The sequence below is a fragment of the Pogoniulus pusillus genome, chromosome 5 (assembly GCF_015220805.1).
Source record: "Pogoniulus pusillus isolate bPogPus1 chromosome 5, bPogPus1.pri, whole genome shotgun sequence".
Classification (NCBI taxonomy): Eukaryota; Metazoa; Chordata; class Aves; order Piciformes; family Lybiidae; genus Pogoniulus; species Pogoniulus pusillus.
The window spans coordinates 29,508,354-29,580,442 of record NC_087268.1 but is presented as its reverse complement, the minus strand read 5'-3'; the positions used below and the strand labels follow the sequence as shown (position 1 = coordinate 29,580,442).

The following is a 72,089-nucleotide window of genomic DNA, read 5'->3' as shown; positions in this document are numbered from 1 at the left end:
AAGTGATTCATGTCTACAAAACACCATAAATGTATCAGGAAGAAATCTCCTACCTCTACAGATGAGAAAGGTGTTTAAAGTCTTGCAGATTCAATCTATATCTGCTTTCCCTTTTCCACATTCTTCTATTAACCAAAAGTCAAAGCAAACAGCCTGTAACTCTTCCTAGTCAGACACAGTTAAGTCAAAGCCTTAGTGCTAGGTTTTCCAGCACTTGGGAATGTGAAAGGTCTTTATATTGTAGTGTCCCAATGGATTCCTTAGTGAAAGCCAGTTCTAGGAAACTCCATCACTTTAGAAGTACTGCTGAGATCTTCTCTTTCTGTAGTCTTGCTCAGTGACTGCTTAGGATTTTCCTGGGACATGAGGATAGCCTAAGATCCTGGCCACTGTGCCTAAAATGGCAGCTCTCCAAAAGCAGAGCATGATGGAAGAGAGTGAGTCCAGAGTTTTATTCCTGATGTCACAAGCAAACAGTAATAGTGGCTGAAGTATCATGTTTGCCCTTCTTAGCATCTCCATTAGCAGGGGGCAAACAGGAACATCTTAGGCCATCCAGAGTAGAGTAGGCTCTTCACATCAAAGCTTAATTCTTACTTTAGCATAAAGCCACACAAAATGCAGACCTCAGGATTGTGAGATGCCTCAAATATGCATAGTCCATAATAGGTCATTTGTGGAGCATTTGATATAGAAGGAGCTCAGAGGAAAGGATGCAGTCAACTTAGGTTTGCTAAGGTTATTTTTCTTCGCATAAGCACAGTCTCTGAAGTGCAGAGCCCATATGATAAAGTACTGATGAAATGAACCTGTGGCAAAATGAAGGAAGGGATGGACAAAGTAAGATGGGAGACCAGGTGAAGAGCACAACAGAATGAAGCTTTGTAGTATAATCTTGCCTAAAGTGGAAGTTTATTATGTGCTACTTGGATACCATATTTAAATGGTACAGGTGTAAATTGCAGCAAAAGAGGTTCTGCCTCAACACAAGGGGGAATTTCTTTACTGTAAGGGTCACAGAGCACTGGAACAGGTTCCCCAGAGAGGTTGTGGAATCTCCTTGTCTGGGGACTTTCAAGGCCTGTCTGGATGTGTTCCTCTGTGATCTGTGTTCGATAGTATTGTCCTGCTCTGGCAGGGGGGTTGGACTCAATGATCTTCTTGGCTCCCTTCCAACCCCTAACATCCTGTGATCCTGTGAAATACATGAGAAGCAACAAAAACTAATAGGCAGAAACATAAAAGGCTCACACACGTTTGCTTTCTTGCTGTTTTGAAGCTACCATTTCAAGACTTCACTCTCACAGGTGATCTAAAAATTGAGGGTTACAAGATGAAAAAATTGCAGACAGTATGTATTTCAGTTCAATTAAAACTCAAAGGTGGTGTGTTTGGAGAAGTTGCCTCACCTTGCAGTCCAATGAAAAGATGCCTAAAACACAGGGAAATTGTTCAAAGTAAGAGACTGGATCTCATTTGAGTTTTAGGGGTTTGAGTTATGAAAAGAGATAATCATTGCCATTTTTAACCTCTCACAGTATGGGTGTGGGGAATGCTGCCTTGAACTATCTCGGGAGCAAGGAGAATTTTTTCTTCAGGACTTGTTGCAAGCTTGATGGAGCTTTTTGTTTTCTAGACTTCTCCCCACCCTCCCCTCCACACAGCACAGTTTCTTTACCTAAATTGGACCCATTAAATTATTTTTTTTCCAGACTAAAATGCAAGCAAGTCAGTACTGGGTCCAATTTTGTTCACTATCTTTATCAACAATCTAGATGAGGGCATTGAGTGTACCCTCTGCAAGTTTGCTGATGATACAAAAGTGGGGTGGGCATGACTGACAGCCTGTCAGGCTGTGCTGCTATCCAGTGAGATCTGGACAGGCTGGAGGGCTGGGTGAAGGCAAACTTTATGAAGTTCAATAAAGACAGGTGCATGGTCCTTCATCTGGGAAGGAATGACAACAGGCACCAGTACAGGCTGGGGGCTGTCTTGCTGGAAAGCTGCTGTGTGGAGAAAGACCTCTGAGTCCTGATGGACAGCAAGTTCTGCATGGGCCAGCAATGTGCCCTTGTGGCCATGATAGCCAATGGCATTCTGGGGTGCATTGGGAAGAGTGTGGCCAGCAGGTCTAAGGAGGTTCTTTTCTCCCTCTTATCTGCCCTGGTGAGACCACACCAGGAATACTGTGTTCAGTTTTGGGCTCCCCAGTTCAGGAGAGACAGAGAGCTGCTGGGAAGAGTCCAGTGGAGAGCCATGAGGATGACTGGGGGACTTGAACATCTCCCCTCCAAAGAGAGACTGAGAAGCCTGGGGCTATGTAGTCTGGAGAAGACTAAGAGGAGATCTGATCACTGTATATAAATATCTGAGGGGTGGGTGTCAAGTGGATGGGGTCAATCTCCTTTCTCTGGTCAGCATCAATAAGACAAGGGGCAGTGGCTACAAACTTGAACATAGAAAGTTTCACCTCAACATGAGGAGAAACTTCTTTTTATTGAGCATAATGGAGCACTGGAACAGGCTGCCCAGAGAGGTTGTGGAGTCTCCTTCTCTGGAGACTTTCAAAACTTGCCTGGATGCATTCCTATGTGAACTACTCTAGGGGATCCTGCTTTGGCAGGGAGGTTGGACTCAGTGATTTCTGGAGATCCCTTCCAACCTCTGAAGTTCTGTGATTCTGTGGTATGCATACATGGGTACACATGTGCACATGCTCACAGGCACGCAGAGCAGTTAACGGCTGATGCTTCTGACAGCGGCGAGCAGCAGACTGATGCATATTGGTGTAAAAGAGACACAGAGATCCTTCCCCTGTCTCCACTATGTTTAGTGGTACAGGGACTTTCTGAAATGTGGGCTACATTTGTTTTCTTTTTTCTTATTTTCCCTTTATGCTCTCCCCAGGAAGAGTGAATTTCTACCTAACTATATACTTGAGCAGGGATCGTTTGAGCTGCACACACTGATGACTTATTGCAGCAAGCAAACTGTCATTCATCTGCTTCAGTGTTTGCTGCAGGCTCATTTTAGAAACTCATTTGAGATATGCTGACTTGAACAGTTAATTAAATTTGGGAGACCATGCAATTTACCCAGCAATATTTTAGGGAGGTCTGTTAGCACTGGTTGTTGAGGGAACAGGCATCTTTATAGAACATAAAGCAGAAGTAATCCAAGGTCCCTGGTGTATGATAGCAGAGGATATTGGATCCGCAAGCATATATCAATAACTCATTCTGGAAAAGATAGGTGGGATTGAAAAAGTAGCAGTCACATCTTTTTCTCAATATGGGGATGTACACATTTGCCTAGGTAGCAGCTGTTATGTCTCTATCAGAAATGCAAAAGAAGATGAAAGCAGGACAACCCTAAGCTTCATTTCATGTACCCCACTTTGACAAGCTGGTATTTTTCTCCCATGATAATCCCAAGAATTTATTTATTCCAGTGGTCATTGTAATATTCTGCCACAGAAAAGCAGAAGAAAGAAAAAGAAAGCAAATGTATTCTTCACAGACTTATCTAATGTTTGCTTCTTGGTGTTTTCTACTGCTGATAACTCCAACTGAAGTTACCTGACACCTGCAGATTGATGGAGTCTGTCAATAGTAGTGGAGGTTTTTTGGCACTGTGAGGATGTGCTTTGAGGCAGCTGTGGTACTTGCCTGTCTCTGCAAACAGGACCTCAGTCTTTAAAGAGGTACTCTGGCAAAAAGCTGGGGGATACTTTTAGGTGCAGTCTTGTTGTCCAGGACTTAAAAAAACTTGTGAAAGAACAGGTTTCTGTGCTGGTATATAAAAAAGTCTTCCTGATAGCAATGAGCTGATGCATGAGATGCTTTCAGATCAAACACATTTGGTAAAAGAAATCTAAGCTAATATTGTGTGATGGTTTGTGTGTTACTTGCCCTCCCATGCTTAAGAAAAATCACCCAGACTAGACTCAGCAGCTGGAAATTAAAGAATGAAGCTTTATATTTACATCTTAACACAATATACAAGCAGATATTTACAGTATATACAGCTATATACATAAATATACAAGGTAGAAAGGTAATACAGAAACACAACACTCCTCCCAGAAACCAGAGTCCCCAGGAGGGGCTCTCAACCACCCTTCCACATCCTTTCCATCCCTCTACCTTATTCCAGACTTTGCCTTATGTTCAAAGTGAGTTTGGAGAATCAGCCAGGGGGAATAGGAAGCAGATGGATTAGTTAGACAGCAAGTTAGGGAGAGAGGTGCATGCAGCCAGAGCCCAAGAGCAACTGCGTTATCTATGTTTTTGTTGTTGTTTTTATGCATCTCAGCAAGCCTGTGAGTGAAGTAGACATCACCATTGTTTCCTTTTCACAGTCTGTAATCTAATTCTTCTCACCAAAGTATCCCAGCTATCTTTGAACTAGGCACTCGGTGCCATGGTCTAGTTGACCATGGCACCGAGTGCCTAGGGCTGGGTGCCAGGTTGGCCTGGATGATCTTGGAAGTCTCTTCCAACCTGGTTGATTCTATGATTCTATTAACTTAGACCACATATCCCAGTCATGCCTTTTTCATTTGTACATGGTATATTTAAAGTCTGCACTAACTCCCTTCCTCCGTGCTGTTAGAAGAATTCTTATAAAAAGCATCATGAATACATACAATAAAAATAACCAAAAGTAATTTGCATCAGCTACTCTTAGCCAAATTAACTAAATCAAAACAAACAGTAATAAATAACTCTGAAGCTCTTTTGTTAAGAATCATAATAAAAATAAAACAACAACATCAACAGCAAAGTCAAATATTTTTTCATAGCTGACCACCATTTTACAGGATGCAAAAAGCAGAAAGATCCTAACTGAGGCACTCGAGAGAATCTCATGTGTTCATCACAGTGGCACAGCAAGATGTAATCCTAGTACCACCTTGAAAATTATATGTGAAACCAAGAGTTGCGAATCTTTTTTACCAGAAGTCCATCACCATACATGGTTCCTATAAGCTTCCCTTCAAGCTATATCTGTGTTTATTCTACTATTTTGCTTAATTTTCCCATTAATGATAGGTTTTCTGTGCTATGCCTCAGCCAGCATAGGTATGACAGCACCTAATCACTGGGACTTTTGGCTCTGTGAACAGAGAAGAGAGGAGAGAGGAGAGGAGAGGAGAGGAGAGGAGAGGAGAGGAGAGGAGAGGAGAGGAGAGGAGAGGAGAGGAGAGGAGAGGAGAGGAGAGGAGAGGAGAGGAGAGGAGAGGAGAGGAGAGGAGAGGAGAGGAGAGGAGAGGAGAGGAGAGGAGAGGAGAGGAGAGGAGAGGAGAGGAGAGGAGAGGAGAGGAGAGGAGAGGAGAGGAGAGGAGAGGAGAGGAGAGGAGAGGAGAGGAGAGGAGGGAAAACCTGAGCTGCCCTCTAGTTTTCTTTTGGGGATGGGGAAATTAATTGATGTGAGATGATATTTTCCAAAATTAATATTGTTTATTAATTTTGCTGTTCAGAACTCTCACCACCCCCAACCACTAATTTTAGAAATATTTCAGTTCTTACACGGTCATGGAAACATTCTGTGGATAATGTCTAGATCTAGTAGTAACCAGCAAAATAGATAAACATGAATTGAACTGGAAGAGACTATTCCTGCAGTCAAGTGCTGCTTGCGCTCAAATACACCATTTGCCCAGTAGATGGCCCCAAGCTCTTTCTGCTCTATGGCAGAAGGCAACAGAGAATTACAAAGAGGCATTTAAGCATTTACTCACAGATTATTATTATTATTACCCACTCACAGGGGCTAGCCACAGTCCAGACAGTGCCCAAATGCTTTCAGTGGACTCTGTCTTGTCGGACATTGAGACTTGAATCTTCCCAGCTTCTGGGACACAGGCAATCTCTGACCTTGTTCTCCTGGCCTCTTCTGCACGATCTGTATATATGTCCAGGGATTCTAGGCAGGACCTTCAGGTGCAGAGGCAGATGGGGTGCAGTCTCAGCACGATGTCATGCTGGCCACACAGGCCAATCATGTGCAGACATCCAGGGTCTGCTCCTGGTAACTTGTGGCAGTGGAGTTTACCAGGCAAGCAATAAGGCAGTGTGCAAGAGCAGCACAGCTGGGCACAGCAGAGAGAGCAGGCAAAGAGCAGGGAAGCAAAAGCAGGTTGTTCACCTGCCTATCTCCTTTTATCAATGTGGCCCAAGATTAATTGCCCCTTGGACACAAGAATAGCCAATCAGGATGGCAGTTAGCCAAACCATACCATATTAGGCAAAGCCACAGGCTCACTTTTCCCTAATTTGGGAAAAGCACAGGCCTTGCACTAGGCAGGCACAAGCTAAGTGTGTGTGCCTTACACCACAGGACCCTGGGCAGGCCGGACTCAGTGGCTCCAGGTCCTTTTGTGTCCCATTCCCCACGCTTGCCTCTCTGGTGGAGCAGAAAAACATGCCTAGGCAGGGCAGGACATGTATAACCCTATTTTGGGCCTATCAGGCCTACCACAACACTTTCTCAGATCTGACTTGTGAGACTATGAAGACATGATAAAGTGTGTTTTCAAATCAAATATCCAGGTTTGACACTTGAACGTTCCCGTGTCACAGCTCTAATAACATGGCAGGAACATTAATGTTTCTTTAGGCTTTGAATTTATGTACTTGACTTTAGAGGCTTGGATCTGAATGCTTTCACTGGGGAAGCCATCTGAGTATTTGCACTCTGTGTGCTGTGAAACACATTATTTAAACAGTTTATGTAGGAATTTCTGATATTGAGGAATGTATCCAAAGTATCCTTGTCTTTCACTGGAAATAAAATGTTCAAGAAAACAGATGACATGTCCACATCTGTGCTAGTCCCATTCAATGACCAGAAAATCAAAGGAAGCATTCATATTTAGGAGAATCTGCCCTTGAATATTCACTTGAATGTCACAGTATCACAGTGTCACCAAGATTGGAAGAGACCTCATAGATCATCAAGTCTAACCCTTTACCACAGAGCTCAAGGCTAGACCATGGCACCAAGTGCCACGTCCAATCCTGCCTTGAACAGCCCCAGGGACGGCGACTCCACCACCTCCCCGGGCAGCCCATTCCAGTGTCCAATGACTCTCTCAGTGAAGAACTTTCTCCTCACCTCCAGCCTAAATTTCCCCTGGCACAGCCTGAGGCTGTGTCCTCTCATTCTGGTGCTGGCCACCTGAGAGAAGAGAGCAACCTCCTCCTGGCCACAACCACCCCTCAGGTAGTTGTGGACAACAACAAGGTCACCCCTGAGCCTCCTCTTCTCCAGGCTAAACAATCCCAGCTCCCTCAGCCTCTCCTCGTAGGGCTGTGCTCAAGGCCTCTCACCAGCCTCGTTGCCCTTCTCTGGACATGCTCAAGCATCTGAATGTCCAAGTATGATAGCTCTGTCTCCATAGTCTTCCTCTGTATTTCCCTTTTATCTTTATGTTAAATGGGTTGTTTGAGGATATTGAAACTGCAGAACTGATTCATTACAGCAACCTCCTGTCTCAGGTAGCAGCAGTTTGAATGTAAAGCTAGCCTCCCCTCCTCCAAAGCACAATACATATGTGAAGACAGATCAATGTCCACCCTTCCCGCTTGCAATAATTCATTTAGTTATGTTAATAAGAGCTATCCATTTGGTTTGTCAAATTGCATTAGGGCCATCTGGAGCTGACAGGAATTATCTTGTCTCCTGCCCTAGTGCCTGGCTGCCAAATCAGGGGGGTGGAGGTTAAGATCAGTTTTGGCATGGCTCATTTACTCCCGCTGTGCTGGTTTATTCCATTTAGCTTTAAGTAAGATGAAGGGAGACAAGCTACAGCTGATTTGCTCTATACTAGAGTAGAGCCGTCAAGCCCTGGAATGACTGAATAGCTATAGGTACAAGAACCAGAGACACAGTGACCTCCTCCAGCTCATGAACTCTGGCAGAATGACTACTTCTAAGTCACATGCTAGACTAGTTTATGTGAAATCAAGTTCTGTAGCTGTTAGTCATTGATAGCTCAGGTCTCTGACTGCAGCATAAAATTGAAATGGTTGTAAAAAGGAGTTTAAAAGCTAAGAGACTACAAAAGACTGGTGTAAAAGAATAAAATTGAGTCTGCATTCACTATTGCTGGAAATCCAAGAAGCCAGAAAGAGATCACCTGGAGAAACAGAGCTGGCAGCACTACTGCTAAACAACACTTGTGTTATTTTTGCAATTTTTTCTCTCTGAAATGCTTGTTTGTGTCCACAGAGGCATTCACACTGTCATTTGGTAACTGCCCACTCCAATATACTTTCCCCCTTTCCTTTTCCTTTTCCTTTTCCTTTTCCTTTTCCTTTTCCTTTTCCTTTTCCTTTTCCTTTTCCTTTTCCTTTTCCTTTTCCTTTTCCTTTTCCTTTTCCTTTTCCTTTTCCTTCTCTTCTCTTCTCTTCTCTTCTCTTCTCTTCTCTTCTCTTCTCTTCTCTTCTCTTCTCTTCTCTTCTCTTCTCTTCTCTTCTCTTCTCTTCTCTTCTCTTCTCTTCCCCTTCCCTTCCCCTTCCCCTTCCCCTTCCCCTTCCCCTTCCCCTTCCCCTTCCCCTTCCCCTTCCCCTTCCCCTTCCCCTTCCCCTTCCCCTTCCCCTTCCCCTTCCCCTTCCCCTTCCCCTTCCCCTTCCCCTTCCCTTCCCTTCCCTTCCCTTCATGATCTGATATGGCTCTTTTTGTAAACAGAGACTAGTTTGAAATTGTACCCTACAACCTACAGCAAAATTGAGAAAAGCACAGTATGTTTTCTTTCTCTGCAGGACACTTAACATACCTACAGACCATAGTCTAGCTGTCTCTACAGTGCTTACCTAGCGTGAAGCTGGAGAGCCACAAACTTACTGCTTGCTCAAGGTCCTCAAAGTGCCCACGGCATGCTGACTCTATGGTAATTTAGCAAGGAGATGAAACATCTGCTCTCTTGGCTGATGTCAGCCCACCAAGGATGGTGAGTATCACACAGTGAGACTGAGCAGCGTTGAGATGCTTTACCAGGACTGTCAGATGATATGAGAGCAGTAGACGCCAGGAAAGTGTATAGCATGGAAATAAAAGGAAAATGTTTCTGACCTCCAAATCTGTGAGGCTGTCATGGCTTTGCTGTGCTATCCACAGAGGAGTGATACTGAAGAAGAAGAAAAGCCAGTGTACAAAATAGAAAAGGAAGTGGAGGACAAAGAGGAAGAGGAAAGGAAAAAACCTCACATCATACAGGCTAAACTGGACCTTGAGGGAACTTCTTTCCAGGTTCTTGAAAGATGTTTAGCAGGATGCTCACGGAATGAGCTTGAGAATGTATCTCATTCACGAGGATAACTAGATTTACATGGAGAGTTTGAGGATGCTGGAAATACTCCATGTTAAAGTAGTTTTTGTCACAGACATTGAGTTAATAGAAGCACACATGCTGCTTTTAGTGTTGTGTATTTAAAGGCTTATATTGGCTTCCTATTTTTCCAGAAACCAGTAAGAAAAATGAATATCTAAAAAAAGAAATCTGTATTTTATGTTTTCTTCCACAGGAAGAATCAAGCTCTAAGACAATAAAATGGTGTAAAATGATACTAGGATTTGAGAGGTGATAGAGGTCAGTAGTTTAGTGAATGTTTTATTTCTGATCAGGCAGGATTCATTTTTATAAGCCAAACATTGCCTGCTTGCTTAGCTCCTGCAGAAGCACCCAAGATTTCTAAAATCTCTGTTTGCAGTTAAAGACTAAATAGGATAAACAACTACAAAAGAAGCAGAAAACCTACTTTATTTTAAGAGCTGCATTCTCATCTTTTACAGGAATGACTAGAAAACAAAATGCCACTTTGGGTTAATATAACCTTTGTCTTGCTCAGCCTTGCTATGGTGCACATTGCATTGTGTGACAGAAGACATCAGATGAGCTCAGCTGGATGCTAAGCTTGAAAAGAGACATAACTGCATGATTCCTCTACCACTCACATTGTCTGTCCCCAGGCAGGTATTCAGGTTTTATAAGTGATGAGCTCATTAAGATTTCTGCTTCTTAAAAGCCCCTCAGGGAGACACTTGTCTGTTTGCTATTCTGTATTTAAAGTCCATAACTGCAAAAATTTGTTGTGATGTCCTCGTTCAGCTATCAGCATAGTATCAATAGCTTGAATTTATAACACACATCTTCGCATGGATGGTTACTATTGGTTAATGAATCAGCTTTGGAAGCCAAGCAAACAATCACAAATCTTTTTGACAATGTAAACAGTTTCAGTTGCATGCCAGTTTATTTGCTGTAGCAAAATTGCTCTTTCAGTTGTCCACTTTTGAAATTCACTTGCAAGCCAAGGATATTCTGAGTCCACTATGTGCATGTGGAGGTCACTCATGAATAGCAGTTGTAAGGAGTGATGGAGAGTGGCCTAGAAAATTTGACACATGAGAGTGAAATAACCAAAGTCAGAAACCATCTTGGAAAATGCCTTCAACACAAGTCTTTGGCAATAAACCTTTAAGGAGAAACATGAAATAGCTCAACCACAACAGAAGTTCTTGGCACCATAACTTTAAACTACTGCATGAAACATATAAATGGCAAGTATATCCACCTCATGGTATTGCATTTTGATTAATTAAACTACCTTATTAGTGAAGTCCTCTGTATCAAATGATATTTTCAGCTGGAAAATATATATTTTCCTAAAAAAATCCTAGGTAGAAAATTAACTTTAAAATCACAAACTTTAAACAAGAAGCATTGCATCATCTGTGCTAGTTTGAGCCTAGATACAATGTTTTTGTGAGAAGGATTAGATCACAGGCTGTGAAAAACAATGGTGATGTCTACCTCACTCATAGGCTTGCTGAGATGTATAAGAACAAAAATCCAAACATAGATAAGGGAGTCCTCCTTCTGCCGCGGAGCTCTGAGCTGCATTTTTTTCTCTCTTTAGCCTCTCTGCCATTTCTCTGTGTCGTGGAGGGGTTTTCTCTGTTCCTCCTCTGTTAGGGGGAGGTGAGAAATTAATTGGAGGCGGTTTTGATTTTTTATAAAATTATTTATTAAAATTAATATTTACAAATTTGTACCACCCCCAACCACTATGAAATTGTTGCGGAGAGCAGGAATTAATACGTGGCCGAGTCGGGAAATTTATCAAAAATAGTTATTTTTTATTTTCCCAAAAACCTGCCCCCACAACTATATATACAAAGATTAATTTAGTTTAATAAGCAGATTCAGTTGCATGAGAATTAACCTACAAGGATACCATCAATAATCTGACTATATTGGAAGTCAGAAGCTGGAAAAGGCCTCAGCTATTAATTAATAGCAGTTTCTTACTAAATTAAGCTAAGCCAAATAACTCACTCAGGCTGACTCCTGCGGTCTGTCTTCCTCTTCTTTTCCAGCGGCTGCAGGAGTCGTTAAGGGTCGTTAAGGGTCGTTAGGCACACAAAGGTGTCAGTAGGAAAGCGAATCCTTGGTCTCTCTGCAGTCCAGGCACAGGGGAGTGTGTGAGCTCAGGCAGACACATACGTCCAGGCACGGGCAAACTCCAAAGCGGGAACCCCAAAGGCGGGAAGACCCCCAATAGTTATAACCTTCGCTAGACAAAGGGCAGAGTTACCACACCTTAGGCGCGAAAGCGCACGGCCAATCCCAGCCTGGCTCCAGCGTGGGAACTCACGGGGCAGTCGCCCCCTTCACGGGGCAGTCCTCCCCCCCTTCACGGCTGCAGGGCAGGCGAGGGGGGGGGGGGGGAAACCAGGCGGCTTTTCCCCTTTCCCCCCAAAGTCCGGGCAGGAGAGGAATTTAGGGGTACAGGACTCCAGGACAGAAATCCAGGTTCATATTGCAAGGTTATGAAAATAGCTTGGGATATATTTACAGGGATTGATTATTAAGTGGAAATATCAAATTGTTAACAACTATAGACAGAGAGAAATTCCCTTTGGCTTAATGCCTCTTAACAACTCTAGTGTCTGCCCAGTAGGGGCTGAAACTGTGTGTGTTCTAAAGATAGAGATAACTTATATTACAAAGATATTAAAGCTTACTTAGATGTTCTGTTCTTAAGTATTAATCATTAATCACCCTCCCGGGAATCTGTCATAGCATGTGCCCAGTCTCTGGGGTCTTGATAAGGCTGAAGACCTGTCCCGGCTTGCAGGGGATGATAAGGTTCCCAGTTTCTGGGTTAAATAGAGTTTTCTCTAACCTTCTCTCCTGGGGTGAAGTAGTCTCTGCCTTGGAGCTGTTGCTGCTTCTGGATGCTGTGTCCAGGGATGGTCAGCTGGCAGGATTCCAGGTGCAGGAGAAGGATTTGTCCGTGTAGCTTCTGACACGGTCTCACAGCTAGCAGGCTGTGTTTGCAGGTTTGCAGACAGTTTGAGGGTCTGCTGGGCTCTGGGTTATTCCAGACTTCCAGAACAGCTGGCAAGCAGGGTCTATGCCGTGCTGCATGGAGATGAGCTCCGTAGATAAATCAAGATAGCTCTAGGCTTAGGCAGGGGGCTGTCGGCTCCCCATATATGTATGAAGTGCAGGCATGAATGTGCTCTGCTTCTCAAAGGGCTCACAGGTAGCTTGACTGTGCCTTGAGATCAATGCATGAGGTCTGAGTCTCTGTAATGCTTGCAAGTGAGTCAGGCCTGATCCTGTGTCTAGGCCATGCAAGCAGGTCAGGGCAGCAGGATGCTGCTGTGGGTCAGAGCTGAGTCTGAATGCTCTAAGTTTCTGAACAGTTTGAACCTCTGGACCGTCTGACCACGTGGTGCTGCTGTGCACCCCTATTTATAGGCTCTGGGCCGAGATTCGTGGCTCATTGGACATCTAAAATGACCAATCAGGTTGGCTGTAAGCCAAACCTTACCCCAATAGGCAGTAGAGACATGCCTGGATCCTCTCAATAGGGGATTACCTGCCCAGGCCTCAGGGGCACACGGACTGGGCATGTGTGTGTTACACAATTTGTTTGCTGCCTCATGGGTCCTGGCAGAAGAACATGTCTGGGCATGTAGAGGCATAGAAAAGCCTCTGTTTTGAGGCTGCTGCCCCTCACCACACTCTGATTAACCCACTTTGCTTCCTAACCCCCTGGCCAAACCTCCATTCTTCCTTGAGAGGGGTGGGAGAAAGTGAAAGGGCAGCTGGGAGCCCCTCCTGAGGACTCAGGTTTCTGGGAGGGGAGTTGTGTTTCTGTATTACCTTTTCCCTTGTATATTTCTGTATATAACTGTATATACTGTAAATATCTGCTTGTTTATTCTGCTAAAACTGTAAATATAAGCTTCATTCAAATTTCCAGAGCTGGCTGAGTCTAGTCTGGGTGATTTCCAAAGTGTGGGGGGGCAGGGAACACCCAAACCATCACATCTTCCTATAATTTACAGTGTAGTGTCTGAGTCTTATTATGTCAAGGGATTTAAAAGCATCCCATCGCAGACTTGGAACGGAGCAGCCTTTTAAAGTCTGGGCTTGTAAAGAACCAGAAGATGCAGATATAGAGACCTATAATAAAGAAGATTGCAGGAGTGTAACTTTCCTCTGTATGTGAATGAAACAGCATTTAAATGGCCATCCCAGAGCTTCAGGCAGCTTGTCTTGATTCCCTACAGAACTGGTCTGTAGAAAGGTGCCTCTAATGACATCCATTGATTGGGAAATGTAAGCTGCAGTGTTTACCTGTGCAAAACCCAAAGGCCTCAAGTAAGAGCCATAAATAATAAGTTTTTTAGGCAACACAGCAACCCACGTGAATTCCAGATACCACATCAATACCAGGCTTGGCAGTTCTGCAGATGTGTTTCAGAACATCTCCTTCATCAATCTCCTTCTAACACCTTGCTTTTGCAGCTCTGCCTGTGGTGAGCAGATGAAATAATTCTGTCCCACTTTGCATGGCAAATAGGTATTTTGAAACAGAGCTCTGCTGTTCATATTGCTCCCTCTCTAATTTTAATGACCACTCCAGAAGTCTTTTCTCATATCTGTGATGAATCTCTGTGAAAGACACCTAAATGGAAGAGCATGTAAGCTAGGCTGGCCCTATAAATGGCTTTGTTTCTTTCATGTACTGATATCTGGGTGTTGTCTCAGCGACTCTCACGGTCTTGGTAATGCCTTAAGAAAATCAGATATTAAATATCCTTCCAGCCTGAGCTAGCAATTAATTTGTGGTATCTGCTGAGATGCTATCATAGCTTAGTGTATCTTGGACTAGCCACCCTGCCAAATAGGAAAATGTTAGTAGCATTACATATTTTTTCTTCTGCTAAAATATGAAAAAGAATTGTTAAATACTGTGGAAGCTGTAGACTTGAAAAAGCTTAAGTGGCTATAGCAACTCTGTTTTATTATCTCACCATTTATTGCTTCTTAGTTACATGAACGTGAGGTGACTTTCTATCTGCTTTGTTGCCCTACATAAATAGTGACATCACAGTACTTTTGTCATTTAGGACCTATATGAGTAGAGGATGACATGATACCTGCCAGGCCTTAACCCTGGAAACCTCTATCCTCTTTACCCATTCACACATATCCAGAGCAGCCACAGAGCTCCAGAACTTCACCTTTATACAATGCTTTATTCAAACTGACATTCCTGTCTTCATTAAATGTGAATGCTGAATTGTTTGGACTTCTCTTCCATTTCAAGGGCCACTGATTTGCTCGGTATTTTGGAACTATTTTGCAGAAACAAGCTTAATTTAGGCCTGCCTGAGATGTTAGGGTTTGGCAGAGCCGGTTAATATTAGTATGATCAGACAAAAACACTGCAGAAACTAAACTAACGCCCCTCAAAACCCTTTGTGGGCTCCTGGTGTCGATAATGTCATATGGCAGTTAGTTCCAGTAATAATAGAAAAGGTCCAATATACATCTGGGTATTTTATTTATTGGAAGCAAGACCTTCAGCACCTGAAGTTTTTAATTTCCCTGTATTGACCTTGTATTGGAGATTTTGACTGCAACAAGATCAGAATTGATGGCAGTGATTTACACTTCATTCTCCCTCTTGATTTCAGTTTGCTGTTCATACAAAATGATTGCAAAGTATTTCTTCTTCAGCTGGGTCTTGGAGAGTGAAAATGAATAGTCACTGTCCAGGATGTTTTCCTTTAAGCTTTTGATCTAAGAAGATTATCTGCATACCATCCCTATAGTTTTGGAGGAAGATGTTGCAACAATGAAATAAATAGTTTTATTTGTGTGCATATTTGCACACAATATGCTTACTGTGGATTTTCTGATCATTGTTGTGAAGGTCTCTCTGACATTTCACTTACTGCTCTTTAGATAATTGAAAAAAAAATCGTTGAGAACAGAAGTATGAATGAGAAAGCTGTGAATGAAATATTTTTGTTCTGCTAGTATAGCTCCATGTATTTCAAACATTTCATGCTTCAAGTCTTGAAAAATTACTTAAAACATATATGAGCTCTAACTGCTCTAATTAAATTCTTTTCACTGTATATGTACTTACAAGCTTACATATATTTGCACAATTACTGGATCACTCTCTCTGCACTGCTCTTGCAATTCGCTGTTCTAGGCATCGTATTGCCATTGGTCTGTAAAACCCAAGCCAAAGCCTACAAGGAGAAGGCATTAAATCTTAGCCATGGGAGTCACTAATCTGGGAGCCAGCTGAAAAATTCCATCATATTAGTTTCATTTTGTTTTCAAAATATTTAGCCAAGACCAGGAGACAAGTATAAACATAGTCTTGGTTTATAGAGCCTATAGTTTCAAGTCCTTCAGAAGATTACTTACACATGAGAGTTTCAATTAACATTGAAGTTATGCAATATGAAATCCAAGGAACGATTGTTTTCCAACACAAGATTAATATTAATGTATGATATTGGAAGCACATGTTTAACAAGTTGTCTAGAACATGCTGTTACTTCAGGGTTTCCTTAATAATTGGATTCAAAGAGACATTTTGGTATTTCCAAGAGAGAGCAGCTCTTTATTCTGAAAGTCCCAGCCAGCAGTGGAACTCAAATATCTACCAGATCAAGTGTGCACAGTAAAACTCTGAGTCTTAGATAATGAAAGCACAAATACATTATAAGAACAATAGAGCAGCCCTTTGAACAGGCTGGAGAAAGGAACAACTACCAAGTTCATTACTTGCTAATCCTACAGGATTCACATTTCACTAAAGAGAGAATTACTTCAGGCAGTTGAACTGCTGAATTTATAAGCCTCTAAGATGTTTCTGATTTCCCTATCAAATACAGGAATTCTGGAAAAGGGTAGGCAGCTCATGTGAAATTAAATACTTCTTTAAATAAAAATATTGTGACAACCAATTAGCAAGTGCTAATTGAGAGGTAAGTACTGTGCCAGATTCAGTGCTCGACTGGAAGAGGATGTCTCTGTGCAGCAAAATGGCAGCTATATAAATCTTCTACTACAGGAAATCCTTCTGGGGGTCAAATTGCTGCTGAGGCTGCACCTTGAGTACCCTCTGCAGTTTTGGTCCCCACTATGTGAACAGACTGGAAAGGATCCAGAGAAAGGCCACAGGAATGATCAGAGGACCAGAAGATCATAGAATCATAGAATCAACCAGGCTGGAAGAGACCTCCGAGATCATCCAGTCCAACCTAGCACCCAGCCCTAGCCAGTCAACTAGACCATGGCACCAAGTGCCTCATCCAGGCTTTTCTTGAACACCTCCAAGGATGGTGCCTCCACCACCTCCCCGGGCAGCCCATTCCAATGGGAAATCACTCTCTCTGGCAAGAACTTCCTCCTAACATCCAGCCTATACTCCCCCAGCACGACTTGATACTGTGTCCCCTTGTTCTGTTGCTGGTTGCCTGGGAGAAGAGACCAACCCCCACCTGGCTACAGCCTCCCTTCAGGTAGTTGTAGACAGCAATGAGGTCAGCCCTGAGCCTCCTCTTCTCCAGGCTAAACAACCCCAGCTCCCTCAGCCTCTCCTCATAGGGTTTGTGTTCCAAGCCCTTCACCAGCCTTGTTGCCCTTCTGTGGACACCTTCCAGCATATGAAGGAAGGCTGAGACAATGGGCTTGACAGGAGACTGGGCCATCTCATTTGAACTGTGGTATTAGTCTGAAAGTTTGGACTAGATGATCCTTGAGGTCTCTTTCAACCTGGTAGTCTATGAATCTATGAGTCGATGAATTGCTAACATTGAATTGCATTTGCAAGGCTACACATTATTCAGAATAAATGAGAGACAGAGAGTGGCCAGCTTTCAAATTAACACTGCTAATAGAAATGAGCACTGTGGAAAATGTAGAAAATGTACTGTGGAAATGGCTGAGTAGGGATGTATTTGTTATTTCTATTATTATTTGTTTTACAAAGGTACAAAGTTAGGGAAGACAAATTCAGGCCTCCTTAGGCAGGTTGCAGACACATAGGGATTTTCCTGTGTTGTCTTAGGGAGCTTAAATCAAAACAAGATAGACAAGTTGAGGAAAAGCAAAGAAAAGTGATGCAATGACTTACTTCTGACCAGACAAGAAGTGAGTGATGGGAGAACAGGTCAGGTTTGTTCCTCTGGCATTCCACCAACTTTGCAACTAGCTGAGGCCAACTGTATGAGATTCAACAAGGTGAAGTGCTGAGTACTGTGCTTGGGTCACAACAACCCCAGGCAACACTACAGGCTTGGGGAAGGGTGGCTAGAAAGCTGTCTGGGAGAAAAGGACCTGGGGATGTTGGTCAACACCCTGCTGAATATGAGCCAGCAGTGTGCTCAGTTGGCCAGGAACCCTAACAGCATCCTGACCTGTGTCAGGAATAGTGTCCAGGGAAGTGATTTTGGCCCATTGGTGAGGCCACATCTCAAATACTGTGTTCAGTTTTGGTCTCCTCACTACAAAAAAGACATTGAGGTCCTGGAGCATGTCCAGAGAAGGGCAGTAAAGGTGGCAAATAAATCTTATGAGGGGCAACTGAGGGAACGGGAGTTGTGTAGTCTGGAGAACAGAAGGTTGAGGGAAGACCTGATTGTTGTCTATAATTACCTTGAAAAGAGGTTGTAGCTAGGTGGGTGCTTGTGGCAGTTATGGGGTTAACAGCCTAGTTTCATTTGAAATTTTAAATAAAGAATTGTATTGGATGCAGAAGAAGAACATTAATATAAATCTATATAATTTAATTAGTTTGCTGGACTAGTATATATAATCTGCTGTGTAAACTATTACCCTTCCTCTTTGTCTTTCTGCCTCCTGCTTTTCCAGCTCCTTAACTCCTCAGCACTGGCTGCTTTCTGCACTAACCCTGGCTAAGTAATAACAGCTGCAAAATTACAGTTGTCAGGTAACAGTTGTGGCTTTCTTTGGTTTTCTCACTGTAGGGAGGAGTAGAAGGTGGCTGTTAGCCCCTTCTGGGCTTTGTCCAGGGTGGTTGAGGAACAGTTGTGGGGGATCCCTGTGTTATTTCTAAATTGCTTTTAAATATTTGTAAATATATATTTTTTGGTACATATGCATTGTATCATATGCTCACAAATTCACCTTGCTGTAAATACATAGCTTCTTTTGCTTCTAAGCTCTCTGAACTGGTCTGGTGTTTCTATTTGGGGGTAATATCCATCCACCACAGTGCTGCTCTGGTATTTTTATTTGGAGGTAATTTCAACCCACCACAGTGCTGGCCTCTTGTTCTAAGTGGCAAGTGGCAGGATGAGAAGAAATGGCTTCAAGGTGCACAAGAGGAAGTTTAGGTTGGACATTAGGAAAATTTTCTTCACAAAAAGTGTTATCAAGCCTTGGAACAGGATGCCCAGGGAAATGGTTGAATCATCATCCCTAGAGGTATTTAAAAGATATGTAGATATGGCTTCTGCTCTGGATGCTTGCCCAGCTGGTCTGAAGTAAGGCAACAGCATCAAATACCTATTTCATAAAAGTGCCTGAACTTAATCCGAGGCACCTAAGAAGGCAATTTCAAATGAAGCTGCCACCTGTGCTGTTCCCTGCTACTAGAGGCAATGACACGCCCTTCCAGATCCCACTGCTCTTGTTAGGTCTGTATGACAGGATACTGAAGAGGTGTGGAGCCTAAGCTGGAATTTTACAAGCAAAAATACAAGTTCAACCTCGGAGGTTGCCTGCTTACCTAGTTTGTATGAATTTTTGCCCTTGGACTGCCATTTCTCTTTTTACCTGTATGCTCTGCTTCAGCTGTGTGTGGATAAGTCTCCAGACAGGGACTATGACTCCCTATATATTTGCATTGTTCTTCAGTGTGGTGAAACTGCAGCTGTTTGGCCTTTGCAATAATCATAGAATCAACCAGGTTGGAAGAGACCTCCAAGATCATCCAGTCCAGCCTATCCCCCAGCCCTAGCCAGTCAACTAGACCATGGCACTAAGTGCCTCAGCCAGGCTTTTCTTGAACACTCCAGGGACGGTGCCTCCACCACCTCCTTGGGCAGCCCATTCCAATGGCAAATCACTTTCTCTGTGAAGAACATAAAAATCAACATAAAAGCATTAGGAGAAATGAGAAAAAAAAAATCATTGGAATGATAGTCTGGTGTAAGTATTAATTCTGGTAGAAGCAATTCTGGTAGAAGCAATAAGTATACATGATTAAAACCCTTTCACTATCTCCTGGGCTCAGTGACAGTTTGGGAGGACATTTATGGGACAGAAGCAGTGTGAAGAATTGAAAGAAACCACACACTTCCAAAGCCCCCTGCAGGCCAGCCCAATGCATCTTCTAGTCCAATGCAAAGAATACTATCTATGTGAATTCTGTCCTTCTTTTTCTTGTCACAAACTCTCAGTTCCAGCTGCAAATATTTGACCTGGTAGACCTGCACTTAGAGAGGAAACTTCTCAATGCTTAAATGACTGTTAGTTAGAATGGACTCCTCTACCTATCTAGACGTTTAGAACCTGTCAAAACTAAATATTTGTACACAGGCCACAGCTGGTTACTACATAGGTGAGACAGGGTGCTGGACATCTTCATTTGTTGATTGTGCCTTGGTTTAGAAAATGTAGAATTTCAGCATGAAAGTGGTGAGAGGCTGGAATGGGTTGCCCAGGGAGGTGGATGAGGCCCCATCCCTGGAGGTGTTTAATGCCAGGCTGGATGAAGCTCTGGCCAGCCTGATCTTGGGTAGGGTGTCCCTGCCCCTGGCAGGGGGTTTGGAACTAGATGATCCTTGTGATCCTTTCCAACCCTGACTGATTCTATGAGCCCCGGAGAAGAGGAAAAGTTAGCTTGCTATTAGCAGCTATTGTTATTCTCACCTTGCTCAAGGTCTCTCTCTCTCTACACATATTGTTTAGCAAGGTACAGTATTTTTTGTTTGCTCTTGGTACAGGCATTTGTTATCCTACAATGCTCTGGGTGACTGAAAACCATCCCAGACCATGCATTTTAAATGGATTGGTAAATCCATTCTTCATTGACAACACCTGTCACAATGGCTCATTGTGTGATTAACAAGAATCTATTACTAATGTGGCTTTCAGTTCTGAATATTCAGTTACAGTTTGTATCTCTTTAATTGCATCCCACTATGTGTTTCTACGACTATACTGGCATGCGGTGACAGCAGAAACAGGACCATTGCCCTTCATTACTAAACTGAGGAATAGAAACACTCAGCATTGCCCTGATATTACTATTTAGTGTCATACTGCCAAATGGCTGTTTTCTGTGACATTTCTGCTCACAACTGCAAACGCTGTAATTGCTAGGAGAGCTCTGCATTTTTTTGGCATGCTTATTTTTAAATGGCAATGCTGTGAAATAAATCTGTTTACCGACAGTTCCTCTAGCCTCATTGAAAATCCTTTTCAGTGTTCTTTAGGCTGTTGGAAAGCAACATAGATCTACAGTAGATGACATCTTGAGAGGGAAATGGGTGAGCAGTACAACTGTAAATGCTTTACTAGGCTAGGTAAATGAGAATGACATATGAAATCCCTGAGACAAAGCCTTTCTTTCCGAGCATATGGGCTACAAGACTTAGCTCATTTTTCGGTTTTGCTTTGCTAATGGTGTATGTTTGTTTTTGCCTCAGAGTGTATCTGAGTAGAAACTGCTTATGAATGAAAATTATTTATAAAAAGGCAATGCCAAACATCCCAATTTTTGATGCAAGCATTCATGCAAGCTGAGTTAAGCATACATTGTAGTCAGCTTGCTGGGCATAGAATTGAGCTGTTTGAGCAGTTCAGATTTTCTTTAGTTTGTTTGCATTTCCACTTTGAAGTAGTTTAAGTGGATTTAGTATTCAAGGAGTTAACATTCTACTCTTTTGGAAAATGAACTTCCCTTAAAATGTTAGCATTGAAATCCTGTGAGAGGTTCTGTTTAGGAATGAAGGGTCCATCTTTCTTTTTTAGCAGGGAAATAAGCTTCTCATGAAAAAATCTATTATTTATTTTCTTATTCAAATATTATGTTGTGCTGCTAGAGAGATGTTTCCATTACGTTATGAGCAATTTTGATCAAGGTAGGTCCTGGAGAACACTTCAACAAAAGTAGAAAAATGGATTTTAGACTGATGGAAAACATAAAGTTGTTTTTCAAACCTAAAACTGGGTAACTGTTTGATCCCCAACATTGTACTCAGTACATGGAGAGGTGTTGTAGTAGGTGCAATCTGCACTGCACAGATAACATACTAATTGTGCTAGTTTGCTTGCTTGTATATTGTGCTAAGCTGTAAATATAAGCTCCATTCATATTTCCAGAGCCAGCTGAGTCTAGTCTGGGTGATTTCTAAAGTGTGTGTGTGGGGGGGGGGGGGGGGGGGGGGGAGGGGGCAGGGAACACCCAAACCATCACAGTAATTTATTCAGTAGAGAAAAAGCAATCAGCATTTGGCAGTTATCACTGCAACATCTAGAGCTTGGACTGGTCAGGTCAAAAACTTTCCTTGTCTCCTAGGATGTTTTTCTACAACATTAGCCTCCATGAGGACAACTGATTCTGCTTGACAGCATGTTGCACACACACCAGGAAGGTACCATTATGATCTCATGGCTAGAATCCAGGGGATGTAATGACAACTTTCCAAACGTATACATTTATATTTGGAGCAAAAATGTCTCCCATTTGAACTAGGATTTGTAGTTGTTTTTCTTTCTTGTTGTCATAAGTCACAGTATCACACAGTATCACCATGGTTGGAAGAGACCTCATAGATCATCAAGTCCAACCTGTTACCACAGAGCCCAAGGCTAGACCATAGCACCAAGTGCCACGTCCAATCCTGCCTTGAACAGCCCCAGGGACGGCGACTCCACCACCTCCCCGGGCAGCCCATTCCAGTGTCCAATGACTCTCTCAGTGAAGAACTTTCTCCTCACCTTAAGCCTGAATTTCCCCCAGCGTAGCTTGAGGCTGTGTCCTCTTGTTCTGGTGCTGGCCACCTGAGAGAAGAGAGCAACCTTCTCCCGGCCACAACCACCCCTCAGGTAGTTGTAGTCAGAACCTGGTGTTCTGTGTAGCTTGAATGGAATTGATTGAATAATTAATTTTAATAACCTACTTTAAAACTTAATGAATAGAAGTTGTTATTGAACTTTATCACTAATCTGCAAGAAGTGTATGGTTTTGAGAGTATAATCAAGGTGCGCATTCAACAATATCCTGCAGAACAGATAACTGATATAAAGGAATAGAATATCCTCAAATATTACTTTCCTGATGGTCAGGGGGCAGGATGAAGCAGAAGAACTTGCTAGAGCATTGGTTTGCTGGAACACAACTTTTTTTTTCACAGTCACACAGAATAATAAAGTTTACCTAGCTGTGAGATATGCTAGTCCTGAGCAATTATATTACTTCTGCTATTCACTTTAGTTCTCTGTCATATTTCTGTCCCCTCATGTATGTGTGGGAGAAACAAACTGCAGAGGCTAAAAATCTTTTTTTATTACTAATTTCTCTTACATGCTGAACAATAAGGCCTGAACTTCTTGTGATGACAACAGTAGATATTGATCATCACTGAAGCAGGAAAACCTTATTATGGAGGAAGGCAAATTAAGGTGCTCCCCATTTCAAAGGTGCTTGTATTTTAGGCAGAAAAAAAGAGGAAACCTTAAAATTTATCGAAAGGATAGCCTGTGGGACTTTGTATAGCATGAACTTCAACTCAGCACAGGATCACAGGATATTAGAAGTTGGAAGGGCTTTCCAGAGATCATCGAGACCAACCCCTCTGCCAAAGCAGGATCACCTACAGTATTCTGCACAGGAATGCACCCAGGCAGGTCTTGAAAGTTTCCAGAGAAGGAGACTCCACAATCCCCCTGAGCAGCCTCTTCCAGTGCTTCCAGAATCTCACTACTTATTTTGTGATTCTCTGGAATGGAATGATCTTTTAATGATGGTTCTATGACTTTTTTTTTTTACTGACTTGTAGGCTAGATTCAAGTTTGTACCCAGACAATCTGCTAGAGTGCAGAGGACAGACTTAATCATTATGCTTGACTATAGGTCAGAACAACGTAAGTGCCTGTCTTGGGTTCAAATGCAGGTTCCCAGAGACTCTTATAAATTTGGTAGACCCAATGACAATTTATAGAATTTATAGAGTGCCCTCCCCTCTTCCCCCTCCTTTTCCCCAAAAGACAGGGAGAGAGATAAAGGTAGGGACACCCAAATAAATCAATCTCACTCGATTTGGAAGTTAAAAAGGAAAAGTTTAACAATAACTTAGAAAAAGGGATTGGAGGTAGGGGAGTTTACAAAGGATAAGGAAGGGAAAACAGCAAAATACAAACAGGGATGGATACAACCCGAGTAGTATGATGGTGTCTCTGCCTCGTGGCTGCCACGTGTTGTGCTGGTATGCAGTATCAGTGTGTGTGTGATCATGAACGCAGGAAGAGAGAAAGAGCAAGAGGGAGAGACAGGGAGGTCCTGTCTCTTTTATACCACAGGAAGTGGGGGGAGTGGGCTAACCATCACCTGGAGTGTGTCCCACCCCTGAGGAGGGGCCAAGACCCCTAGGGTCAGGTTCAGGGTCACTCCCCCAGGAGTGTTAACCCTATACAGTGCCAAAAGAAGGAGAGACAGAGATGAGACTTAGAGACTAGTGGGCCTCACCATAGTCATGTTTGTGCCCCAACCTCAAAGCAGGACAAGCCTTTCACAGTCATGGCTTTGCAGCAGTTACTGGCATAAGTAGTGTGAAGAAGACATCTCTGTTATCAAAAGATCATCAAAGATAATCTGTGTCTTACTTAATTGTGCTGAAATCATAAGAAGCCAGAAAACTCGAGCTGCCCCATTCCTTGAATGGCATACCTTCAATGACCCACTGGTTTTGGGAGCATTTCTCCCTTTAAACTCTTCTGGAAATTGTGTCCATGATTTTAATGGATGCAAAATGCTGAGTAACACAAAGTGCAGTGCAGCGATCTGGTCGCTGTTATTAATAGATAGATAATTGTTATAGTCCATTAGTAAATTGGCAGGATATATTCAATTCCTTTTACTTTCCGTAAAACTCATTACTCACTTGGCAAAGAAATTGGCCTTGTCCATTTCCAAATAATACATGAATTTTAGTGCTTCACTCTTAACCATGGAAAACTACTTGGAAGAGTGAACAAATGACTAAGAAGTGATTTACTGCTGCCTTCTAACGCTGAAGGATACCACTCAAACTAAGTGTGCTTAGACTCCTAGGGTGGTGTATATTATGATCACAGCAGCATGAAAAGTAGGACCAGGACACACCTAGGACCTGATCATCAGTGCAGTTCCATTCACAGCACCAGTTTTAGACAGAGAGGGATCTGGGGGTGCTGATTGATACCTGCCTGAACATGAGCCAGCAGTGTGGCCAGGTGGCCAAGAGAGCCAGTGGCATCCTGGCCTGCATCAGGAATGGTGTGGCCAGCAGGAGCAGGGAGGTCATTCTGCCCCTGTACTCTGCACTGGTTAGACCACACCTTGAATACTATGTTCAGTTCTGGGCCCCCCAGTTTAGGAGGGACATTGAGATGCTTGAGCGTGTCCAGAGAAGGGCGACGAGGCTGGTGAGAGGCCTTGAGCACAGCCCTACGAGGAGAGGCTGAGGGAGCTGGGATTGTTTAGCCTGGAGAAGAGGAGGCTCAGGGGTGACCTTATTGCTGTCTACAACTACCTGAGGGGTGGTTGTGGCCAGGGGGAGGTTGCTCTCTTCTCTCAGGTGGCCAGCACCAGAACGAGAGGACACAGCCTCAGGCTGTGCCAGGGGAAATTTAGGCTGGAGGTGAGGAGAAAGTTCTTCACTGAGAGAGTCATTGGACACTGGAATGGGCTGCCCGGGGAGGTGGTGGAGTCGCCGTCCCTGGAGCTGTTCAAGGCAAGGTTGGACATAGCACTTGGTGCCATGGTCTAGCCTTGAGCTCTGTGGTAAAGGGTTGGACTTGATGATCTGTGAGGTCTTTTCCAACCTTGGTGATACCGTGAAACTTCTTTTTTTTTTCTCTTTTCTACAATGTTCCAACTATTTCAGAAACTCAAACAAATCATATTCTCTGTTATTGTGCATCCATTTGTCTTTTAATTAATATATTTTCAGCTTAAATATCTTCCCTGATTACTCTTTGTATATGAAAATAATTACCCTCAGCTTTCAACATAAGACTGTCTTCTATCACTACCTCTTTTGTCATGCTGTATTTACACAGTAAGCACAAAGTTGACATAACTCCTGTTCTTTTCTGTTGGTTGACTGTTTGAGGAAGAAATCTGTTGCCCACAGGACTAAAACTATTCACTTTCTGCCAGTACAACTGTTTTGTTTTTTTCCTCCCAATACCTGCCAGATTTCAAATGTTTACATGATCATGCAGTGTGGAGTGGTATTTATTTCTCTCATAATAAAAAGGTGTTTGTCTACATTCAAGGTAGACTCTTTAGACCTATGTAACTTAAGCAGATGATTTTCTCAAATCATTTTGCATCTTGAGAGCTATTCTATCAACTTTCTCCTGTTCTGTATGAAACATTTTCACACCGAGCTCTAGTTCTACCACCTCATTGTCTAGATTTCCTGCACTAGTCCACAAACAACTTTGGTGTTTCCTTCTGACATCAATTAAATAGAGCAAATATAATCAATTCTGTCGTTCAGAGAAGTACTTCCTTTCCCCGCCACCCTGCTGTCCACCACCTTATTCTGTAGCATGGCCTTATTCCTGACTGGTGGAAAGTGATTAGTTCAGGATTCAGTATTCAATATTAATTAAAAGTACTTACATCAAACATCTTAACTTCTTTCTCTACCCATTTACTTCTCCACTGTTTGTTTTTGCCCTCACTGTAAATTTGATGGAAAAATAAGGGGAAAAAAAATTCCCTTCATTATTCCTTACCAAGAAAAACTTAGCACTGTTAAAAAGAAAAGTCTCAAACTGCTCCTAAATGGAAACTCCTATGTAGGGTTTTGCTGTGGTTTTGGCCACAGGTGGCCTGAATGCAGTATTTCACTTAGGATCTTATCTGGCAACTAATGCTGTTGCAGCAGTCATCAGTGCACTCTTAATTTATCTTACTTTTCTTGTCTGAAAACATACTTGAGGTTTTGAATGGTGTGGTTTGGGATCAAATTCCCAAATTGCAAGAGAGATTGAAGCTTTGTGGTCTCAAGCAAATGTCTACGCTGTTCTGCATTGTTTGAAAAATCCCAGTTAGTGCTTAATTCCTTGAGTGAAAATCTCAGTGCCCTGGAAAACAAGCCAGTGTGCTTTATTTTTCCCATCCATAAGTGGACAGTATTGCCCACTATTTTTGCAAAATACCTAGGGGATAAAGACATTGTATATTTGACTAGCATCACTTGTCTAGTCCTCATTTGTGACTTTCAGTTGAGTTCAGTGGATGTTAGATCAAGTGCTTAAGAGGAGGACAAAAACACAGGTTTAGTTTTCAGTTAGCTAAACATTTGGTATCTATCATATTTCTAACACATGTGATGCCCAGGATGACTTTATGGCCCTCTACAAAGGACTCTTCCACTACATCAAAAATTACCAAAACCTTGCTTCCAGTCAACACACACAAAAGGTGGAACCCAGCTGCAATCTCCAGGCACATGCCTTCCTGATCCTGTAGCACATAGCTCCTTGCCAAGTCTGCAGCCCATACCATAACCCCTCTTCAGGTCCAGTCCTCCCAGTGCAGCAACCACAAGAGGAAGTTGTCTGGCAAGAAACATAAAGGAGGGAGACCCACTGGGTGCAGACTTTCACAGTATCACAGTCTCACAGTATCATCAGGGTTGGAAGAAACCTCATAGATCATCAAGTCCAACCCTTTACCACAGAGCTCAAGGCTAGACCATGGCACCAAGTGCCACGTCCAATCCTGCCCTGAACAGCTCCAGGGACGGTGACTCCACCACCTCCCCGGGCAGCCCATTCCAGTGTCCAATGACTCTCTCAGTGAAGAACTTTCTCCTCACCTCCAGCCTAAATCTCCCCTGGCGCAGCCTGAGGCTGTGTCCTCTCGTTCTGGTGCTGGCCACCTGAGAGAAGAGAGCAACCTCCTCCTGGCCACAACCTCCCCTCAGGTAGTTGTAGATAGCAATGAGGTCTCCCCTGAGCCTCCTCTTCTCCAGGCTAAACAACCCCAGCTCCCTCAGCCTCTCCTCGTAGGGCTGTGCTCAAGGCCTCTCACCAGCCTCGTCGCCCTTCTCTGGACACACTCAAGCATCTCAATGTCCCTCCTAAACTGGGGGGCCCAGAACTGAACACAGTACTCAAGGTGTGGTCTAACCAGTGCAGAGTACAGGGGCAGAATGACTTTCCTTGTACTTAGGGACCATTGCCATTCTTTGTGGTGATGAGGACAAGGAAGATATGACTAAAAGGAGAGGCATTTCCAGCACGGGACCTAAGTTTTGGGACAGAGTTGTAGCCACAGTGTGTCCCTACTAACCCCCTGGGCAAAGACCAGCTGCCACTCTGCCGAGGCCACCTCTCCTCTGCAGGGCTGTGTCTGTGAGCAGAAAACTTCAAGTGGATGCTGAGTGATAATAAAATAAACATCTTTATTTTTAATAGATGGACAACAAAACAGACCCAAAACCAGACAGCATTTTTCTGAATTTCATGGGCATTACTGAATACAATACAAATGAAGTTAAAACATAGACATCTATATTAGGCTTTCTATTTGCTTTGTTAGGTATAGTCTTTTAGTATAACATATCTGGCACAGACAAAAATATACTTTTTTCTTTTTTCTTAAACAACAGCCACAAACACAGCCCTGATTAATAGCAGACTTACAATAACTTACTAACTGCACATGATACTTGATCAAATACACCTGAAGGGCAGAACGAAAAATGAGTAACAGGTTTTGTTGTTTTTTTTTTTTTTCTTATGACAATTATATATGAAATCCTAAATTGTTGTACTATATGAAAATAAAAGACTAAATCTTTTACTTTATTTGATCCATTTAATGTGTACATTCATTTCAGGTTCACAAAAGTATGTTTTATTTATAATACATATATCATCCTATATGGACAAATATAGATGAAACTAACTTTTCTTTTGACACCTCACCTATGTTATTAACCATGATTTTATGAACATAGCTCATGCAAAGGAAGTAAAAACCCTGTCAAATAAGTGTTATTCACAAATGGTAGCATTATGGAAATAAAATGAATGTGATATGAATATTTCATATAGAAATTGTAGGCTTAGAAACAATGACCTTAGTGTGTGAAAATCAGCTGCTTGCTTCACTGATTATAGATCTGATTTAGTGCACAGTACTACTATCTATGAATTGCAGAAGTGGAGAGGAGCATGAGAACAATGTCTGCTTAAAGAACCAGGTCCTGTTTGTATTTTGCCTGTGGAATTAACTTGGTTGTATGATTTTTTCTCCTAGATATCAATCATAGATATGGCCTTTGGTTATCTAAACAGCTTTGTATAAATTTAAGGGTGGGGTAGATGAACTAAGGCAATAAAACTTGTAAACAGACTTTGCACAAGGCTGTTTAATTTGACTTTTGGAATTGTCTTGTCTACTGCACAGCACACCACCACAACCGCGGCAGCTTTTGCTGGACTTATGCAAAGACCTGCACAGAGATTCAGTGCGTGGAAAGCAGAGTTGCAGTCACACAATAAACAGTCTTCATGGCTACCTCTTTTTCTCTGAGTGATAAAGCTTCCATGATGTGCTACTTGCAAAAGTGCAATAACCTCCATAGAAAGGATTGGAAATTTTTGTTGGAACCATTTTCTGCCAGAGAATGCATAGTTGCCTCTAAACAGGAATAGTCTGTAGTATCACAGTGATTTCACAAAAGAACATTTTACAGGATAAACAGTATAAAATATTCTGATGATGCTGAAAGCATCTGATTTGAAATTGTTTGACTAACACATTTTAATTTTTCACTTTTTCATTTTGAGCTTTTTAAAGAGTTTGTTTTGTTTTCTTTTAATGTCAAGAAGGGAACACTAGGGAAGAAGATTTTTATTTATCCATCAGAATTTGTTATATGATTTACCTTTCCTTTCCTTCTTCTCCCACTACTGGGAATTTTGAAATACAGAGCACAGAAGTGCTGTTATATTTAAAGCAACTGGCCACTACCCAGTTTCTCACAGTGAAATTGTAGCAACTCATACGAAATCAAAGAGAAAAATTTTGAGGAGACCTACAAGTGGCTGTAAAATGAGATCCCCTAATTAATTTGGAGCTGCAGCATAATGCATTGGCTATGTGAGCAAGCAAAGCTGTGGATTGGTATTTTCTCCTAAGAAGGGATTCAGGCTAATAGATTTGGATGACAACAGATAATAACTCAGCAGCGACTCTTTTTCCCCCGTGCAATTTATTTCCTTTTCTCTTTTCCATGATTCATGAGGGAATGAATACTGATTGGCTCATACTCACTTTCTGAGATCCTCAGCACCCTGAATTCCCTGTCTTGTTTACTCAAACCACAAGAGTTTTTCATTATTTTGCTATATTGGCTCTTCCAGGTTTTCAGTGCAGATTCTGATTTGTATTCCCTCCACCCAGAGCACGCTCAATATTTGTTAGCACAGTGGTACCACAGTTCACAATGCATATTCAGAACTGAGGTGCAGTGTTATTTTTAAATGCATTATATGGAGAGGGAAAAAAAAAACCAACAATCAGTATCTCTAAAATTATTTTTTTCTCTATGTATAAAATAGATACATGCTGTTAAGACTCCACAAAAGGAGTAAAAACATATCTAAGGATTCAACCTTGTGAAAGTTTATGTCAACACTGAATGCACAAGTTGATGGCTTCTTCCTTTAGCAGCAAAACCTATTCTTACATCTCCTATCCTCCAGTATAGCTCCTTGTGTTGTGAACGTGAAAGGAGAAATTTCACTGGCGAGCAGTAACAGGAGGATATCTGAGTTTCAGTTGAACATGTTGTCATGCTTAGACTGAAAAGGATTATTGGAGCAGAAATCTAGCTATTAGATCTCCCACTGTGAAAGGCACTACCAATGGGGATGGGCACAATCATCTCGGCCGTGGGCAAATGGAAACAATACTGCATGTTCCTTGCTGGCTCAGGCAAAGTCAGAAGAGGCCTCCCCTCCTTGCTTTGCTGCTTCTGGCCAGCACTGCCATCAGTGTGTGGAGTTTCATCTGCGCCTGGCCACTGCTGGTGTTCCACAGAGTCACCACGATGGCCCAGGATGGCTGTTAATGAAGGACTCCAGCATTTAGTGCAAGACACTGCTGTGCCTTTCACTTCACTGATGACTTCACCTTTCCTTTCAGTTTGCCTCCAAGCTGCAGCTGCTTTTGGAAGTAGACACTGCCGAAATCTGTCCAGCAAGTCTTGTTTTTCCCATGGGAAATCAGATTTTTTTGAGAAACTGTGTTTTTTTCCATGGAAAACATGTATTTTCCAAAGAAATTTCAGCAAGACCAATCCATAAGACTTTTTGATGTCTTTGAGGATATATTTTGATTAAGTGAAAAATAGGGATTTTCCCCATGGAAACCCCTCTCATCCATTTTCTCAAGTCTTCTTGATTCTTGTATTGTAATACTTGTTCCGTTGCTGCAGTCACTTGGTGCCAGACTGATTTTGTTCTGTGTTCATTTTGAAGAAGAAGGTTTCTTGTCTCGACATCGAAAAGCTATATTTAGTTTATAAAAGTTCTGTCATTTTTCATAAGCTGAGTTTCAACTCCAATTATTGCTTAAAAAAAAATGTGTTACCCTCCATTGGTGGCAGCCACTAGCCACAGGAGAAAGAGAACACCTAGAGTAACATACTTTGTTTAAGGCCATCTTGCACTAGATATAACATCATTTTAAACTGGTGACTTAATTTTTTTCTTTAAAAATTAATATATGATGTATAGCACTCCTATAAGGATTTTATTACCTTTTGCATGTTTTGATGTCTTATACAAATAATTAAACACTAAATTTGTGTTATTTGAACTTCTTTATGAGGAAAAAAACACAACCAGACCAAAACCCCGGGGAAGTTATCGGTGTGTCTGTCTTTGCTCAAGCAACTAACTCTGTAGTAATAAATCACTTATAGCTGTGACAATATATTTCCATGTAATGCCAATAAAATGTTGACTCACTGTGTTTCAGAGTGACTGTATTATAGTATCTTCGTAGGATGTCCTAGCTAAGTAACTGTTGCACTTTTTCTGCTACTTATAGTCTCAGTTGTAAATATATTTAGTTACACAGTATACAGTTCTGGGTGGAAAGAAGGAGATCTGTGTCTTTTGTTAAGTACTCTCTGATCTGATCCAGCATCTTGGCTAGTAACAGAAAAGTGTTCCTCCCATGGGATGCTCCTGCTCCTAGAAACAACATAAAGAATTGTGCAGCGGCATTTTATTCCCAGTTCATGCTTTTCTTCTGATAAAATGCCTCTTACTATTCTTTGTGGAGTCTCCTTCTTCACATTGCTGTGCCTGTGGCTACCAGATTTTTTAATTATCTTCAGTGTTGGACAGCTCTGGACTCGAATCAACATAATTGAAGGCTTCCTTGTTTGTAAAAGTAGAGCTCAAGGTTAAGCTGTGCCGGGGATTCACAGGTGCAAGTTCATTTAATACAATATTGTCACTTTTTACAAGAGTTGCTTTGTCCATGTGTTCTCTACTATACCTGGCAACAACAGCATCAAGGAAGTCCAGCTTTGGTGGCAAAGTCCCGCTCTCAAATAAGTATTTGGCTAGGTAGGAGACTATAATGTTAGCAAAGAAGGAGGAAAGCATAGCAAGCGTCTTAAAAGGGAATCGCTGGATATAGATATTATTCTCGTCTGGATAGCAGCCAGGATAGTAGATCAAGGGCTGAAGGTAGAGGTATGGTTCTCCTCCGGTTATTCTGAGAACAATTCCAAACAAGTATCCTGCAATGGCACCGTAGGTGTTGGTTCCTTTAATAAATAGCACACAGAGGAGCTGGGGGAATATGATGATGTAAACGAGGTCAGAGCTGAGGTACCACAGGCCGTACACTGATGAAGCTAGCAGGGCCATTGCTGTTGCTGATGCTCCAAATAGGAAAACAGTGATTCTCATGACCCACACGATTTCCCTGTCTGAAGCCTGCAAAAAAAGCCCCAAAAGAGCAGTGTTAGATGCTTTGTTTTTTTTTTTCTTCCTGGCAATATATACATGCCTGCATTTATGCACATAGACAATATAAAATACTGTGTTGTAAAAGGAAAGTTGCATGACACAATAATATTTACAAATGCTTACCTCAGTCCAGGTCCCTCTGTAGGGCCTTTCTATGCTCAAGATCAACACTTCCTCCCATATTAGTGTCATCTGTAAGCTTACTGAGAGTGCATTCAATCCCCTCATCCTGATCACTGATAAAGAGATATTAAAGAGAACTGTCTCCAGTACTGAGCCCTGAGGGATGTCCCTAATGACTAGTTGCCAACTGGATTGAACTCCATTCACCACTGCTCTTTAAGTTCAGTCATCAGCCAATTTTTTACTCAGCAGTGTCCACCAATTCAAACCATAAGCAGCCACTGTGGAAGACAGTGTCAAAGGCTTTACTGAAATTCAAGTGAAGAGCATCCATAGTCTTTCCCTCATCCACTAAGCAGCTTACCTTGTCCTAGAAGGAGATCAGGTTCACTGAGCAGGACCTGCCCTCCACAAACCCACGCTGACTGGGCCTGATCATCTGCTTGCCCTGTCTGTGCTGCATAGTGGAACTCAAGATGATCTATCTGCTCCATAACCTCCCATGGCACCAGGGCCAGATTGACAGGTCTGTAGATCCCTGGGCCCTCCTTCCAGCCATTCTTGTAGGTGTGGATCACAGTTGCCAATCTCTAGTCAGCTAGGACCTCCCTGGTTAGCCAGGGCTGCTGGTAAATGATGGAGAGTGGCCTGGTGAGCACATCTGCCAGTTCCCTCAGTACCCTTGGGTGCATGCCATCCGGCTCCATAGACTTGTGTATGTCTAAGTGATGCAGCAGATGACTACCCATCTATCCTTGGATTATGGGGGCTTCATTCTCCTCACTGTCCCTATCTTCCAAATCTGAAGGTTGGACATCCAGCAAACAACTGGTTTATGGTGGGCATTCCCCAAACTGTTAACCTTTGAGAATAATGTGTCAAAGGATAAAGCAACATCAGAGTGCTTGAAGTAATTCTAAAATATAAGCACAATATGGCTTAAACAGAAAAAAACTGCGAGCATTTGGAGTACTTCTTCTGCATTTCCTGTGATGAAAGTCAGATTCAGGAGCCCATTCTCATGTCAAATTATTTTCTGATAGATCAGTAAATCACAAAGATATCTCACTTTGAGTATTTGAGTAAAACCTACAGTTGCAGCATAAATTAGGAGCTGTGCAGATAAACTACAGTGCCACAAGAAAGCTGCCTTCTCAAGCTAGCTTTGTCATCTCTGCTGGAACACAAACCCTCTGAGGAGAGGCTGAGGGAGCTGGGGTTGTTTAGCCTGGAGAAGAGGAGGCTCAGGAGTGACCTCATTGCTGTTTACAACTACCTGAAGGGAGGTTGTAGCCAGGTGGGGGTTGGTCTCTTCTCCCAGGCAACCAGCAACAGAACAAGGGGACACAGTCTCAAGTTGTGCCAGGGGAAGTATAGGCTGGATGTTAGGAGGAAGTTCTTGCCAGAGAGAGTGATTGGCATTGGAATGGGCTGCCCAGGGAGGTGGTGGAGTCACTGTCCCTGGAGTTGTTCAAGAAAAGCCTGGATGAGGCACTTAGTGCCATGGTCTAGTTGACTGGCTAGGGCTGGGTGCTAGGTTGGCCTGGATGATCTTGGAGGTCTCTTCCAACCTGTTTGATTCTATATTCTATGTTCTATTCTATGCTGGTGGTTACAGCCACAATTATTATTATGACTTTTGGTTTATCCAATCTACTGCTAGGAACAAATACTATACTTTTTCTAGTCACAGATAGGAAAGTGAAAGAAGTGCTTTGTTGTGAAATCACAGTTTATGCATCAGCTAAAGTTTTCTCTACAAGTGAAAGTGAAAAAGTAATCTCACGTTTTGCCGAAAGGAGAGCTGGTAAATGTTCCGAGCAAACATGGAACTTGCTGATAAAATTGAAGAGTCAGCTGATGACATCACAGCAGCAGATACAGCGCCGAGGCCAAAGAACGAGATATAGACTGGACAAAGGTACTGGAGCACGATTGGTAAAATCATATCAGCTTCTTTTTTAGACATGGGGTCAGGGACACCATACTCAGTCTCATTCCAGGCTGCAATATGGACATCAGTATATTATCAGCAACATTTGCAGTCACCAGCACCTCTTGATTTCACCTGTAGTGAGCTATTTGTATTGTCACATTTTCATACACATTCAATGACTGAACTGTTGCTACGGTTGGACCGACAGCATTTTGGAGAGACATTGTCCTACTGGTTTCTGTTAGGGAGACTTAATTCTATTTAGCATTTCTGCACTGCTCATAAGTGTCATTTCTCTCAATAAACCAAGCCTGAGATCCATATTTGTTTGTGATGGGTTTTAAGCTTACTCTTGGATCGTTATACATTTCTAACAGAACATTTTTATCAGTTTAGCTACATGTTCACTGCAATGGGGATCACTCTTGCTATGAACAAGAACTTGACAAGGATGTTTTGGTCAAGATATTTCTGACCAAAGATAATTATAATTCCAGATAAATGATTACAACATGTACACAGTTATTTTGCAGTTATTTCATGTGGATCTGGGGGTGCTGATTGATACCCACCTGAACATGAGCCAGCAGTGTGCCCAGGTGGCCAAGAGAGCCAGTGGCATCCTGGCCTGCATCAGGAATGGTGTGGTCAGCAGGAGCAGGGAGGTCATTCTGCCCCTGTACTCTGCACTGGTTAGACCACACCTTGAGTACTGTGTTCAGTTCTGGGCCCCCCAGTTTAGGAGGGACATTGAGATGCTTGAGCGTGTCCAGAGAAGGGCGATGAGGCTGGTGAGAGGCCTTGAGCACAGCCCTACGAGGAGAGGCTGAGGGAGCTGGGATTGTTTAGCCTGGAGAAGAGGAGGTTGTAGCCTGAAGGGTGGTTGTAGCCAGGAGGAGGTTGCTCTCTTCTCTCAGGTGGCCAGCACCAGAACGAGAGGACACAGCCTCAGGCTGCGCCAGGGGAAATTCAGGCTCGAGGTGAGGAGAAAGATCTTCACTGAGAGAGTCATTGGACACTGGAATGGGCTGCCCGGGGAGGTGGTGGAGTGGCCGTCCCTGGGGCTGTTCAAGGCAGGATTGGACGTGGCACTTGGTGCCATGGTCTAGCCTTGAGCTCTGTGGTAAAGGGTTGGACTTGATGATCTGTGAGGTCTCTTCCAACCTTGTTGATACTGTGTGATACTGTGATATTACTTTTAGGACCAAGTAAAAGTACTGGAATCTAACTCAAACATTAAATAGAAATATTATGTTTGTAGATACCTATAACATTCAAAATGTGTTAATCTCAGTCACTGATGCAGGGGCAATTTTCCCTGGGAGGAACATTCTATAATAGTATTGTTCATTGTAGTTTCCTGTTGAACAAGTCATGAGTTGATCATTGATGTCATTTGAATCTAACATAAGCTTCATAGGAATTTAATGTATTTATTGCACTAATAATTTTTAGTAATTTACCTGTAGATGCTCCAATTGCACCAATGAGCACTGCGGGAAGAGCCATGACAAGGCAGCCAAAAGCAGCCAGAAATGACAGAACTTGAGCATATGTGGCAGAAGATGAGGAAAGAACTCGCTGGAAATATGCTTGCCATGGGATTCCTCCTAATGTCTGAAAACACAATGGGCACCATCCTGTCACTGGAGGCTAATGCAAGGGGTTATTTTTTTATACCACTACATAAAGAACATGCAGAAGCATCACCTGAATGCTTAATGCTGCATTACTGATCTTTCATTTATTTGTTGGTTATCAGTCAGACAGTAATAGCTGCAACTATTATCCTCACAAGAAATGTTAAACCATTGTAAATCTACTTAAATCCCTTGCTCTTTTGAGAAGTTCTTTCTTGGTACTATTAGCAGCAACACTTCACACCTACATAGTGTCTGTAATCCTTTTGTATTGTGAGCTGCATAAGCATTTGATAAACTCTAACAAAAGGTTATAAAATCTCATTGTTCTATCTGAAATTTGAAGAATTTGGCCTCTGGTACCTTCTCCCTGCCAAAATTAGATTATTTTCTGATGCAATTTGAAAGCAAGATTTCTTTTTTCCTTTATGAATGCATGTGGCCATTAAAACAAAGCAACACATTCTGCATGCACTGAACACAAAAATCTCCATAATTACTCTCCCAATGTTTTAATCAAATATGATACCAATAGGACTTAAAGACAAAGCAGTAAAAGAAAGTGACGTGGTTTGGTTTTTGTTTGTTTGTTTTCATAGTGGTAACCCTGTTCTTTGTTTTGGGTATATAACAGTGAAGATCCTGATTAGACTTTAAATTGCATTTGCAAAATATGATATGAAAGTGTATTTTCAATTTGAATCATCTCAATAAGTTCCTGTGACTAAACAGCATGAAAAGAAAATGAAGCAAATTGCTCACTAAACATGCACAGTCCAGTTTCCCACACTAAATGAGGCTAGAGTCATTTGGACCAAACTGTGTGTATACAGGTGTTTCTTATGTGTTTCATTCATGCACAGGGACCAAATGAATGTTTCACAGGCAACTCTACTATTGACTTGCTGTTTATAACTCTTTTCCATTACAGTCTGAATAATGCTTCTTTAACAAAACTTTCCAAGCCAGTGTAAATTTTTGGAGCAATAATTAAACTAATACAATGAAAATCATCACAATTTGGCAATATTAGAGCTTTTCTATGGTCATCAGCAGAGATGAAACCTTCAGGGTTATCTGACAGTACAGTCATTGAGCTAATGTCACACTTTGGTTCTCTGAAAAGCTCTAAAAAATTTTGGCTGCTTAAACCAATATGTTTTAGTAGCCCTATAATAATATATATGGACATATATATTATAATAGGGTTGGACTTGATGATCTATGAGGTCTCTTCCAACCTTGGTGATACTGTGATATATATACATATAAAATAAAATACTTCTGGTTGAGAACATTTACAAACAACAACAAATCCAGAAAAAAGAATCCCAAAGTGCAACCTGCTAACAGTATTGGGTTGCTCAGGGACACTAAGGATGGAAAATATTAGCACATGTTGCTAGATCTTCTAATGGAAAGTACTCCATAACCATTGATCCCATGTGTAATACACAGGTATTAAATAATGAAAGCTTTTAGTTCGTTCTACCATGTGTGCACATATGAAATCATCCATTAATCCATCTCTGCAAAGCTTTTTTCTACATCACCTATACCTAAGGTGTACTTAATAATTTGTATAACATATTTATTGCCTTCTGAGATGTATAAATTCCTCTGCCAACAATGACATCAGTCAAATATTAACTGCACACTTTTAATTAAACTCAGCATAAGTCAACTCTTTCAGTCTGATGATACTTAAATTGCATTCCTGGCAATGCTGACTTTGACAGCTGTGCTACAATATTCTACTGATATTTCCATGAAAGCATTCAAATGTGCAGAAATATTGAGTAGAAGTCAAGAGGGTAAAAGTTTCACATTTGCTGGAAACTCTTAAGTAGATTCTATTATTTTCAGCTGTCACACCAATACAGTGTGAGTACTTAAATGCTTCATTCTTTCACACAAGCCATCACTTACCAGTAAAAAGAAATTGTCCAGCCATGTGTAAATGTCAAGTGAGTTGATAGATCCAAGCCAAGGTTCTTGGTGCACATGGTGCACAGCCGTCAGCCCAATGTCTGTTACTGCAGGATGGGACATAGCAAAGGGTACACTGATCCACTGTAACCAAAGACAAAACACGTCGTTCAGGACTAAAGAAGGTATTCAGTAAACTTTTAACAGTAGCATTTATCTGGTTTTCTTCTTTTTTTCTTTCACATTTAATTTCAAATTGCTGAGCTGGTTTGGAGAAAAGTCAAATTATATGCTGGTGGAACACTATCAATATCCAGAGAGGCTGGTGATGGACTGCTTACCTCTCTCCTGGAGTGTGCCAGTGAAAGCAAAGAACTAATCAGTGTAAATAGCAAAAGCAACAGGAAAGACATTTTTATACACTTTTATTTTATCTTCCCTAAATTCCACATATATTCTTTACATGATTTCCTAAACCACATTGAAGAGAAACATGTATATAAACCTGTGTGCAATAGCATCAAGATTTGCCAGTATACAGGCATGAGACATCACGAATGTACCTGAAGGCTAAGGAATTACTTTTTAATTCAACACAAAACTATCCTGCCACAAGAGAAGGGTGGTGAGTCCCCATTTCTCTTGCTCCAGACCACCTCACAGTCTAGTGATACAGCACTTCTCTGCCTTGAGGATAATTTCAGTCTGGGGTCTTGACTATTTTCAGTCTCCCTGTTTATTGATTTACGTGAAGAAAAAAAACTCAACCATTAGTTGATAAACCCTTTCCAGAGACAGTTTCTGCCAGAGGGTCCATTTCCTTCACTGACTGACTGTTTGTGTGCTCACTTGCCAACTTACTTCACTATGGTGTAACTCACTAACTTTCTAGGACAAGAACCTCAGCAGCTCCTATGGATATGAAAACCAGGCCTGGTGTTACATGGAGTAGGCCATCACATATATGGCATCCTGAGGATGCAATGAGCAACAAAACCCACACAGATTACCGCAATCCAACTGATCACATTTAATCATATGCAATAACAGGAGAAAGGAAGGCAGAAACCAAACACCTTCCTCTACTTGTTGCACCATTGTTGTGATAATGTGTGAAGACTATTTTGTAGCACTTTGTTATTTTGTAGCATTTGTTTTTCGGGTTGTTTATCATGCACCATAGTATTCTATTACATGGTAACCTTTGCCAGTTAAAGTGCTTGGGCAGAAATGTTTCCTTCTCACTGTTTGCTTGGTCACTTCTGGAAAAGATTGCCAAAATGTCTCAACTGTCTCCAAGCTATTTTCAGTATGAAATAAATTTATTGTCAAAATTAATGGAAGTTAATGCTTTTCTTGTTGAAAAATTCATAGGGAACAAGGATGTTAAATGGCTTTTTTTCATTCTTGCTTACGAATCTCAAATTTCAAACATGCCCAAGTGATGATCTTCTGAAGAGCTACAGTTTGTACAAACTCAGCTGAGATTTTCAGTATGTTGAATTGGTAAAGGTTCATCTGCAGCCTATATGCCAAAGCCCAGGATTTAATTAGTACTGTACTGCAAATGCATTATGTGCTTTTGTAATCCACTCCAGTGCCTGACAGTAACTTAGCTCTTTGTGTTCCCATGGACTGCCCCTACATTAGTAAAAAACACAAATCGAGTCACTTTCTCCAGCCCTGTGAGTCACCGATGTGTCGTGCTTTACATCCATACATCTAGGCTCCTTTCCTTTCAAAAAGGACAGCTATGAAGTGTTCCTGGAAATTATCTGGGAAAATCACAATTGCCATAGTCCAAAACAGTGACAGGACTGTGTTAAAGATTAACCATTACAGATAATCCTGTATCTTCCTCTTACCGCTGCTTAACTTGCTCAGTATAGACATAGACCTTTCCTCCCCACCTTTTTTCATTGAGCCCTTTCTAATGGGGGATAAAATTCACTGCTTTGAATGGATGCCAAACAAAACCAGGGCCTGCAGAGCTGAAGCAGAAACTGAGACTTTATGTTGAGGCTCAGAGGTAGAAGTAGGAAATAAATAGAAGGATCTGGACCTCATGAGGTTGGAAACTAGAAAAAGCATTTCTGCATAGTGGTGGCAAAACATTTAGACTGTGGAACTAATAGTACATCTGAGGTAAGAGTCAGTAAATAGTGGGGATACAGTGCAGGACTTGTGAAAGACTCACCAGGCAAGATAAAGACCAAGAACTGAGAGTTGCAGATGCGTGTACAGGAGAATGAGATGGGAAGGAGAGACACTACCTGGGACTGTAAGAAGAAAACCAAGGCGAAGTGGCTGGGGTGGTGGTTTTGGAAGCTTAAGGAACAAGCTGTGTCTGAAATGAGGAGCCAGGGTGGGGAACGAAGTCTCTTCTTCAGTAAAGAGCAGGAGAGGAATAGACATTAGAGAAATGAGCAGTAAAGCTCGGTGCCAGTGGGAGTGCACACTGTTCCAGAGTCTGGAGGAGAAGCTGGGATACCTCAGCCTGCAACATCTTCTGCTGTGACATCTACTGCAAAAGAGTCCCGTTTTGTCTAAAACTCTCTCACTTAGACCATGGCCATTTAGATGCTATGTGAGCCTTCTAGCCCCACTGACGACCCTTGAGGTTATGGATATGGTTTCTTATACGTTACATTATTGCAGTTTATGTCAAATGGAAAATTACACAAAAAGGCAAACTTGAATTAAAGAACCTGAATTAAAATAACACTATTAAAGCATTGGATCCAAGCATTTAGAAGACTGCTATCCCTCCAGATGCTTTTGCTTCTCCCTCCCTCCCTATCAGGTTCATGCTACCTTTAATAGAGGATCACATGTTATTATTCCCATTGGATCAGGGTCTTCAGTGATGCGTGAGTTCTCACTGAAAAAGCATTTCTCTGTTTTGATTTATGTACAGTTTGGGGAATTTCTGTAATGCACACCATCTGTAGAAACTCAGTGGTTCACAAATACTAACATGCACGTTGGTGAAGCAGGCAGAGTGACTGTGCAGGTGAAGAACAGAGGCATGAGAATAAGTTTTCACTTGAGGTGGCCAGCTGGAATTTGGATTTTTTTTTTTTTCCCAGAGTATTCAGCACTATTCCCACAAAGTCAGTTACAAGAGGGACTGTTTAGCACTTCTGAAAACAAAGTCATAGGGCTCACAGTAGGATGCCGGAAAGTGAGGACACACAGAGGGTTGGTTAGTGACCACCTGGATGAGCACTGGCTCAGGCAATTTCCCTAGAGCTGCACAAGAACTCTAGTGAAAGCAGAGAAACAGCTTTGGATCCCCAGGGTGCCATTCAATTCCTTCACCTTGAGCCACCCCATTTATTCTGGCTTCTCTTAGTCCTCTGCACACCTGTAATCATCTATTTACTGCCACTGGCAAACAAAGCAGTTTCTTTGATTTCACCTCTGTGATCTGAGCCCTGTTGCATGGATGTTTTTCAGAGCAGGGCTTATACCTGACTGTAAATAAAAGGCTACCCACTAGCGTATCATTGATAGCTGATGAGGGGATACTCATACTGCTGTGTTCAGACAGCAAGATTGTCTGGTAAGCCTTCTTATTCTATGGTCTCCAAGGATGGTGGAGGGAAATGAGAGAAAACCCAAAGGAGGTTTAAGATTTAAAGCAGGAGGTTAACTCAGCTGCATGAGTAGGAAGGAGAAGCAGGAGAGTCTCAGCTCTGCAGGCCCAATGGCAGTGTTTCTGAGCTACTTTCCTGACTGCTTCCTATGACTGATGTCTTTTTCCAGTACCTCTGCCAAGGTCCTGTGGACAGACAGAAAAGGAGTTAGCTTGAGTACTATTTTGAATTAGTTGTAAACTCAGCAAGAAAACTGCAAGTGTTTGCTCTATCAGACTGGCTGGAAAGGTGCCAAAGTCAGATCTCTTGGTCAGCATTATTGTCAAAGGATGGGCTGCATGCAAATTCTGTGAAGCCAGGGCTGAGTGGAGCTAGTCCTTCTCCATGCCTTCGGTGAAGACACGGTTTCAAAACTGAAGCTGGGCAATAGGTGTCAGCAGCCATCACACTGCTCTGGGTGAAATCCTCAACAACAACAAAAAAGATAAAAATGTGCTAACTTACCAGTCCCAGGAAGATGCAGAAGAGCTGAACGACATCAGTGTAGGCCACAGAATAAACCCCCCCCACAAGTGTGTACAGAGTTGCGATCAGGGCAGAAATAATGACTGAAACATTGACATTAATGTCAACGATCACACTTATAGTGGCACCTGCAGGGAGAAACAAAGCACTGTGTGTTAGTCCCGGTAGGTCTGATGAGAAAGCTCACCTTTGTTAACTTGCCTACACAGATGCTGGTCTGACACTTAGCAACAGCACAAAGGTATTCTGCCCTCTACCTTCTGTGCACCCTTTCTGCTCCTTTGAAAGGAGTGGGGAAAAGGAAGGCTCCTGTTGTACAAAGTTTAGAACCTGTTCCCAGGTTCTTACAAAATTGGTAAGAAAGTCTCCCACAGCCTTTCCTTATGCTGCTCAAGCTCTGGAAGGACCACATTCTCTTGTTCTGTCTGGACACAGCTGATTTCTCTCCAGGTAAGTTGCAGCTGCATGGGAACATGTGTATCATTGCAGTCAAAACTGTGCCTACAGAAGGTCTGCTGCAACATATCCCATCCTTTTACATCCCACTTATGCTCTGAGCTAGCCCATTTAGACCAAGTAAGGAATGGTAAAGGAGGCATCAGTTATAGGGACAAATGTCCACTAACCTCTCTAAAAGGTTGACTTGTTTACATGAGACAAAGACAGGTTTCTTTGCAAACTGCAAAGCCTATCCTCCGTTGCTGATCTAGAAACCAAGCACCTCTCCAAGCACCTTAAGGCAGATTTCATTTGTAGAAAACAAACCACGATGCTGAGCTGGCCAGACAATTTCCACAAAACAGCTCACAGAATCAAAGAACTGCTGACACTGAAAGACAATGCTAGAGGTTGTCTAGTCCACATCCCCACTCAAGTAGCATCATCTGTAGTAGGTTGTTCAGGATGATGTTCAGTTGAGTCTTGAGCATATGCAAATATGGAGACCGCAATTTGTCTTGCAACTTGTGTCAGTGTTCAACCTGTATCCACTGTAAAAAAACCCCAACAAACCAAACCAAACCAAACATTTTTCTTAAGTCTAAATGGAATTGTCAGTAGCTCTGCTTGTGCCAATTACCTTCTGTTCAGTCACTGGGCAGCACAGAGACGTGCCTGGCTCTGCCTTCTTTGTTTTGCTTCCCAATTTAGGTATTTCTGCATATGGATAGAAGTCCTCTGAGCCTTCTCTTTTCCATGGTGAGCAGTCCCAGCTGTCCAAGTCTTTCCTTATATGAGAGATATCCCAGTCTCTTAATGGCTGAATTGTCGACATTACTGTCAATGATCTTGCTTAAGTGCATTTTCATTTGGCTTCTCTGTTATGTTCATGTTTCTTGTACTGGGGAGCACTGGATCCCATCCTTGAAATGTGTCTCACCAGTGCTGAGTGGAGGAGAAGGTCACCTCAATCTGCTGGCAGTGGTCTTCTAATACAGCCTAAAATGCCATTGGATTCTTTGCCACAAGGGTGCAATGCTTAATCATGTTCAACTTAATTGTGTTCAACTTCATAATCTTTTAAGACTTCTAGATTCTTTTCTGCAAATACACTTTGAAGCTGATCAGCCCCAAGCCTGTCCTGGGACATCATGTGCATCTCCCCAGGTGGAGGAATTAGTGTTTCCTTTTGTTGAACTTCATAAAGTTCCTGTTGGCCCATTTCTACAGCTTGTCAAGGCCTTTCTGACCTTGGCTTTCTTGTTACTGGTCACAGCCCTCTGAGTCCAGTATTTCAGACAGCTTTCAGTCCTTCTCACTGTCATTTTATCTAGTCTATACTTCATTTGTTTGTCAACAAGGATATTATTGGAGATGGTATAGATAGCTCTTTCTGAACCCCACAACATGGGTTGGTCTTCATTTGTGAACCAAGCCAGTTAGTTGATTATGGATGGTGTTAGGTTGGTCAGAAAGCATTTCCTCTCCATAAATACATGCTGATGACTCCTAATCCCCTCTTGACCTTCAGTTATACGGAAGTAGTTTCCAGGTGCTCCATCAGCTTCCCAGGGATTGAGGTGAGGCTGACCAACCTTTAGTTCCTCTAGTATGGGAGTGACATTTTTTTTCATCTGAGCCTGCAGGAACATCCCTGATGACCACAGTCTTCGGAAGATGACTGACAGTGTGCTTGCAGTGCTATTAGCCAGCTCACACAGTACTCACAGGGTGCATCCCCTGAGGTCTCACAAAATAGTGTCTGTCCAATATATTTAAATGTTTCCTAACCTGATCTTGCTCTACCAAGCCTTCCTCACCCTGGAATTTCCTAGGGTTCTCAGAGTCTTAGAATTCCTGAAGGGCTGGTTTTACCAGTAAATAATGAAGCAGAAAAGGCACTGAGTGCTTCAGCTTTTTTCTTATTGTTTGTCAACAGGTTTCTGGTCCCATTCAACAGCTGTCCACATTTTTGCTAGTTTATGTACTCACAGAAGCTTTTCTTGCTGCCCTTTATGGCTATATTCAAATCTGAGAGGACTTTGACTTTTTCAATACCATCTTTACATGCCTTGACACTTTTTGTGTATTCCTTCCAGGTTAGCTCTCCCTGCTTCCACTTCTTTTTGGCTCTTCCATCTTTTTGTGCCTTAATTTAGGTAGGCTCTCCTTTTTCATTCATACGGGTTTCCCTGGTTGTCAGGGTGCACTGTTCTTGAGGTTGGAGGAGATGATCTCTGAATATCAACCAGCTCTCCTGGACCCCTCTCCTCTTCAGAACTGTATTCCATGGAGCTCCTCCAAGGAAATCACTGTAGAGGCCAGATTGTACTTTCCTAAGGTCTGTTGCTGCAGTCCTGATTTTTCCCTTCTTCCATCCTCTCAGGAGCCTGAGCTCCACTAATTCATGAATAATGCACTGCAATCAAGTCTGCCTCTGAACTTCCCATTCCTAACTGGTTCTTCCTTCTTTGTAAGTAATAGGTTCAACAGATCACCTCCCTTCATCAGCTCTCTGATAATTTATTTCAGGATGTTGTTGCCAGTGCATTCAAGAAACCTTCTAAGTGCCCTCCTGCAGAATTCTTCCAGCAGCTGTGAGAATGGTTAAATGTTTCCCTTACATTATTAACTATTTCAAGTGATTGAAGTGTTTTAAAACCATGTGGGTTTTTTTTGTTTGGTTGGGTTTTTTGTTTGCTTGTTTTGTTTATTTATTTAAAATATTCTTCTGGAATTAGGATCATTTCAATGGAACATGTTGCCATAACTTTTAAACCTTGCAGGTATCTGAGGTGGACATTCTAGACCACATAGGTGGTAAAGTTCCACCTGTGGACTGCAACATGATGCTGCTGGGAGCTGCTGGGTGGCTCTTTGTCGTACAGGGAGCTTCTGAAATTCGTGTGCTAATGGTTAAAACCTCAGACCTCTTTCATAAGCTGGAAGCCCTGTCTTTCCCATCTATAACCCTTCCAAGAAAGAAATCACAAGGAAGATCAAGAAGTGGAGTACTGGGATTAAATAATTGTCACTGAGAACAGGTGTGCAAATTAGGAGGTATAACATAACCAGATTGTGAACAATGTAGCTAAAATCAAACCCCTCAATGACCTTCATAGCCATTGACAGTCTTTAGCTGTCATCTGCTAATACAGACCTACTAGAAAGGTACTCATACCACTTGCTTTCAAATATCACAGATTAGCTTGTCCTCAATCAAAAAGAAAGTATACTCCAAACGCTCTGAGTGGTCTTCAAGTTATTCAAATCCTATCACCTCAGCATGCAGTTTGTTCTTAGTTCTTTAAGGGTTTTGTGATGAAATGTGGTAAACAAGCTCCCTATTGCTTTGCAGTTCATCAGAGCACAGTTGGAAAGTACCTTCAAAGTTTATTTTCTGTTTAAAATAGCTTCTGCTAGAAAGCATTACCACATACATATGCACTCTGAGTATGATTAGCTGGTAAAAGTCAACTACTGGTGCTTCAATACAAGGGCTTTCTCATTTCTTGAAGGGACTGCTAAATTCAGACCTGAAATGTAATTAAAAACCCTGGAAACTGATTTGTTTTTCAGGACTGGATGAATAGTTGGGTGATTTTCTATTGAGTCATAGCTTCACTAATTCTCTGAATCCTTTCTTGAATTCCAAGTATTTTCTGCATTTTTTCCAACTAGAAAGCCATTTAGAATTGAAAAATGCTTCAAATTATTAATCAGCATCTGTTTTAGTTATATTATTTGTGCTATGGAAGGTTCTGTATACGTAGGGTCCCTATGTGCTAAGGATTATTTTGTTTAGATGCATTTGCAATAATGTTTAATGTCTTCTGATTTTGTCTGGCTTCTGTGATATTAGTGCTGTGAAAGACAAGCTGGGTCAGCCTTGACATAAAAGAGACAATCACACCTGTCATCCTCACAATTAAAGGAAATTTGTTGCTAAGTATTTTCATGCTCTTTGAAAACTGACAACTTAGAGGTACCTGAAAATGAATACATACACACATACCTTGCATGTCTTTTCATTGCCAAGAAAATTAATGAGGTATCATTACCAGGTTTAATTACTATAGAATCATGGAATCAACAATGTTGGAAGAGACCTCCAAGATCATCCAGTCCAACCTATCACTCAGTCCCATCCAATCAACTAGACCATGGCACTAAGTGCCTCATCCAGACTTTTCTTGAACACCTCCAGGGATGGTGACTCCACCACCTCCCTGGGCAGCCCATTCCAATGGCAAATCACTCTCTCTGGGAAGAATTTCCTCCTAACATCCAGCCTATACCTCTCCTGGCACAACTTGAGACTGTGTCCACTTGTTCTATTGGTGGTTGCCTGGGAGAAGAGACCAACCCCCACCAGACTACAACCTCCCTTCAGGTAGTTGTAGACAGCAGTGAGGTCCCCCCTGAGCCTCCTCTTCTCCATCTAAACAACCCCAGCTCCCTCAGCCTCTCCCCATAGGGCTTGTGATCCAGGCCCCTCACTAGACAGCATTGATCTGAGAACTGTCATGCTTTGAATCATTTGGATTGGGTAGTTAGCATTTGAAGCCAGAATTCTGATATATTTTTTATTTCCTTAATCCTTTCCCCTTGTGATACTTCAATATTTATATAGCATATTCCTTACCTAAGGCAGAGAAGATGGCAGCAGCCCAAAACATTTCTCCCATTAAAGCTGGAATAAACAGCAGCCCTCCCATCCTCTTTCCATAAAGCTGCTGAAAAGGGTCTAGCATTGTCACATAGCCTTTGGATCGCATGGGTTTTGCAAAAAATAGGCCACCTATGAAGAAGAATAGCATAAGACAACAGCTGCAGTGGAGAAAGTCATTGCCATTAAGAGGAAAAACCCTGATTGTTATTTCAGGTTACAAAAATACCAAATACCAGTATTATTGCTTGGTTGGTTTTTAAAGAAAAAATAAGTACAGTTAAAATCCCCTGTAAGAACTCTTATCTAGGGTCTGCCTGCAGAATTACATAAACACATCTACACCGCCAATGTCTGAGGTCTGATAGTGACAAGTAAGATTGTCTTACTTTATCTGCCTCAGTTTACATAATCTGCCTTTATGGATGTTGTCAGTTTTGTCTAATCATAGAATAGAATCATAAAATCAACCAGGTTGGAAGAGACCTCCAAGATCATCCAGTCCAACCTAGCACCCAGCCCTAGCCAGTCAACTAGACCATGGCACTAAGTGCCTCATCCAGGCTTTTCTTGAACACCTCCAGGGATGGTGACTCCACCACCTCCCTGGGCAGCCCATTCCAAAGCCAATCACTCTCTCTGGCAAGAACTTCCTCCTAACATCCAGCCTATACCTCCCCCGGCACAACTTGAGACTGTGTCCCCTTGTTCTGTTACTGGTTGTAATGTTGGGTCAGCCCAGAGGAATGACTTTTCTACCCAATCCTGTTCACTGTTACAACAGAATCTAGCATGCATTTTCACATGGCCCTATACTCAAAGATAAAACTCTCTGAGAATCTTGGGCCAGACACACGTTTTAGTGCACACACAGCAAGTCTTATTCTTTCAGGACAATTCAGATTTATTATGTGTGCTTAAATCAACCTTACTACACCTGCAGGGTAGGTCAGCTGCCTTCTGGGCTCTGCAGGTGTCAGGCTCTCTGAACATCTGTCATACATTTATTTCACTTATGCATGTTTGGGAATTTTGATGGATGGCAATTCTGCTCTGCCTGGCTGGCGTGTGTCCTAGATATGTGCATAAATGTGCAAAGGCTTCACCTTTCTAATGTACAATCCTTGGATTCTTTCTGGCTAGGGAAAAAAGAGCACATATCTCAGGAAGGATGAAAGAGCCTTTGATTGGAAACCTATGTATTTGAGTTCTGTACATGACTATAAACTAAGCAGATGTCTACCCCAGTAAAACTGCTGAAATGTAATATCTGAGGTACAAAAAAAAACCCTAGAAAACTTGGAAAACCAGTCAGTTCCAAATCATATCTTCTGCTCAGTATTTGGCAACCTTTAGTTAAGTATTTCACCACAAGAAATGTAACATATTCATTGTATTGTAGAGAAGATTTTCCACATGTTTATTTATTGCCTTCGATCATTCCTAGCTCTTAATTTCATTAAGTTCCCTGAACAGAAAGTACTGATTTACCCATCACAGTTTATTTACATTGCTTATGTTAACGCTGTCTTTAGGCAGGTTGTCTGCATGCAGAAACTCCAAAGGAAATCAGATACTCTGTTAAATTACTTGGAAAATAAGGAAAAGTGGTGCACAGCACATTATATCAATCTTCAATGTGGAAAAGTGGTGCACAGCACATTATATCCAGCTTAAATCCTTCTAGTCTGAAGCAGTGATATTTCTTCTAGCCTTGCATTTATAGTTTTGAGGGATTTATTTGTTCACTTGTTTTATTTTGTTTGTTTGGTGGGTTTTAGTTGTTTGTTTTCATAAGAAGGATAAACTCCTTTCCCCAAACCTCCATGTACAAATGATGCCACAGAAGTCCTTTCCTCTCCGTGTTCTGTGGAGATATGGATACGATCATGACACAGACTTCTTTTCTCTGCAGTGGCCATTAGAATTTCCAGTGAAAAATGAGGGAAAAAAGGCTTGGATAGCTTTTACAACAGCTAAACAGGATGGGCAAAACTCTGCCTCTTCTGGGCTACTATTAATTTATGTCCATTCTAGAGAGGCTAAGAGTCACAAAGATGCTTGTGGATTGTAGGATACTAAAATCAATGCATGTTGACCTTTATGACCTCAAAATGACATCAGCTGATCTCCAGGCAACTGGAGACAGCTGATCTACTGTTATTTTTTCCTTACAGGAAATAGAACTCAGCGATAGAGCTGGTCAGCACATGATAGAGAGGAGTATCTATGACGGGGAAAGTTTCTGCCCAGGAAGAAAGGAGAACCAGGGCAGACCATAGGAAAGCATTTCTGAGGAGAAAAAAAACAGTACAGGAGGGAAGTCAAATTGCATAGGAAGAAATGAAAGGGAAGGAAAGACCAAAAGTTACCGAAGAGAAGAGAAGAGAAGAGAAGAGAAGAGAAGAGAAGAGAAGAGAAGAGAAGAGAAGAGAAGAGAAGAGAAGAGAAGAGAAGAGGAGAGAAGAGAAGAGAAGAGAAGAGAAGAGAAGAGAAGAGAAGAGAAGAGAAGAGAAGAGAAGAGAAGAGAAGAGAAGAGAAGAGAAGAGAAGGACAGAGCAAGTGGAAGGACCATTAGGAAAAAAATCAGAATACTGAGAGGTCAAGTATTATTAGAAAGGCTACTACACATATTACATTAATGAAATATGAAGAGCACAGGATCTTACTCATAAAAAGAATCTTTTTGAACGCTTCCATCAGCTGTCACCTTAGGGACATGATCTGCTTACAAATGGAAGGGCTGCAGTTGAAACTTTGTGGTGTATCACCGTGTCTTACAAGGCAACACTGTTGTAAGCTGCTTCGTGTGGTCGAGACATGGCAAGAAATTGTTATTGCTATTATTTTAAAGAAAAGTAAGGAAGTTCTGAGACTATGTTTCAGGAATTGGAGGCCACAGGATTAAAATATTATATTCATTCTGCATATGGTAGGATAGTGTATTTGTATTTTGGCATGTGATTTGGATTTTTGCATTGCATTTAAGAAGATGGTTGGCCTGTTTTTAAAGGAATAGACTGATTCTACCATGGACTTCCTACACAAAATTAGGCCAAGTTACTTAGATGCTCGGTGGAGACCTGCAAAGGTAGATAAGTTCTTCAATTACCTGAAAGGATATTTGCCACTCTTCATTTCCAATATTTATAGATGCCCTGACATTATCGTATTGTGAATCATGCAAGTCATATAGGCACCTAAAAAAAAACCCTGAATGTATAAAACATAGTATAGATCACTATCTAAAATCTCACAGAAATCCTTTCTCATTGTGACTTCTGAAGATCACTATGGTCGTAATAACCAAATAGGGATTTCCAAGGCAATCGTGTGACTTAAGAGATCAAACTATTTATAGTGACTTTCTGGTTCCCTTTTTAATAGCCAAACCTATCAGCAGAAGGGATCTAGTTCATCTGAGTATCCTTTTATCAGACTCTAGTTATTTCATTTCAAATGATAGCCTTGTCATATGAACTGCTTAAAATGAGAGACTATTAGCTTCAGCTCTTTTCTTACCTAAAATCAGACTAAGGGAATATCCGATGGGTGCCTGAGCCCAAGCTAGACCATAGCCTGGGACATACACAGCTTCTGCTGTCCCGTTGATGTAACCTCCTCCAACCCACGTGGCTGAAAAAGAAGAGATGGAAAAATTTTTAATGTGCAGAAAGAAAACCTCCCATGTTGCACGATGAATTTGTCATCACTTGTAATATTGCTATTTGAAAATCATGCTTAGTGTACAAATGCCACCTTTGTATCCTTCTATAAAAGATAATCTGAATTCAAACAATGTGTGACCTAAGCATAGTAAAAAATCAGACTCTCTGTAGTCAGTGAAGACGTGAGGGCTGAGCCTTCCACTACCTGTTTACAAGTGAATGAAGAACATCAACTCGTTAACTTTTACTATTTTCATTGTGTTCATCCAAATGATGGAGAGATGTATTGGGGCATCTGAAGAGGAGCAATAAACACACACCGATAAAGAAACCCCAACTGGGAAAGCATTGAAATTAAACAAGAACTAATGAATTCATAATTTACTAGGGCCTTCATGAAAAAAAAAAAGTGCTTAAAATCCTGACAAATTTTAGATTATGGGTACATGAAGTAGGTTTAGTAAACACTGATTTCACTAAGTGTTTTATTTCCATATTTGGTTGTGGTGCTTTTGTGCTTCTATTTAAGCTCTACACTTTGACTAATTAATTGTTGTGCTTTGTGAAGACATATTCCAGAGGTTAATTGTGCTATCTGTAATAATTCTGATTTTATCACTCTAAAAAGAACTATTCAATATAGCAACCTCAGTCCCCTTAACAAATTGCTTCTCTTGCCTTGAAGCGAAGTTTCTGTATTTGAAAATGTGGCATCTACAATATGTATGAAATAAAATCTCCAACACAGAAATGCACTGTGATTACGTCTGCAGGAAGAATTCATTACATATAATCATGTTTACCTCTTCCTGTTTGCAGATTCCATGCAAAAAGTTCTTGATTTTCTCTAACATATAATAAGTAAGTCTTAGGAATCTGGGTTTGTAGCTTGAACACGGGCAGGCAGATCACAGCAAGTACTAGGTTTTTGTAATGCCTTTTTGATTTGCCTCGGAAGCCTTTGCCTTCTCATATAAAAGTAGTTCAAGCTTTCTGTGCAAAAATTCACGACTGTAAGACATTTATTTGCCTTAAGTATTCCTCAGATTTTTTTCACTGTCATACAAGTAAACTTAATTTTGTGTTCAAGGCAAACAATTTGAGATAAAACCCCATATAAAATAAATGTAATAAAAATCTAAATGGCCACTCTTCTCTGTTTAATTGTGATATCTCCCAAATACTACCATAGGGTACTTCCTTTTTTAAACTCAACGTTAAATTACAACATAGCTTTAAAATCTAAGATCTCCAGCAACCAGAGCATCTATGGTTGTCCCTCTTTCAACATTTTGAAGCAAAACAATGGGCCACTGTTGTTGGAAGTACTATAATGGACTTGCACGCGTGATATGCAGGTAGAAAATGACTGCAATGAAAGAACTGATCCAAAGAACTCTGCTATTGGTAGCCTTTTGGATATTGAGATCTGCTGCGCGCTATAGAGACAACAGGTGAATGATGTTCATGTGGGACTAGATGGACAAGATGGGTGAACACTGATCCTCTTGATAGGATGAACAGGAATACAGAATCTACTGAAGAAGTTGTTAGACATTTGTGGTTTTTCACTTTTTGACAGTGTGAATTAAAGTAGATGAGAATAGGACACTTTGTTTACCAGAGTCCTAGAATCAGGAAATCATTGAATGGTTTGGATTGGAGGGACCTTAAAGATCATCTAGTTCCAACCAGCCTGCCATGGGCAGGAACACCTTCCAGTAGACCAGGTTGCTCAAAGCCCCATCCAACTCCACCTTAATTAACTTCTAAAGATGGGGCATCCACGACCTCTCTTCACAACATGTTTCAGTGCCTCACTAGGCTCACACTGAAGAATTTGTTTTACACATGTAATATAAAACTACTCTCTTTCAGCTTAAAGTCTTTATCCCTTATCCTATCATTGTATTCCCTGATAAATAGGTCCTCCTCATCTTTTCTGTAGGCCCCTTTGAATTACTGTAAGGCTGCTATGAGGTCTCCCTAGAGCCTTCTTTTCTTTAGGCTGAATAACCCCAATTCTCCAACTCTGTCTTCACAGAAGAGGCGTTCCTACCTTCTGATAATTTTTGTGGCCCTCCTCTGGATCTACTTGAGCGTGTCTATGTGTTCCTCAGGATGGGGGCTCCAGAGCTTAACACAGTACTCCAGATGGGCTGCCATGAGAGCAGCACAGAAGTCACCTCCCTCAAACTGCTAGTCACACTTTGTTCTATGCAGCCTGGACACAATTGGTTTTCTAGGCTGGTAGTGCACATTTCTGGGTCATGTTGAGCTTGTTGAACTAGCACACCCAAGTCCTTCTCTGCTGAGCTGCTCTCAAGTTACTCATTCCCCAGCATCTATTTGTGCTTGGACCTGTCTTAACCCACGTGCAAGACCTTGCAACAGGCCTTACTGAGCTTCATGAAGTTTGCACAGGCCCACCTCTCAAAGCTGCCATGATCCCTCTGTAATGTATTCCTTCCCTCCAGTGTGTCAATTGCACTACAGAGTTTGGTGTAAACTGAAAACTTGCTGTCCCACCGTCCATGTCATAACACTGCCCCAAATACAGATCCTTGAGGGACATCACTTATCTCCATGTGGACACTGAGGCATTGACCATTGGAGCTCATGACTACCTGGGATGTGTGTGGCCTATTGTGTTTCAGGCACCACAGAGTTGAGGAATAGGTTGTAAGCACCTGTATACAATAACAAAAGCATATATTTAGAAAGGGAATCGTATTTGTCTCTGTCTCAGTTCTAATTTAAATTCCCAGAGACTCAAATATATTTGATAGAACCAATTATATTTTTTTAGAGTGTCCTTCCCTCTTCCTTCTTCTTTCCCAAAAGAAAGAAAATTAGATGTAGCGAGAGGAAAAGGTAAGCACACCCAAATAAACAATCTCACTCTGATTTGGAAGTTAAAAGGAAAATTTAGCAATAAATTAAAAAGGTATCTGAGGTGGGGAAGTTACAAAGATATAGGGAAGGGAAAGCAAAATACCAAACGTGTAAATACAACCAGATTTTGATGGTGAGGGGTTTGTCCGCCTCGTGGGTGATGGCCACCTGGTGAAATATAGCCAGGTGCTGGATGGTGATGCTGGCAAGCAGGGAGGCAGGGAGCGCAGAAAGAGAGGAAACAGGAAGTCCTCCCTGCTTTTATAGACCTATAGAGAGGAAGGGGGAGTGGGCTAACCGTGAATCACCTGGTGGTGTTCAGACCCACTCCTGGGGAGGAGTCAAGACCACCCAGGGTCAGGTTCAAGGTCACTGCCCCTGGAGGGTTAACCCTGTACAGTCTCCTTCCCTGGAGAAAAAGTACAAGGATGAATTCTTCATGAATGATACCAACTTCCAGATGTGAAATAAGATTACATGGTCAAAGACAGATGTCCAGCATTATTGCAGCTGTGGTGCAAGGAAGCTTCAACATCCAGCATCAATTTGCTACTGAGGTGACAGGTGGTCTTCAAGACACACTTCAGTGATGTGCTTAACTCCTTTACTTTTTTTTTTCTGGAGGGGTTCAGGTTACTTCACTTCTGTGTGACACCTTAGTGGCCGTACCCCTCTCCTGGCTGAAGGGGAAGAATGCCCTATGGACCTGTACTGATGGGTAAGATGGCATGGAGGATTTAACACATATTTTCATTTTGTTTTCTTGATTTTTGGAATGGGGTTTGAAAAACAGCTGCTGACTTATTTTTATGTCCACATGACTGCTCTGAAACCTCTGTCAAGGAACCCAAAGCTCTAGGAAGGTGCTATGCGGCTTCTTTTGAGAGACTGAATGAGTAGTCAGCACGTACACTGATATCAGTAAGTACCTTAGAAAAGAAATAATGAGGTATGAATGAATGAGATTTCATCCTTAGATATTAATTTTATGATCCTCAGTTTGCTAAGCCACAATTTAAAGTTTAGTATCTTTTTTATTTTGTGACATTATTTTTTTTCCTAAATAAGACAAAAGGAATATAAAATTTAATAATCTATGGGAACGCTCCTGCCGTAATCTATTTTAATCCTCTCTTTGTCTGCCATCTGAAGGACACAAAAACCCTGCAGCAAATACTAACATCCATTTAAAACATGCACCCTAAAAAATGACCACCTACTGAGACTACGAACTACAATTCTGCTCCTAGTTCATATGAGGAACACAGAAACTAATCCCAGTTTTCTTTTTATATATACACTGATGCATATTAGAAAATCAGACTGTAGGCTCTTCTCTTTGAATGAGCTCATTTGGCCACTGAAATTATTGAATCAACTCATCAAGTTCTGTAAAATAAACCTAATTAGTATAACCCCCCACAGTTTTGCAAGTTTAGTGCCTTTTTATTTGTTTGTTTGGGTTTTTTTTTGTTGGTTGTTTTCTTTTTTTTGGTGTGAAAGGGTATGTATGCCCATCCAACTAAAATGAAGAAAGAAAAAAAAGACATTAATACACTGTTACTTTTTTCATCATGTTTGCAAGCATTCATTACATCATCTCAAATGATGTAATCATTCGATGATCTCAGATTTGATGTTTAAACTCAATCACCAAAAATCTTAAAAGACTCAAGTTTGTCACAGATACTTTTTCTCAAGAATTTCACACACCAATTAAGAAGCACTAATATTTACTAGAATAACTTAACTATGATTACATAAAAATGATACAAAGATTAAAGATTTGTCTACTGTGGTGCTACGTTAGTTGTTGTGGTCCATCCATAATTCATGCTTCTCACTCTTGTCTAACTGCAGACACACTGAGCTTGCAACAGGCTTTGCATTTAGGCATTTCAGTAGCTAGCTGATACAACTGCTTCTTTGGAATCGTGGTGTACACCCAGATATGTCCATAGCCATTATTCATAGGTAGTTCACTTGCTCTAAGGATGTTCAATACCATCAGGTATAATTACTCAGGAATCTTGAGTTTATCTCTATGAAGTTACTCATGATGCTTATGCTAGGGTTTTTATTTTAAATGTGTCTGCATCCTCCCCACCAAGTAGTCCTAGAAGCTGCTACCATTTTGGTATCCAATACCCACAAAGCATGGTACTGTTTGTCTTAGGCAAGAAATGCAGAATTAGGCCTTATATCATAATCCAAAGTGCTTAATGTCAATATGAACAATATCCTTTCTGGAGATCTCTAATTTTTTTTTTCTTCCTATGGGGTAGGCCTTGCTTTTTAATTCATATTTAGAAAATTAAAGTTGTGAAATACAAAGACTATGTTGGAATAGCCATCTACCTCTGGAAGCATGGTTATGAGGTGCAAAATCCGCATCCAACATTTTTAGAGGTGTAAATATGCCCTAGAATAATGTGGCCATTTAGTACAAATTATTGCAGATTTTGATACGCTTACTTCCACGATTATTTTGTTATAGTTTTACAAGCTCAGTACCCTAATCACCCTCACAAAGACAAACTCAGTCTATGTGCTGCACTCAATAGAGCTGTGCCCACACATAACTTTGTGTGCCAGGCGAGGCTCCCCAAAACTGAGAAGTGTGATTTACTTGCCATTTCAAGCTTTAGTTGCCGTATCTATGGAAGTCAAAGATGAGAAAGTATGAGAATTCTGACAGTACAAAATCCATGAGCATTTAGCTGCATAAAGGCTTTAAGGTCAGCTCACTATTCTACCGCAGAGATACTCTCCTACACCATCTCCAAAGATTGCATGAAAACAGGATGAGCACACGTGGCTGTGTGTTGAGGTGGATATTGAAATTGCCTGCAATGTAGGAAGCACCAGGTCAAATCTTATCTCTGCTTCATCTGTCACAACAAATATTCCTGTAAAACAGTATTGAAGAGACTAGAACTTGTGTCTTCTTCAACATGCAAAGATGTTAGTCACGATCAATTGTGCAGGCAATATCCTGTTTCATCTCCACTCCCCCCAATCTAATGATTACAATTTTGTGGCAGGTAATATCCCTGAAAAAGGTTCTGGTTTCAGTGTTCCTGAAAACATTTAACTCAGCAGAAAACAGACAAATCAGCTCTTGCTGTAAGCGGAATCTTATACCTGATGCTTTAGTAGCTAATGGCTATGTGATACAGTAAAGTGAAAGAAGTAGAACATCTACCTGTATTATTAACTTTTACAAACATCCTTCACTCAATATCCAAATATTCTATCTGTAAGTGAGCAAAGTGCCTCTGCAAGGCAATGGGGACTTCTCTTGATTAAAGAACACAGAATTTTAGCCCAAGTTTTTACGTGTCTCTTCTTTATTAGATAATTATTAAACTAAGACAGGACAAAACAGTAAAACATAACCAAAAACTGATAAATCTGGCAATTGAAAGGGCTTTACTTGAATAGGATTTAGAATGAAAACAAACAAATTAAAAAAAAAAAGGGGGGGGGGGGAAGAAAGGGGGAAGAAAATTAATTCTTAAAGATTACATTACTTATATAAAAATGGTGGGCAAATCCATTCTTATAATGCACTTTTCTTCCAATCCCACATGCTAGCTGCATGACTTGAGATTTTGGGCCATATTGTGAGTATATTGTTTACCCAGGTAAGACACTTGATTTGGCTGCCACTGGGAATCTGAGAGCACTGCTTTGAAAATTAGTAATTGGTCCTTCACACTCACACAGGCTTTGCCTACTGGTGCTACTATTCGCAGTAATGCATTATTTTGTTAAACTGATGCAAAAGAAGCTAAAAGAATCCACAAAATGAGTTTGTTGAGATCAGTGGAATTATGAGTTTGGATTTATACCAATTTTCCTTTAGAAACATACTCTTAAGCAATGCCATATCCCCCATCTTCTGCATAAAACCTCTGGTTTACTCGGCTTAAAGAAAAACTAACTGATCAAATTGGATGGCTTTAACCAAACAAACTATTCTTAAAGTGAATTATTTAATAATCTAGATAAATTTGATATTGTTGTTTCAAACCTATCCGATCTACGTATGGACGTGAAAGCAACGATTAAGAAATAGAATATCATTTTCCTGTCTGATCTAAAAATATTTGTAGTAGTTTTTATATAGGTGCTACATTTGGCAGTTGACTGAACAGTGGTCGTAGCAGTTGGGGGAAAAAAAGCATATATTTTCTCCATTTTACATTATTTGACATGCACTTCTTCACTCAGATGGAAAACTGAGAAGTTATGCACTGGAGAGGAAAACAAGAAAAAGTGATTTGTTACATACCAGTCATTGTAAATCCACCAACTAACAAGCCAATGTCTCTTCCACCGACTATGATAGCTTCGCTGCGGTCTCCTTCGCTGCCGGTGTTCTTGGTTTTCCAAGCAGCCCATATCCCAACTGCCAGGATAGCCAGGTAGAATACAACTATGGCCACTAGCCCCTCTGCATGGAAAGCCATATTGGAGTCCCGACTGTTTCTTTGATTGCTATTTCATTAAGACCTCTAGAGAGAAAGAACGATACATCTGCTTTTAACAAACCTGGTAAGATGCATTTTAGAATCACTGTATAAAGAAAACTGAGATGGCTATTAAATAGACTCTTCTGTTGGATTTATGAAATGAGTACTTCAGATGTAATTGAAATTAAGTTTGCACACCAATTAAAATTCCTGTGGGGCAACAACCAGCATTTGTAACCTGCGACTAGGAAGGGAAATGGACAAGGTGGCTAAAAGCTGCACGACTCTTAGAAATCACTTGAGCACCACATCCTTTAAGTGTTCTCAGAAGTGCCCAATACCTGCAAACTCTCCAGTCCAGAAACAGTTTAGTACATGGAACAGGATAGAAGATCTTGGCCATGCAGACTATTTCAAAAGTCTGTTTAGACAGAAGGCAAGCCACAGAAGAGTCTGAAGTGAGGTAAGAGCAAAGGCTAAGAAGCAGCTACAACAGCAAAGCACATCTTTTCAGTCTTTGTGTGGGAGCGCTGCCTTTTCCTCTCTCTATCGCCTTCCGTATTTATAAATCTGCCCTTTTCTTTTGGGCAGCCCAGGGACGTCCAGCATCGCAAGATATGAATCTGGTTCGGAATTGGAGAAGTAACCGGAAAGCTTTAAAACTGTCGAAAGGCGGAAATTTTCAGGCACACGAGCTACAATGCGGGGAAAACTCCCGGGCGACATCAGCAACGGCTGCCCCATACCCAGCCCTTCCCGGAGCCCCCTCCCAGCCCTCGCCCTGCTACTCCGCGATCGCTGTCACACGGCCGCGCAGGGAGGACCCGCCCGCGCTCCCCGACGGCTTCTGGAAAGCCGAGCGCGGAGCCAGCTACCGGAGACAATTCTACCTACCCGAGTGACTTCGCACGCCGCGCTCCGCGGAGCCTCCAGACCGCCCTGCGCGGCTGCACCCCCCCGCCAGGCACCCCCGGTGGGGCTCCCCCTGTCCGCCCCCGCCCGCCGCCCCGCGCCGTCGGGGAGCGGCTGCTACCGCCGCCTGCCCCACCTGCGCTCCGTCGCCGCGCTGCCCTGCAGCCCCCGGTCCACGGCCGCCCATCCCGCGGGGCGGTGTCTGGATTGAGCTGCGGGGGGCTTTGCCCCCGCCCCGGGGTTTTCCCGCTTGCCGAGGCCTGGAGGGGGCGAAGGCGGAAGGTCGGGTCCTCTTCCCCCGTGGCGTCGGCTGTGCACTGAGTGCTGAGGCTGCGAGGAGGGGCTCGTGCACTTAAAAGAGGAAAATCCCTTTATAAAGGAGGAGGGTTGAATGGGGTGAGAGGACCGTGTCCGTCAGAGCTGGGGGGAGGAAGGGGGAAAGACGTCAGAGTGCTAAGGGACGTTGCGGGGAAGTAAGGATGACTCAAGGGAGAGTGATTGTCTTGTCATGGCAGGGAAAGAGGGTTGGGAAGTGAAACTGGGGTGAGAAAACAAAAAGGAATGATGGGAGGGAAAGAAGGAACAGGATCATGCCAAATCAACAGGAAAGAAAAAGGAAAGACAGAAGGGGAAGTTCTGCCAGGGGAGTGGAGGAAGGGTAGAGACCTGAGGGAGGAAGGAGGAAGGTGAGCTTTGTGCTTTCATTGCCCTCCCTCGCACCCTTCCCATGTCACCCTCAGGTCTAACACTGAACAAGCACAAAGCCAAGGGGCAGTTGTGAGAAGCTGGTCAGGACCACCTTTCCCCATAGCTTCCTTCCAAACTTGGTTGAACACGCAGCTGTCTATCCCAGCTGCAGGGCAGCTAGTTCTAGGAGTCTCCTTTTCTGCCACATGTCTTATAAATCTCACCTGCAAAGCTATGGCAGTATCAGCTTTCCCGTGAGCAGACTCTTGCTCTCTGTCTCCAAATACTGCTTGGCAATGAGTGCTAAGATAAGGGTACACGTGCAAAGAGGACCCACATGTGCTCTTGTCCCAATTTTCACAAAGGGAAGATCATGCTGAGCTGTAGCAGTTACTGTCAGATCTTGAGGCAGGCAACATGGGCCACTGGTTCATGAAGGATAGAAAAGCAGAAATAAAAATCCCACAGGAGTGAAAACTGAAACCGCTAAGAGAACTAATTTAAAGTTGAAAATATAATATCATCCTAGGCTCAGAAGGAAAAGGCAACGTGGGAAGATGTAAAAGCAGAGAGGAGGAAGGTGGCAAGTCAGCAGAGCTCAGTCCACTGCAAGGAATGACCCAAGGGCTGGCACTTTCCTGCACATTTGCTGACTGCTTGGCTGACAGAGTGGCTTTGGCTGCCTGCACGTGGGCTGCTGAATCTATCACACCAAGTAGCAGGCATTTATTATGCACACTATGTGCAATAAATTATGATTGCATCCCCATATATTGTGTATATAACACTGCTTTCAAGTCCCTGGATTCGGTTGAAGAAATCCAAATAAAAGTGGCCAGAGAATTAAAGGTTATTAATGTTGCTATTTTTGTCAGCCAATCTCATGGGTTGTTGTGTGATGCAAGCCTTGCTTTGGAAGTCTGCAGAAAAAAACAACCTCCTCCCAGTAAAAGTCAACACAGACATATTTTAGGCATGGGAGCATCAAGGTACCCTCTAAAGGCAAATCCTGTCATAAGTAAACACAAATAATAAGAAGTCAGAGACCTTGAAACAATATTGAAGGTGTTTCAATTAGGAATAATAGTAAACATGTTCCAGCAATTAAAATATGATAGAAAATGCTTGGGTGCTAAAATTGATGTCAAATCAATTTTACAGAAAGTTTTAATGACATTTTAGCCTGATTTTCCCCAGCGTAAGGAGAAGGAAGGCATGACAATACAAAATTCTGGGCAAAAGTGTTTGCCAAAGTCTGTCTTAGGTGTATTAAAAAAATTACTAATTGATGGAAAAAAAAATTCACATATCCTTCCAAAGAGTAAATCCCAGCTTCAGTACTCATTGAAGACTATAACAATTTTTTCATGTCATTAGTGAGCCTAATTAACACCTGCATATGGTGCTGGAGCGGGGAAACTACTTTTTAATTTCTGGACATTAACTGTAAATTAATTATTTTGATGAAATTAATTAAAATTAACCCTGATCCTTTAAAATTTTATTTTATTTTAGTAGCCTCTTTTGGTGAGTTTTATCTCTTTGATTTTCAAGAGTCCTTCCACCCAATCAATCAAGGGTGCTGGCTAAGTTTTACCTTACACATGTATCTACTCCTGTAGTTGCTTAACCACAAATAATTTAAATAATACATAGTCTTACGAGGTGTTCATTCAAGCTATAGATTCCTTGAACTGGTATAGCTTTGAGTTTTGAAACTGCCTTGACCTGGATGTGGCTGGGAAAATTCAAGCTGTCCAAGCAGTTGATTAGTTGACTGCATAATTTACTATCTGTTCTTTGCTCATCCTTTGTTACTATTTCAGGTAGTTTTCTGGTAATTCCTCTTGGCAAAGGACACTGCCACTCTGGATCTCTGCACATTCTGCCATCTGTGCCCCAACAGCATCCATTCACCTCTGTTGGACACAAAGCAATAGGACAAGAGGCAATGGTTTTAAATAGAGAAGGGTCAGTTTAGATTAGAAAGGGTTTTTTTACTATGAGGATGGTGGAACACAGGTTGCCCAGAGAGGTGGTGGAGGCCTTATCCCTGGAAACATTCATGGTCAGGATTAGTGGGACTCTGAGCAACCTGATCTAGTTGGGCTGCCCTTGCTTACTGCACGGGGTTGGACTAGATTACCTCTAAAGATCTCTTCCAACCCAACGAATTCTGTGATTCTCATGATATCTCAGAGTGTGCACAAATAAAGACCAGAAAATATTATGGCTCTTGGGAAGAGGTGCATAGAGTCAGGTGCAAGACAGATTCCATACTAGACCTGATGGCATTTCCAAAGAGAATTATTTTGCTATTGAAACACCAAGGTTATCTTTTCCAGGAAGGATGCACTCCATTGTCAGTTTGTGGCTCCTAAAACAATTATCCACCATTTGATTATTTTTTTCCCACTTTTTAAAAGAACATAGTTTAAAAACTTACTGTTCAGATAAGAAAACTTAAAATGCAGTTTTTGTATTGTTGAAAGTTGTCACAGAAGGCTGTATTTGCTTACCTTTAGTCATGCTCAGGTTTTCATATCCTTGCAGGTAGTTTGTGGCTCCCCATCACCAGTGGCTACCTCTGCCCCTTGTAGAAGTCTGGCTGTGAACTGTAACAGTAGCAGACCTGGTAGTCTCACAGTGAGGCAGTCCAAAGTTGACAGGTAGAGTGGGTCAGCAGAAGGCCACTTACTGCTCTTTCAGTTTAGATGAAGTTAGATGAAACAGTATGAGCCAGTGTGAAGCATTGAAGAGTAATCTCATGAACACTGATACCCTGATAAACAAAACTTGGCAAATAACTCTTCACCCTCGCTCCTGCCTATTACACACTTTCAAGGGTGGATCCTGCATTGGGCTAGGCATCTCTTGGTTTCACCTTATAGGCTTTATGAAACACTAATGAAGGGCCAAGTTTTGCTTTAATTAGCCACAGTGCAAATCTGGAACAATGCAAATGAAGTTACTGAATGCACTTGGGATTTACTCCAACAGAAACTGGCTGCAAGTCCTCTGTCTTTTGGGGGCAGTTTTTCAAATACTAAACCAATGTTTATTTCAGTGTTAGTCAAATCTTTTCAATATTTTTATGGAGAATTTGTGCAGAGATGGGATGCCTATCAAGAAGCATAAGACTGAAGATATAGGTCCCTATTCGGTTTCAGAACAGTTTTTCATCCCAAATTAGATGAATTGACCTTTTATTTCCTACCAATGCTATATCTGGTACTTTTCCTCCTTGTTTTCTTTACACAGCTATTGAGGAATGTTTTGTGGAAACAATGGAAGTCAATACCTGTATTTTTTAAAACAAAGATGTTATAATATTTTGAAAGCTTTCTTAATCCTACTTATAGTTATTTAGCTCCCTCTTGGTAGCAGTAAAGATTTTTGCACTTTAAATTTATGTCCATCACAGAGACTTTGCTTTAAAAATGTCACCTAGATACAACTCATAGAGCTTGTCAAAGTAAAAAAACCATTTGTTTAAGGACAGTTAAGCTGAACTACTACCCAGTTTCTCTTTCTTAATGCTTCTTGCTAGTCCATCTTTTCAGAGGAGTCAGAACAATAGGAAACATAAGGGATGGAAACTGAAGCCTAACCCCTGTGAAAATCTATGTCAGGGACTGTAATTCACAGGATTCAGGGAGCCACAGGTTAAAGTAATGATTTAAAACCTCTAAAGAAAAATCTATTTGGCTAAAAATATCTTTAGGGTAAGATTCTGTTTTCTGGTAGATTTCTATTCTATTCTATTTCTGTTTCTGGTAGATTTCTATTCTATTCTATTTCTTTCAAATTTGCGTGATGTAAAAATGCATTTTATAAGAGTGGATTACAGGGTTACTTAAAAACCCACTAACTTCCTTAAAAAAAAGTAGGAAAGCTTTTACTACAGCTTAAATTAAGGCCTGTAATAAAAGCTTCCCCAAGACAGATGCTACAGAAATGTTTATGGTGCAGTTATTCTTGAATAAAGGGCCTCTTGATCAGTTTGTGGTTTGGGGGATAGTATCTGTCTTAGATTCCCTTTGCAATTTCTTTATTAACCATGGAGTCCCCAAAGAAATTATCCATCCATTTGCTCAACAGCTCAGAAAAAAACACCAGGATGAGAACACTTTTGGAAGATATATTTGATAGGTATTAACAGTCCCTGGTTACCTTGCAAACAGATCCAGATCCAGCTGCAGTTCTGAGCTTGCAGGATTCCAAACAGTGTAGATCACTGATGTGACTCCTTTTATATGAAACTGGATAAAATGTTAAAGAAACAGCTTTGTGTTTTTTTCCTACCTGGGCAAATACTACACATAACACATTGTTTAATACTGTGTGCCATAGTTTCTGTCAATCTGTAGTATAAACAAAAAACACTAAAAAAATAACACTGAAGCTTAGTACTTAAAAAGATGAGAAAAAGCAGAGTTAAGATTGTGTATGAAATCTTAATACAGCCCTCATGTCCAGATATGTTTTATGATAGCCTTTAACTGCATAATCACATACTATTTTCCCTCTGATATGTCTGTCTCTTTCAATATGAGTAAATCTTCACTATTTTCATACCTTCACTATTTCTGTTTATCTTCCTCGTTTACCATGTGGCCCTACTTATTAACCTTCATTCAGACTTCACAGTCAAAGAAAACTGGTGATTTTCTCCAAGTATTTCTGCAGTGCACTTCACAAACATGGACAATTTTATCTGCTCTGAGGGAATAGGTGGCACTTTTGTGCATGTTTAAATATTTGAAATATAGGTCTAAGCAATTTCTGTTCTGCTTTATGCATTGTTTACGCAGATCTCAGAAGAAACTGATATTGTGTTTGCTGAAATGCTGAAGAAAGGAAAATCAATATTCAATCTAAGTCAGGCATCTGGCAAGAAAAATTTCAGCTAGTACACTGATGTGTAGCAAACTTGCATGCAATTAGAAGCAAGGCTTTTATTGTGAGAAATTTCAGGCAAACTGAACTAGGTTTTCAACACCTGTTGTAAGAAAGCTGTCATAGAAAGTTTGAAATTAAAGGATCATAAAAAGCAGACAAAGTGTCAATTTCTTAAATTCTCTTACACCAGCTGTATTGCATTATTATTTATTTTGCTGTAAATACCAGTGAATCAGATGAAAGTTACATGCCTCCTTATGGTGAACTGTTATATCTGACCTGTACTGAGCAGATGATGAAAATGAATCCAGGAAGCATGTTGTGTATTATTATCACTGTTTAATATTGATGTTGCCAGTCATTCCCAGAAGCCAGGCACATCAGAGCCCCATTGCAATAAGTGATGTACAAGCGTATCACAAACTGAATACCCCGATGCAGAAACTACCTATCTTTCCTTTAGGTGTTTCTGCATTGTGATCAGCATTACTGAACAACAGGAGGAGTAAGCAAAATAAAAGCACGGTAATGAAATAATAATTAAAAAACATTGCAAATTAGTGATGATTATTATTATGAGACATAATGGAAAATAGCTATTTGGCAAGCTGTTTGGAAGTAATGTGCTCTGCAATTTTGTGAAAAGGTGACAAGGTAGGGCTGGCAAAGAGGCATAGACAAACCAAGGATGCACCTTTCTTCAATGTGCCTTGAACTAAATGAGATAAAGGTGATTGAAATACTTATTGGATTTCTGGGGAAACCTATCCCTGAGCAATAAATCTGTCTGAATGGGGACCACCATTTATCATGCTTACAGCAAAAGGCCTTTGAACTGTTGGACTGTTGGCATAGGAACACCCTTAGCTAGACTAACATCCCTGCTGTTTATAATTTGTGTTGCATGATGACTTACAGTGGGTCAGTAACCAATTGCATACCAAGAAAGCAAAAGCATGCCTGTTAGGCATTATGATCTTGAAACCACATCACTGCTTCACATGCACATGGGAAAGAGAAATCCAAATATAACCCAAGGCTAATAAAGAGGAGTACAGGGAATTCAGTCAACTGAACATGAGTCAGAAGTATGTCCAGGTGGTCAAGAAAGCTGATGGCATCCTGGCGTGTTTTAGAAACACTGTGGCCAGCAGGAACGGGGAGGCAATCATCTGCCTGTACTCAGCACTGGTGAGGCCACACCTCAAATACTGTGTTCAGTTGTAGGGTCACTACAGGAAGTATCTTAAGGTGCTGAAGTGTGATGGTTTGGGGGTTACCCCACCCCCCCACACTTTTGAATTTGCCCCAGCTAACTCAGACGGACCCTGGGAATATAGATGAAGCAATTTATTTACAGCTAGCAGAATTTACAAGCAGCTATTTACAATATATACAGTTATATACAATTATATACAGAAATATACAAAGGATAAACAATACAAAAGCACAACTCCCCTCCCAGAAACCTGAGTCCCCAGGAGGGGCTCTCAAACCACCCCAACACCTCCCCCCGACCCTCTCAACCTTACCCCAGTTCTCAGGAAGAAGAGAGGTGCAGCCAAGAGGTTAAGGAGCAAGGTTAGTAGGAGCAAGGTTAATGAGATGTGACCAGGTCTAAGGCAAAAGCAAGAGTGAGGCAAAATGGAGAAAGAGTCTTTCTTCTTCCCAGAGTTCTCAGCGAGACTGTGAGAGAAGTTGACATCAATTGTTTTCATTTCACTGCCCGTTATCTAGTTCTGTTACCAAAACATTCCAGCTTGCTTCAAACTAGCACATGAAGCAAGTCCAGAGAAGGACAATGAGGCTCATGAAGGGCTTGGAACACACAGTCTGTGAGGAGCATCTAAGGGAGCTGGGGTTGTTCAGTCTAGAGAAGAGGAGGCTGAGGGGAGACCTCGTCACTCTCTACAACTACCTGAAGGGAGGTTGGAGCAAGGAGGGAACAGCCTCTTCTCCTTGGTGTCAAATGACAGGACTAGAGGAACTGATTACAAGATGAGCCAGGAGAGGTTTAGGCTGGATATTAGGAAATACTTAGCCACTGAAAGGATTACCCCTGAAGGTGTTTAAGCAGTATGTGGATGTGGAGCTTAGGGACATGATTTAGTGTTGACCCTTCAGTGCTGGGTTGAAGGTTGGACTAGATGACCTTTGAGGTCTCTTCAAACCAGATGTATTCTGTGATTCTGTGACCAGAGGGTGCCAGACCTTTACCCCAGCAAATATAGTCATGAAGTAATGAGTGATCTGATGCAGAAGAGGGTAACCTTTGTGCCATATCTCAGAGAAGAGAGAGTCCAGAGTGAAAAGAGAGAGCAAAAGAGAGTGAGTGATTTCTGGAACACTTTTGGAAGTGTTAATGTCTATAGGATTATTCTTAACCCATGTTGAAGACAGCATGTAGTCCTAAATTTGGCTATGAACTGAAAGGCATACAAGCAAAAGCAAAGCCTAGCACATGAGTTACTTTGACATCCAGTGCTGGTTGTGAGGATTTTGTAATAATCTGTCTGAATTCAAATTGTTCATTGTTAACTGGATCATTTCCCGCTTCTGTTTTGGGGAAAAAAAAAAAGAAGTAGGTATTTCAAAAGTATTTCAAGAACATAAAGTTTTCAATTTTAAATTTGGAAGGATATTTGTGGTGATAGCTTGGAGATAGTTACAAATGCAGTTTTATGAGAAGTTAGGAAAAAAAAAAAAAATTATTCTGCACCACTCTGTAACACTCTGTAACTCTCACCCAGCTGTATGCTATTTCAATCTCTGCTCCAATAGGACTTCAGTCTTCAGAGGAAATGTGTGAAAAGCCTTGGTAGAAGGAGGACTCAGGTAACTATAATGCTGTAGGCCTCACCTCCATCCCCAGAAAGCTAATGGAACAACTTATCCTCGGTGCTGTCCTTAGGCATATCGAGGACAAGAGGATCATTAGGAGCAGTCAGCATGGTTTTATCAAGGGGAAATCATGTTTGACCAACCTGATAGCCTTTTATGAGGACATAACCAGGTGGACAGATGATGGTAGAGCAGTGGATGTGGTTTGTCTTGATTTCAGTAAAGCATTTGACAGTCTCCCACAGATTCCTTCTGGCTAAACTGAGTCAGTGTGGTCTGGATGGTCAGGCAGTGAGATAGATTGGGAACTGGTTGAAGGAAAGAAGGCAGAGTTGTGGCCAATGGGATGGAGTCTATCTGGAGGCCTCTAACTAGTGGAGTCCCTCAGGGGTCAGTACTGGCATGAGTTCTCTTGAATATATTCCTCACCTGGATGAGGGCATGGAGAGCACTGTCAGCAAGTTTGCTGATGACACCAAACTGGGTGGAGTGGCTGACATGCCAGAGGGTTATGGTGCCATTCAGCAAGACTTAGACAGACTGGAGAGTTGGGCAGGAAGAAATGTAATGAAATTCAACATGGGCAAGTCTTGCACCTGGGAACGAACCACCCAGGGATCAGTGTAGGTTGAGCATTGACCTGTTGGAAGGCAGTGAAAGGGAAAAGGATATCTGGGGGTCTTAGTTGACCATGAGCCAACAGTGTGCTCTTGTGGCCAGGAGGGCCAGTGTCGTTTTGGGGTGTATTAAAAGGGGTGTGGCTAGCAGGGTGAGATTCTTTTCCTCATCTACTCTGCCCTGGTGAGGTCGCTTCTGGAGTACTGTGTCCATTTCTGGGGCCCCACAGTTCAAGAAGGACATAGAACTGCTTGAGAGAGTCCAGTGCAGAGCTGTGAAGATGATTAAGGGCATGGAAAATTCAGGAGAGTCATTCAGGAGAGACTGAGAGAGCTGGGGCTCTTTAGCTTGGAGGAGACTGAGGGGTGATCTCATCAATGTTTATAAATATGTAAAGGGTGAGTGCCAGGATGATGGAGTCAGGCTCAGTGATGCCTGATGACAGGACAAGGGGCAGTAAGAGGAAGCTGAGGCATTTCATGTAAACATAGGGAGGGTTTTTTCCCTGTGAGGGTGACAACACTGGAATAGGCTACCCAGGGGGGTTGTGGAGTCTCCCTATCTGGAGATACTTAAAAAACCACATGGATGCATTTCTGTGTGATCTTGAATATGATGCTTCTAAGCATCACCGCTGGTATCTTGATCCTAAAGAGTCCAGATAATTTTATCACTGCCACTGAGTAGATTGTTACATGAAAAAAAACTGATGCTGTTTGGACTGAATTTTTCTTCATTCATGTCCATATATTTTGACTAAAGAATAAATGATTTATTGAGGGAAAACCTGAAAATAGTGATTGGAGTCTGTGAAGATTTTAGGATTAGATAAATCAACCCTTTAAAAAATTAGTGCCATGGTCTAGTTGATTGGATAGGGCTGGGTGCTAGGTTGAACTGGATGATCTTGGAAATCTCTTCCAACCTGGTTGATTCTATGATTCTGTGATTCTTGATGTACTCAAGGAAAGGAGCAGATAACCTTTTAAGATCTGTGGTTCCTGCAGATCTGGATCATAGCAACTCAATAAAGAAGAAAGCCTGCATAGCCTTACTAAACTTCTTTGTGGATCTGTAAGAATCAAAGAATGTTAGGCGCTGGAAGGGACCTCCACAGGTTATCAGGTCCAATGATCCTGCCAATGCAGGATCACCTAGGGCAGGCCACACAGGAACACATCCAGATTGGCTTTGAAAGGCTCCTGAGGAGGACGCTCCACAACCATTCCGGGCAGCCTGTTCTAGTGTTCCTCATAGTAAAGAAATATCTCCTTATGTTGAGGTGGAACTTAGAATCATAGAATCATAGAATCAACCAAGTTGGAAGAGACCTCCAAGATCATCCAGTCCAACCTAGCACCCAGTCCTAGCCAGTCAGCTAGACCATGGCACTAAGTGCCTCATCCAGACTTTTCTTGAACACCTCCAGGGACGGTGACTCCACCACCTCCCTGGGCAGCCCATTCCAATAGTGTTCTAGCTTATACCCATCATTCCTTCTTCTATTACTATGTGTCACTGAAAAGAGCCTGCCCCTTTCCTCTTGATACCCACCCCTCACATGGATAAGATCCCCACCCCTCACATGGATAAGATCCCCTCTCAGCCTTCTCTTCTCCAGTCTAAACAGTCCCAGTTTTCTTAGGCTTTCTTCACAGGAGAGATGTTCAAGTCCCTTAATCATGCTTGTAGATCTTCATTGCATTCTCTTCATTAGATCCCTGTCTCAGAAGCTTCAATGCAACTGATAGTGTCAAAACAACTTTCTTGGCTGGTTTTCATTAATTCCATTTTTAATTATAATAATTACTTCTGTTGTTTTATTTATGAAAAAATATAATTAAGTGAGCTCACATTTGTGAGCTAATCCTCAAGGTATTAGTGCTTTGACACATTGGGGAAGCAAATGCAAACAGCACGAAAGCTGCTATTTTTCCACAAGTTGTTCATTAAACTTGAAGCTGGGAAAACTGATATTAAAATTCATGTAAACCCAGTGACAATTCCATAGATACATTTCACTTGTGGAATTTGCTCAAAAAAAAAAAAGTGCTTTGAAGCATGATTTTGTAAAGAGCTTATAAATTTTCTGAGGTGAAAAATTAAGAAGTAAGAAAAGAAAAGAAGTTAGGCTTCATTACCCAGTACTCTAGCAGATTTATTAAGAAGTCACCCTTTCAGCTAGTGTTTTTATAACTTAAACAAATTACAAGTAAGCATCATATTTGTATGTGACTTTTCATGAAAGCAATGTTTTGAAGTGAGTCATTACTTACTTCATGCTCTGTGTTATACAGGCTATCCATCCTGCAGGCTTTAGACATAATGAGAACAAGAAAAAGATCTTGTGTGCTTTAGCAGGAGGTGTCAAACCCAGGGTAATTTTCAAACAATATGAAAAGAAGGCTTTTATGTATAAAACTCATGAGAATTATCTCAACAAATGAGACAGACTCTTCTGAAAGTCTGTAGCACTTCCCACTTGCCTCCTGACTCTGACTTAGTTCTTAGATAAATTTCCTTTATGGTTTAAATTGCATTTGCATATAAGTATTCAAAATTCAGTCTTGCCCCTTTCTGCTTAATCAAAGCCATCATCAGCTTATGGAGGAAAACAGAAAGGCACATATTAATCTTTGGTTATGAATTTCATTGACTGTGTTACCTTCCTTATGTAATTTGTAGACAGCTTTTGTGCTGTAATCCCATGACATATAAACTGGCACGATGAGTTATGCTAATATTTACACCATTGCATTAATTATTAAGCATTGTGGTGGTTATAAATTATTACATGTATAACATAGTAACATAATCATGTGTATAATAAATAATATATATAAATATAATAATATAATATAATATAAATTATGTATATAAATAATATATCATGTATATTGTTTACATTAATTCATACGTTTTAAGCCCACAGTTTCACTGTCTTTCCAGCAAAACCATCAGTTTTAGGGTTTTCTTTGCTCCCTTAAGGGAGCAGGGAGCCGGCAGACGTCGGAGGAGATCAGCACCATGGACAGACACCGCTGTGAGGGGCCGGCAGCAGGGCCAGTCATAGGTCAGCGCCAGGCGGGTCGCGAACGGGGAGAGAACGACGAAGAGGGAGAGAGTGATTGCTGCGTTGGAAGGTCTTGGGAGTTCTAAGACTTCAGAACGTGCACTTGAGCTAGTTTGAAGCAAGCTAGAATGGTTTGGTGAGAAGAACTAGATGACAGGCTGTGAAAGGAAAACAATGGTGATGTCTGCTTCCCTCATCGGCTTGCTGAGATGTATAGGAACAAGAAATAAAAGCATAGATAACCACTCTCATTTGGGCTGCGGCTGGGGAACTGGCTGAGCTGCATCTTACTCTCTAACCTCACCCTCCATTTTGGGCTAATCCACTTTGCTTCCTAACCCTCTGGCCGAACCTCCATTCTACCTTGTGACTGGGGTAAGGTTGAGAGGGGTAGGGGGAAGGTGAAGAGGAGGTTGAGAGCCCCTCCTGGGGACTCAGGTTTCTGGGAGGGCAGTTGCATTTCTGTATTACCTTTTTACCTTGTATATTTCTGTCTATAACTGTATATACTGTAAATATCTGCTTGTACATTGTGCTAGCTGTAAATATAAGCTTCATTCATATTTCCA

At 41.6% G+C, this 72,089-nt stretch overlaps 1 protein-coding gene across 1 annotated transcript; it reads right to left on the bottom strand.

The window, feature by feature from the left end:
- Nucleotides 1–30,425: 30,425 nt before the first annotated feature.
- Nucleotides 30,426–59,764, bottom strand: SLC5A7 (solute carrier family 5 member 7). Its single transcript, XM_064143648.1, has 9 exons — nucleotides 59,536–59,764; nucleotides 58,307–58,529; nucleotides 50,969–51,082; nucleotides 47,423–47,578; nucleotides 42,319–42,467; nucleotides 38,216–38,359; nucleotides 36,110–36,263; nucleotides 34,497–34,714; nucleotides 30,426–32,554 (listed from the first exon to the last, which is right to left on the bottom strand). Exons 2-9 carry the CDS (start codon nucleotides 58,482–58,484, stop codon nucleotides 31,931–31,933), a joined length of 1,737 nt encoding a protein of 578 aa, XP_063999718.1. The 5' UTR covers nucleotides 58,485–58,529; nucleotides 59,536–59,764; the 3' UTR covers nucleotides 30,426–31,930.
- Between the last annotated feature and the right edge of the window lie 12,325 nt (nucleotides 59,765–72,089).

Excerpts from the sequence above, each read along its gene's own strand:
- SLC5A7 (XM_064143648.1), bottom strand. The coding sequence starts at position 58,484 with ATGGCTTTCCATGCAGAGGGGCTAGTGGCCATAGTTGTATTCTACCTG. Across the intron at positions 51,083-58,306 it reads TGGTGGATTTACAATGACTG|CCACGTGGGTTGGAGGAGGT; the intron begins GTATGTAACAAA and ends CTTCTTTTTCAG. Across the intron at positions 32,555-34,496 it reads AGCTCTCCTTTCGGCAAAAC|GCTTCAGACAGGGAAATCGT; the intron begins GTGAGATTACTT and ends CTTTTTTTGCAG.